This window comes from Perca fluviatilis, chromosome 9 (assembly GCF_010015445.1).
Source record: "Perca fluviatilis chromosome 9, GENO_Pfluv_1.0, whole genome shotgun sequence".
NCBI classification, from domain to species: domain Eukaryota; kingdom Metazoa; phylum Chordata; class Actinopteri; order Perciformes; family Percidae; genus Perca; species Perca fluviatilis.
In genome coordinates this window covers 20262552-20334640 of record NC_053120.1, presented here as the reverse complement: position 1 = coordinate 20334640, position 72089 = coordinate 20262552, and the positions used below count along the sequence as shown (strand labels likewise).

The 72089-nt window shown below is 39.0% G+C and overlaps 1 long non-coding RNA gene across 1 annotated transcript; it reads right to left on the bottom strand.

Annotated features, from left to right (window-relative positions):
* Positions 1–45259: 45259 nt before the first annotated feature.
* LOC120565226 lies at positions 45260–67990 on the bottom strand. The gene is made up of 4 exons (XR_005640207.1): positions 67896–67990; positions 65707–65817; positions 45751–45811; positions 45260–45673 (listed from the first exon to the last, which is right to left on the bottom strand). It is a non-coding gene; the product is annotated as an uncharacterized LOC120565226 (long non-coding RNA).
* Positions 67991–72089: the final 4099 nt, after the last annotated feature.

Sequence of the window (72089 nt, the reverse complement as noted above, 5' to 3'; positions counted from 1 at the left end):
CTTCTACTATTTCTACAACTTGCTGATCTGTGCCTTAATCCACTCCACTGTGGCGCACATACTTTTATGACTACATCTGTAGGTCATCATTTAATATCCATTACATTTCCTAATAGAAAAGCACTGCCAGCTTCTTTTCCTGACTCACATTGCTTCCGCTGGGCAGAAAATTGGTGAAGTTGGAAGAACTGTTCTCATCAGTGTGGAAACTTTTTCTCAACAGGGTATTGTATCTCAGTAAATCCCAGAAGTTAATGACCGCTGTGCCACAGAGGGTTGCTCTGTTTTTCACCAGATGCTAGATTTTTGGAATTCCCCAGATTCTAATGTGCACCAGAACAGCAGTTTTCCAGCTCGAGTCCCAGGCAGCATGTAGCATCTCATTAGCTCCGGTCACTGATCGAGTGTGACAGACATGAAACCTGACACATGCTGCAGACCTCCACTATACATTTCATCTGGTTTCCCATAATGCTTGAAAAATGTCTTTCTGCATTTATAATTATTTGTCTTGGCCCTTGCCTCACATATGTCCTTTTATTGTTATTCTTTTCCACTTGCATTCTGTAGCATCTTTCAATAACTTTTTTTTCCTCATTGGAAGAGATGTTTTGAAATCTCGCACAGATCAGAAAGTTTCGACTCAAGCAATTATGCCACAAAACTGCAGACATAAGCCACACTGGAATCAAAAGAGTACGTTTATTCTGACCTAATCCTTTTTTTCTTTAAGATCAAAGTGCGCGTGCTGCATGTTTTTCTGTAATGCTTAATATATCTTAAGGGCCTCTTGTATTTATATGCATTATATAAATTATGAATTTTATAAACATTTACATATAGTAATTTTTTTTTTTAAAGACCAACCTAAAATTTAAAAAGGTGACATGGCATGCCAGAAAAAAAAACAGCTTAAATTCCAATGTACAGCGGGTCCATGACAGAAACGAAATACTAGCCAAAAGACTTGTAAGAAGTTCCTACTGCAGTACTTGTTGCAGGATTAACATGGCACTGGCATGCACGAACACACACAGGCCAAAATCACACACTCGCACACACACACACACACACACACACAAAGGCAGACTATAATACTGCAGCCAACTGGCCCTTGAGCGCCACTGCGAATGGACCGCAGAGGAGGCTCTACTTTCTCTGCTCTTTGCCTTCGCCCCCTCAGCACTGACAGCTGCTTCCTAACGAAGCCCACTCTCTTCCAAGCCGACCCTGTGATAATGAGGCTCTGCCCAGAACTGCAGGCAACCAGGGAGCAATGTCAACAGCTCGGAGCTGACCTCCTGAACGGGCTTGCTTCCCCTCGTTCACCGAGAGAGCAAAAGCTGCACCTCATTGTTTGGGTGGAGAGCGGATCCTTGCCTCGGGGAATAGCCCATGTCCAATACTAAAACTGAGCTGAAACAGTGTTGAGGATTCATGTGCATACATATGTGCGCATTCATGAATGTACGCACCCCAGCGAGACTGCACATGTAGACACATGTACACACACACACACACACACACACAATGTAGAAGAGAATTACAAGTGATATATCCATGTCAGAGAAAAGAGGATTTTAACAGTGGTAAATCTCAGTTTTACTACAAATTTAAACATACCAGAGATTCTGCAGACCTCACCTGCATAATATTGTGTATCAACAATGAATAAATCAAACCAGTATTGGCAGAAAGGAACCAACCAGAGGCAAAAATCTCCATGGAGCAAAAACCATTTGTATTATATGTGCATATGGAGTGACGGACAATGTAAAATTCATCCTTTATGCATTAATCATGCAGGCTGCTGCAGATGATTCCTGTTAATGTTTCTCAGGACTATCACATAGACATCTTAACAAAACTACTTGTTTGGACAATTTCTTGTAATGACTAATAGCTGAAAAAAAAAAAAACTTGAATTATTCAGTTTCTCTTGGGATGGTGCAGCTGCAGTAACAAAAGCATGTAGGCCTAATAAAAAATTGGGACCTCAGCGGCTTCATCTGTTCAAGACAGAAATTAACAGAAAAACTCTAAACAACGCACAGTGTGTGACATATTGTAAGTATATCTTTCCAATGCATCCCTTGGTGGAGGAGACCCTTTAAAAGACCAGTCTGTGTTTGCTTTGGTAGTAACACAAACCCAACATTAATCACACTGGATAAGCTCTGCAATCGACAACAGACACCCTCTGTAATGAATAAGTCAACTAATCTGTGCCAGCTTACAAACTAGAATAAGAGCAGCCAGGGGATAACTGCACAGAAAATGGAGTAAATAAGGATTTTCAACTCAGCAGAGTGTCTGGTGAAATTAAAGTCTCGCCAAACTCTGTGGTACTTTTATAGAATTAATTGACTCAGTAAAAGTTAGTAATCTACCAACAACAAAACCATGTCCTGCTTAACTTTGGTGGCAGTGCTTTGTTAAAAAACACCAAAAGTTTAGTCGATTAAACCACCTAAGACGAAATATAATCAAAGCATTTTGCAGGTTGGTGCAACAAATCAGAGCCCATGTTAATATTGCTCCTATTTTTTTGGCTTTACACTCAAAGCTGACATGAAATGTCCACACAAGCACAAAGGTTTATAGATAATGTAGGCTTCAAGACTGTTAAAAAGGAAGGAATAACTATAGGCTGCTGAATGAGCATTGAGCAAGGATAAGACCAAACCAGAACCAACTAAATTGAATTCACAATGAAATCAAGCATCAACACATCACATAAAGCAAAAGACAAGTACCTTGTACAGTATATCCAACGCATTGCTGCCTTATTAAATCAAATATTCAACACCATGGACAACGACAATCATGACAAAATGTGGGAAAACAAGACAGATGCAGAGGTGTTTGATGAGCGAATTTATCTCCAACACAACAGAAGCACAACATTGCCAGGGGTAACTTTAACATTCAAGTAAAATAAAAAATAAAAGAAATATTTACTCACCATTAACACAGCTGCAGGCGTCGAGTATGGTTCTGGTCATTACTGGTGCACTTGCAGCTAAGGTCTCGGAGAGCCAGCTGCACAAACTGGGCATTCAGTGTGTGAAGCATGGCCTTTCAAAGTTCAGTGTAAATGCTTTTCAATCATTTAATCCATTCAAATAACATCCAACCAGTCCGTCCATAACGTTATATCGCGCACTCACAGTTTGTAAGAAACTGACCGGGTAACTTTGCGTCGTCAGTGGCAATGATCCTAGCTGAGCAGCAGAGGCCGGAGAAGGGCTAGCCAGGCTGCACCGGGTCCATGCTAGCCGCTCAGGTGTTAGCATACCTGGCACCTGATACACGGCCATAACCGTTTATTTTCCTCACTTGTTGCGCTCACCTCGGCTCCAGCTGTCTCTTCGGGTGGTGGCTTAATTTCTGTTGGTGTATACTTCGAGTCCGACTTTGAAATGTAATGAAAATGTACACCTAACTATTTTCTAATGTCAATTTTAGCTAACTGATCGCTAACTCAATTAGGCGCGTGGGATCCACTTCAACTTCCTGTCACCTTTAGTTAATTCTCTAGTTGATCAATCTGAAGTGCCGCTCGGAGTAGGCCAGCAATATTTGAAATTTGATAAAGTTTCCATTGTCAATAAAATGAACAAAGAGTAAACTGTGAAGACAAGTAAAAAACAAAACAAATTGCATTAATACAAGCACACTTTTTACTATTAATATTATTATATTCTTAATTCTTCTGGAAAACACTTGACATGTAGGCTATACTCCACTTTTAGGGTTTTGGGATACTGCTGGATGCATTCTTGCACTAGCTCTTGAATTTTAATAGTTGTTTGTTTGCTGGTATTATTTTACCTGAAAAAAAAAACATTCTAAAATACTGAAAATAACTGACTGACTTTTTAAAATATGCTACTTTTGGTGTATCTATGTACTGTATCAAAGAATCCAAAATAATCCACTTTCCATGGAATAATTCATTATCTCAATCTGCAGGTTAACCTCCGCCCTCAGCCATCTTCTCTGACCCTCGCTAAATTCACTTAAATGGCCCCCACTTCCCATTAAAAACGATCATGGGTCCTGCTGGCCCCTTTCTCTTTGGAACAACATTAAGTCTTCTGTGGTGCAGATGGCAACACGTAAGAAGATTATGGTGGAAAGTACAGCCTCCATGGTTGTAATTCAAACAGTTTAGAAACCACTTGAATTAGTGATAAATCCTTCTGGACTGGTCTGTGAGCAGATGTGACAAGTTGAATTATTCCCCCTTACCAGGAAGCTTTACAGGAATCTTGAAACATATGGTGCCTTACGCCTTCATCTCAGACTATAAATGTTATTGGAGGACGGACATAGTCTCTGAATTCAGGAATATCAGCCAGGAGATCCTGTATGACTCCTTTTGTGACTTAAGTGTCCTCCCATTCATCTCCGTTAATCAAAAAAGTTGGCAGCAAACTATGACTGCCTCAATTACTAAAAGTGGAGACCTGTCTGGGACTGTCAAGAGTCACAGAGATAGTGGCTTACTCAACCAGATTATCTGCTTTTCTGACTGCCGCTGTGCTTCATCTTGGGATATTGGGACTCCATCATTTCTTTTCGTCCCTCAAATCAGTTTAAAGTACGTCTAAATATGGCACATGATTAAATCTGTGCCACATGGAAGTACCCCTCAAGCTACGTATACCTGAGAGAGTATAGCATCTACGAGAGAACTAGGACATTGTGAATATGATGTTAGTAATATTGGTCAGTCTCAGTGCAATTTCATGTTACACTGGGCCTGTTTTAGTCTTACATCTGCGATGCACAGTATGATTATTAATGTGACGAGACATGGAAGAACAAGTTGACACCATCTCAGTCTAGCTTCAAACATTAATCAAATTAAGTCTTGTGTCTTTGTTTCAGGAGGCAGTATCAGAAGTTGGGCAAAAGGGAAAATTACATAATAGACGTTACCATACACAGCCTAATATATCCCATGAGGAAGAAACCAGTCAGCAGGCACTAAACCCAGTTTCAGAAATGGCCATGGCCGACAAGGTGGAGATGCTTTGTTCTGCTGGTCAAGTAATATTATCACATAATGTTAAAGAATGTGGTGTATTGAGTCAGGCTAGACAATTATTACATAACCACAGGGTTCACTTCTCTGTTGCATGCAGGCCTGGAGGGCCTTCTCATAATTTGCTCCCCTGTGTCAGTAAAGATAAAATCATACAGTATCTCACTGCATGCTCATTGCATTCTTCCTGGTAGTGTCTACCAGTTAACATTACAGAGGGAAACTGTCTCTGCAACACAGGAATTCCTCACAAAAAATCATGATGTAAATCGTACATCAACCGTGGCAAATCTGCTGACAGGTTACATTGTATATCTTGACAGAATGAGGGAAGGCTGCTCATTTTCAGCGACATCATAGTGTGTAGGACAGAATTGTGAAACTATGCATATCTTCCTCAAACAACTCTCTCTTCTTCCTGGTTAGACGTAGAGCTGCTCCATCACTGAGAAACAATTAGGGCTTATTTACATTCAATTCTGTGCCTTCTGTTTATCCTTATTTGATTCACTTCATCAAAGGAGCATGCACCATGCTGTTATAATTAGTTAATAAGGTGTTTGCAGCATTCATTATTGTATTAGAAAAAAGGCATTTCACCAGCACAACTTTTCTTCAAATTTTTAGTAGATTTTTTATATTTTATATTATTCATTTATATGATTTTAATATTTATTTTCAGTTTTGCAACTTTGCACATACTCTCATAGAAATAAGTCATAGGATAAAATACAATATTTTAAGTCACTGAACATAATACTATTCCTATGCCTGAAAGGTCTGCGCTCGTGCACTTGTTGTAGATGTTTATTGCCTGATATCCCTCCATCTGTTAGAATAGAATATACCATTAAAATATATTTCAAATTTCTGCAAACAACAAAAAGCCAGAGTAAAAAATAGTTTGTCATTTGCTGATTGAGTTGAAGCTGTGTCCCCTGGGATGAGGTTTGGACAAACGGTTATTTTGAATGACAACAGTAAGCTATACCTTTTCTGTGATAGTGGATAGTGATAAGTAGAAGCAAACCAGACATAAAAAGTATTTCTGAAAAAGAAATGAACACTCAGTAATAGGCAGACAATCAAATAAGTAAACATATTCAGCAATGGCATAATTGTTTTTTTTTTCTGGGGTCTCCTTGTCACGGTCCAGGCCCAGTCCAGTATTTTAATTTCCTATCAATCACCCACATTATTAATACATCTAAATTGCTTTTTCTATTTGTAGCCTAAAACCTTTGTGAATATACAAGGATTTATCTCCAAAGTGCTTTAGCTGCAAAATAATAGTTGGAATATGTTTTAGATTTGGATACCCTGCTTCATTTTCATTGAAGCAGGATTTCTTTTAAAGTCAAAGCCTCCTGGTGGACACAATCATTTTCAAATCTGAGACATCCTGCAGACATGCTGAAAAGGACACAGATCATAAAACATTTCATGTCCAATATTATTTTATTATGCTAATAACCATAATCTCCATTTTGACTATGGGAGACTGTGTTCCATTTTATTACTAAGTCTTGTCGACAAAGAATTTGAACTTTAGTGAAAACTCTGAATTTTCATGAAGCTGGGTGTGCTGAAAGGCTGTCCGGTAAAGCTGAGCTGCAGGAGGTAAAATCTTTTCCACAGTCTCAGGCAAGCTGGATACATGTCGCCATCCTGAATGAATAATTTAATCCTCAAAGTGTACTTCAAAGCTGCTCACCAGGTGGTGAGTCTCCCAACAGCTGCCTCACAGCCCAGCAGACAGTCAGAGATCGAGCAAAATGATTTTCTCCAAATGTTCGACAAAACTGTGTCCGGATGATAACATTGTTTCAGCAAGATCATACCTGCCAGCAGACATTCTTTTCCCAGGTCTTTTTCAGCTTCTGTTCAAGGGGACAATGGTGAAACAGTGGTTATCCTGATGAAAGGGAAGGCTTAAATTGAAGGGGAAGCTACCCACCTAGAAGATGATTCCACCTCTATTTGGCAAAAAGTTGCTTCATGGCTTCTTAGGATCAGCGGCATATTGTGTTGCTCCAACCTGATCTTTTTCTGATGCCATCACTGAGGATAAGGACACTTGATACAACTCCAGTAGATGTTGGACATCTGGACATTATTTTGAATTCCAAAATAAAGAAATGCTGCATTGATTTGGTCTATTTTGAATGTAAGCTGCTGATATTTTTTTCAGTAAAACTCAATCCGCAATAGAAGTCTCCTGGCCCTGTGATTGGTCATTATTGCACGGGGATAGGCCGGCCAAAAACTGCTGAATGTAGATGATCTCCCTGACACTGCCAAAACCAAAAATCCTACAGGAGAGAATAATTTGTATTGAGCGGGTGTATTTGAAAAATAGGACTTTCTTTGTTTTGACAGATTGTAGCTTGCACTCAAACTTTAGGCAAGGTAGTACACAGAAAACAGCTAAATATAGACCTCATTATAGTCCATGCCATCGTAGTTTCATTGACACTTGAGGCATAAAGAAATGGCAGAGGTGCAGAGACAGAGGTTGCAATGGAACAAAAACGTGTCATGAATGAATGTGATAGTATCAACAGCACGCTGTAAATCAAACTATATGCTGTATTCCCACAAGATGACAGTCTGAGCCTGACAGCTTTTTTTTCTCTTGCAAAACATAATGCATTATATTTACAGAAATGTTTAATTGTATTACGGCCATAGTCAATTTACTGTTTTTACACTGAAATATTAAAGTTTTTATAGGAATTGTTAGGATTGTAATTGTTCATTTTAATAGTTATTACAATGTATACAATAATATAGAATATATTTAACAAAGCAAAATTATGTTTTTGGAGGGTAAAAAGATGACTCCTCTGATGCAGCACTTTACTCTGCTTATTTAGGACTAAGTGGACTTGACATTGGATATTTAGGAAGCTCCAGAAATTGGATTTGGCCATGCATGAAAAAAAAACCCTGACTTAAATTAAAACTGAGTATGGGTGATGTGTAGAAACAAATTCATGATGCATTGAGTCATCTTTCATTTCCATTGACTTATTAAACAGAGTTACGGTGGTAGGAAAATGATGGAGCTCCCCTGGAACTCACTACATCTTCCCACTTAACAGGGAGGCAAGAGCACGCCAAACCCTGCAGGCTGACAACGCTCACCAAACAAATCATGGCAACACATCCACAGGCAGTCCAGAGTAAATTGTTGTATTAACCCCCAGGCAAGGGTCCCCCCTCAACAATTCAATAAGCAGAAACGCATTCCTACACATCCTAACAGAAAGCTAAGGATTTGACAGCCCACAGAGCATGCCGGTGCCAAGCTGGGAAGGCTGTCAATGTTATGGGTCAGTGTGTTAATTGTTTTCTGTTTTAGGAAGTTTATCTTTCATGGCGTCTTCTGCTGCAGTCATCATGCAGCATTTTTGTAAAGAGAAAAAAATTGAAGTAAATGATTGTCACTGGTCATTATAAGTCACATTATTTTGACAATGTGCAAATACTGTATAGGAGTTCTTCCCCTTGGAATAATGATGAACCTGGAATGATGGTTTCCATCTGTATTAAGAGTATGTTTCAGGCATTAGGCCACACAGTTTCCACAAAACTAACACAACTTATTTGTTAGAACTAACGTAAACTTTATTTTTATTTTATTAATCTAATTTTCTATTTTATAACTGTTAATATCCGCTCAAATTTCCAATTAAAAATCCTGTTTCTACTGTCAACCTTTATTATTCCAAAAAGTAATTAGAAGCCAGCTTGTCAGATGAAACCTTTTAAATCAAAGTCTACATAATCTGAAGTATACTGTTGCTCAGTGAGGTCTAACTGCATGACTCATACTTTAGGAAGAAATCTGATGGGTCAGGAGTGAAGGACACTGTCAGGATGCGGACGCCATTATTTTTGGCTTACTATAATCTCCAGATCAGATTAATTTAGGCTCAAATTAATCTTAAGTATTTTATGATTTGCAAGTCACGTCTCCTGCCAGCAGTACGTATGTTTAAGCTATCGGATGCAGTGTACACGTTGTCTTCCTGTCTATTCACATACCGAGTGACACATGTTCTGTAGAAGGCATGGCTAATTAGATGAAATGCATTTGTCTGTGTAGCCTGGGCTGAACGACTACAAATTAAGCAGACTGCATCTATTTAAAATTCATTCAGCCGGATGTCACTGCCACACTCCTTTTCCAATTCTGACATCTACAAAAACATTTTTTGTTGATATTGCAGTCAATATCCCTTGCATATAATATCATGCCTCTGGACAGCAATTGCTTGCAAACCATTCATATATATATATATATATATATATATATATATATATATATATATATATATATATATATATATATAAAAAAGATTTAAAAACTGGAGCTAAAGCATCCAATTAGCAATGTATGGTAATGTTGACATTTTACTCTTGCATTAAGTAATGTTATTCTGTGATGTGTTAGCTTTCTAAACTCTTTCTTGGCTTCATAATACCTAAATTATCCAAAGATAAAAACTGATAGTTACCACTGAACGTCAACACTGTTGTACACAATGTGTGCCATAATTGATATTTGTGTCTTACATCATTTACACAACAGGATGCAATTAAATATTTAGAAATCAGAAAAGCACATCATAATGGGCTTAGGGTCAGTGTTCAGCATCTCTTGCAACCAAATGAGAGCATTTTGTAAACATGTTTTATTGCAGGGACCAGTGTAGTAGGAAAAATAATCAAACTGAAGATAATATTTGTTTTGATATGTGCAAATAAACAGACTCTGTATGTGGAGAAGTGAAGCTTGGTTTTAAGCAGGGGGTAGACACTTTATTGGCCTACAAAACAGTCAGCCTCGATTGCTACTCCCCGTGTGTGCATCAGTTAAAAGCACCCTCTCATTGTGTTGATATTTTTAGACAGCAGTAAAATCTCTCTTAGAATGCATTGCCACATCTTCCAGATGACTAACAGCGTCTTTCATTTTGAAACTGCAAACATGCTGTGTATGTCACTTTATATAATAAAGAAATCACTCTAGCTGATAATCTAACATTATGATAATAGTTTAACCAACCCAAACCACCTGTGTATGTGCATTTACCACTCAAACTTCACACACTGACATGCACCATTTCGTGGAACTTAATAGTTGGAAATATTATATTACAAAATTAGGTTAATCACTTGGCCTTTTGTAAAGGAATGAAAATGCATACAGTGGCAGCATATTTTACATATCACTTTAACTCTGGATGACAACATTTTTGCCTTCAGTAATTCTGTTTATGATTTCCATCAGATTTTGTGCATGATCAAGATGTGAGAGCTGTGGAAATTATTCCATTCAGTTACATTTCATTCAACTTGTGCCAATGGCACAAGGTTAAACACACCAACAGTTGCATCGTATCTCGTTAATCCCAAATATCATAATGCTCTTGTTATTATTTGCTTTGGCATCCTCAGCTTCTATCTGCCTTTTTTGATTTAAATTCGTCAAAAATTGAGGGATTGCACATGCGCCTTGTCAAGCCAAACTTTAGAACTCCATTCAGGCTGCTCAATTCTCATGAAGGCAGACAATTTTTTCAGGTGCTGTTTTTTTTTCTGCTTCATCCCTTTTTTCCTCCCTTTGCTATTGAAAACCTCTTCCCCTCTTATAGACATGATCTGACAGGAAATCTTTGAGAGGCAGCGCTGTGCTAACTGCCCAGAGATTTCAACTGTCTGTTCTTGCTGGAGGAGAAGCTGAACGCTGGCCTCCTATTAGTCTAAACACATGGAGCCCCCCAATCCCCTGTCTCTCTCTCTCCCTCTTTCTCCCTTCTTATTCCTCTCTCTCTCTATCACTTCCTCTCCCTCTCTCTCTCTCACTACTCATCCCGGTCCTGGCGAGGGGGCTGACAGCTCTCAGCGTCCCAGCCTGTCAAAAAGGGCCTGTTATTCAGCACCCTCCCTCTGGGACAGGAGGAAAACACACACACACACACACACACACACACACACACACACACACACACACACACACACACACACACACACACACACACACACACACACACACACACACACAGACGTGCACACTCACAGAACATGCTTTCAAAAAGGCCGTGTACAACACACATCCACACACTTTGTCTCTCTCTCTGACACACAAATATTTTTTCCTATGCCCACAAAATACTTGCACATACAAAAACTTTTGACTGCTCTTAGAGCCAACTGCTTGTTGTCAGCATTTCTCAAAAATATGCTGACATTTTGTATGCACTAATCAGGATCAAATGTATTATCCATGCAGACACTAATTTACTGAGCTTTCGCCTTTTCTGCAGCAGCACTGACACAAATTCCTCTCTTTATGGAGTCCTCTTGTCAATCCATGTGATTGGCTGAAATTTACCAATCATTAGTTACAATTTAATAATGTCTGGTGAATAGGAAGAGCTGACAGGTGTCCAATCAGGAGTTTGAAATGATTCCTTAGAGATTTTGAATGCTAGCTTGCAAATGAACCTGCAGGTGCCTCCACAGCTGTATTCCCAAGTCCATCACAATACTATGTGCATACTAAGGAGCAGAGATTGCTCAGCCTGCTGTCTTGTCCTGACAATTTGGGGGATTTTTCAGATTTGAACAGCAGAAATATGAAATGTATATGAATACGATCATGAATAAAACAACCTAAACTGTACTCACAAAACAATAATATAAATTCAATAAAAGGTCCAAAAGATTATACTGCATTAATTTAAGCTTTATGAAAGGAGGGGCGCTGTTGTTAAATGCTGATTAATTGGGAACATTTAAGATTGTTTGTCAGAAAAAGTGCTGTTTCATAATTGTAACAAATGGCATGATAGCAAGCCAAAGTCACACATTTATAGTAGTATTTAAAGGTCACTCTTCACTCTCGCAGGTCTATTTAAAACCTGTGTTTCACATTCTCTTACCACAATGTAAATGATTATTTTCGAGGATTAAAAAAAACAACAAATGATAATGAATTTCTATTGTTATTATTAAGTAGGAAAACTATTATAATTATCATAGGAAATCTTTAAAAATGAATTTACTGAAAGGTCTAGATTCATTTTGGTTGAGATCATTCTGTGTAACTGATTTTTTTGTCCCCCTTGAAAACAAATCACACTTCATTTCACATTTTTGTGATTTTTATCTCTCACACTCAGTGTACTGTACGAGCATACGCACACACACACACACACACACACACACACACACACACACACACACACACACACACACACACACACACACACACACACACACACACACACACACACACACACACACACACACACACACACACACACACATACACACTTTTCAAAGTGTCAACATTTACCCTCATTTGGGTAATCACATCTACAGCAAGCTGTTGCTGTTTAGAATCTTTTTATAATTCAAACCCACAGCCCAGGAGTTGCTTTGTTGTAATCCCTGTTCAACTCCAAGGAACAAGTAATGATTGCAGCTGATCGCATGTGGAGCCACTGGAGAGCTGAAGCTCTGTGCTCCAGGAGCCTTTAAAAACCATCACAGAGTAGGGGCTATTTATTACTTGATTAGCCACACAAAACTCTCTTGCCCATTCACGCAGGATGCTGGAGATAATAGCAACAACAAAAAAATCCTTGTGTATTCAACCTTCACTATCTGGAACTTATCAAAGTGAGATAAAAACAAAACAAGGGTGAACAAACTTTTCGGAAATGCAAGCTAAGCATGAATATAGTTCCCTTTCTTCCCATGTGGCCCCTTTGTGAATAATCTCCCTCAAATTTGAGTAATCACAGTATTAGTGCCCTTTTTAAAAAGACTTCTCTGTCTGCTAAATAAGGAGCTCTCTTAATTTCTCTTCTCGACGCCGGCTTAATTGCGTTAAGAATTAATGGTGCATTTTCACGGCCAAGCTCACCACCAGACACCAGTTACACTGCTCTTCCTGCTGGGCCCAATGCCACACAGTGGGCCCAGAAGTGCCTTTCGAGTGCCAACCCCGGTCTCACTCCTGCTCCAGGGTGAGAAACTTTGCGCTATACATATGCATGAATATCTCTCATATCTCCCCAAAGGCAGCTATATCTCACCATTAGTCGCTCTCAAAAGTCTTCTGCGGCGCACAGTATTGACTTCTGGAATAATTTCAGGCAATCCCAGACGTGATTTATGATGATGCACATTATCGATCACTTAAGGAGATATTTAGGTATTCAGAATAAAAAGTTATGTTCTCATTATGTTGATGGCGTGAGGCGCCAGGCCAAGGGGAGAGGGGGGGAAGTCACTGTACACTTTACCGGAGAGGTAATTAGCACGTCTGAGTAACAGCAATGCTCCCCCTCTCTGCTCTCCTGCTGCTGAGGCTGGGCTGACTTGCCTTAGCGTTAGCACAAATTGTTACTGTCGCCCCACAGGTGGGAAACTAGCTCTCATCACCTCATCACCCCAGAGGATGTGAGACACAGCAATCATATATTAAACCGCTATCCTCGCAGCATGCGGCTAGTGTCTTCATGAGATATTTTACTCTTTATGGAGCCCTTGGGGGACACACAAATCCAATACAGCTCCCTTTTAGAGAGGCGCAGGCGAAGACATGCATACAAACAATTGGGATTTAGAGTGGTTCCTCTGCCAGAGGCAGGTAAAGTGACATGCCATTGGAGTGCTCTGGGCAAATGCATCAGCACTGGCAGTGCTAGGGGCTCATAGACAATAGGAAATGAAGGAATGTACCCAATGTGAGATGGTGCATGGTTGAAGTTGGCCATAGCAGACAGAGGAAGAGCGATATATTCCACTACAATGTTTATTAGACCTGCTGTGGTCTTTAATGCTTTAAATGACCGTCATTGTAACAGTTGTAGTTTTTGAATCTAACAAATCACAAATTTACACATCAGGAAGTGTGGTGAAATTATTTTCAAAGTCAGAAAGTGTTGAAAACTTTTTTTCTTCGTACATCTTCCAGTTTGGCTTCAAACCAAGGATGCCATTACCCTCTTTGGGGCCTGCTGATGAGAGACACCAGACTTTGTTCGTGGCTGGGAAAAAAGAAACATACGCAACACTTTCTAAAGCTGTTAATGTTTTATCCCATAATTCACAGGCCCGGGACTTGGGAGTATGTCTTTGTGGGAAAGCCTTGGCTGGACATGGTGGAACCAGCATCATTAGTGCCTGTCTCCCCGGGGTGGCATGTGTGGAAATTACTGCCCCAATCAATAAGCAAAGTCCAAGTGTTGAAATATTTATCCAGACAGAGCTTCATCCTTGCGGTGGACTGTCTGAGCACTCTTCCTGCACCTTAAAGGGTTATTCAGAAAGCCATATATGGGCAAGAGTACACCTTGAAATCAATGGGATGCCACTCACTGGCTGAGTGCTGAGTGCTACAGAAGTCCATTAATTTATTGTCGATACATGGGGCGGAAACAGCATAGGAAGCGGAACTCCCCTTAAGGTGTACTCAAAATGTTGTCACGATACTGGCATTTCTAACTTTGACACAATACCTCGAAGAATATCAATATTTGATTTTGTTCCAAGACTGGCAGCCTATTTTGAAGTGAAGCAAACTTGTACGTGTATGAAGCCCATGTGTCGTGTTTCCGAGTGAGAAAACAGCAGATTTTTTCTATAGAGATAGTGAAGGAGCAGGTCTTTTTTATTGTCACAGGGGAAATTTCTGCTGGTGTTGAAAGAGTGACAACTGAGTACACATTAAAAAATGTATTTAATTGCAAATAAATAATATTTATGGCTACATGAACTGAACATGTAATTTCTAAAAGAAAGACTTGTTAGTGAAAATCTGTCCATCATCCTGATATTTTAAAGAGCTTAGTCACTGCCTGTTTACATCATAAACATTACAGATTAATTCTACAGGGGCCAACGCATATACACCCGACATCATAGTGTATTGTCGCAAGATCTTCCTGGCAACCCTAACCTTTTAGCTACCCCACACTTTTTCTTCCCGCGAGCATTATCTTCCCACGGTTAATGTTGCTCTTTGGGGATGTGATAATTGCGCTAATACATATCTCATTATAAGAGAGAGCCCATTTGTATTGCTTACCTCCATAGTTAGAGTCCACAAAGGATGACAGCTGACTTCCCCTCCTCAGCTTGAAGTACTCTGCTGAAACATACGCTCATTATGGAACCATAAAAAATTGCTCTCATTTGTTAATATAACATTTTCAGGACCCAGCAATGGGTTCAGGACATTGTCTGGCTACAATATAATGTGGCCCTTTGAGATGTGCAAGTATTAAATGATTTAGTCCCCTTTTGTTATTTGTTTACCATTACTTGCTCAGAATGGCAATTTGTCTCTATTATTTTTAGAAGGTAATTGGTCAGATGATGTTTTAACAACTCTCAAAAACCTCTGATCCTTGTCAGACCCTTGACATTAATAAGACCCCTATAAATAAATTCTACAAAATACTATTTTGGGCTGTAGGAAAAAAGGCACAGCTGATTACCATCTTCCATTTGTCCAACCAGTTATGATGTAGACGGGTCACGGGAATTTACAGTTCCCATAAAAGCCTAAAGAACGACTTTTGTGTTCTGCAGAGGGGCCAGCGGTGTAAAGCTGCAGCAGTTGCACAACTACTGCATCATTCCCTAATAATAATCTGATCATGTCGATAAGCTAAAGGGGAAACCGTAGACACTCCAGGCTCCCATAAATCTCAATACTGGCATCAGTGTTAACAACCACCATGGGGATATAAAATGCTGATGACAACGCTGGAGTGTGTGCGTAAATACCACTGTCACTGACAAGTGATCAGAAGACTCCTTGTCCATAATCATGTTGTACTCCTCATTAACTGAAAGGACTTCAGTAGCCGGGACATTGCACTGGTCCTAGACACAGTGTTTAATTAACCTTATCAGTGTTTGTAATTGTCATTTGTTTGCCTTGTTGCTTTACATTTTTCAGCTGGGCTGAGAAGCTGTCTCCATGTGCTCCTCTTTTTTTTGAGTCAAGATGCCTTTCAGATACTGAGAGTTCTTCAAAGGATGAAATGCACAGAAGGCCCCCGTGCTCAGTCGCTCCCCCGACTCCATTCACACACCTGAATGAAGATGCGACAGGGATGTGGAAAACATTTCGGAGCATGATGTCCTCCTATTATGCTCTGTATCCTAAAGAGAAGCAATGTTACTGAGAGCATGAATGGAAAAAGGGTTTCTGTGGGAGGCCAAACAACGTGCCGCACAGCATTCATGGAAGAGATACGGCATCTGCAACCAATTCTGTCCGCAGCGTCAGACCCCCAACAATAAATCTGCAGCGTCTCAATGATTGTACTTTCACACACGCAGGTACACATGCACACGTGTCCATTTCAGAACGTGTACAAGTGTGTCATATACTTTTGTTTGAGTGTGTAATTAAATGTGTATGTCTGCATGCACAAAATTGAATGTGTGTGTATATGTGCATCTGTGTTTATATTTTCATTACTTGTATGCTTGCAAGTGAGGTGTGTATTTGTGTGATCCAGTGTGTGTGGCCTGTTCATGGGTATATGTGTCTGCGACTGTTCTTCAATCTGTCTTTCATGGTTAAGTGTGGACTCAGTCCAAGGCGCCCAGCTGCTTTAGATCAACACTCAATCACGGTTCACCTCATCGTAGCTTAATTCTTTCTGATTCACATCGGCCTGATCTGACCACCTCAGTGTGTCCCTGCTCACAGTAACTGGCACTGTCTGGTGGAATTGGTTCCACATCCCTCTTGTATTATAAACCTTGGAAATCCTGTACATGGTGTTTGTGCAGGGATGCAGATGGCATAATTCAGAATTCCGTGTTTACCTTCATTGGATCACGCTCATGAAAAGCCTCACATTCTACAGGTGCCACATTTTACCTTCACAGTGACGGCAATGCTTGATTGGTGCTTTTCACATTTGGCATACATTTGTTGAAAATGAAATGTGTGGCAGCCTGAGAAACAAGAAAGCTGCAGATAAAAAAAAAAGGATCTTCTAAAGTGAGATTCAAAAGAGGCGTTTTTCTCCAAGATGAGATGCACTCTAACACATGTGTCTAACACATAATATGCTGGGGCCTTGAATATTGGAGAAAAATAGACTGAAAGCATGCTTTTTGTAAAAGACTAAAAAATGAAAATAAAAGGCAACTCTCTGTGTCTTTGTTACCATGGTGTGTGTAACTGCGCATGTGGGACCTGTTTTTGCAATATGAAGAAAAAAACTACAAACTTTATTCTCTCTGTAATAAGCTGAAAAAGAGTCAGGTAGGCCAAGGTAGTGTTAGCCCCCCACCACCACCAATTCCAGATGCAGAAATACCAGTGTGAGAATAAGATAAAAAATATTTTTTGTTCACCATCACTGTTGAAACAGAATTTTTAACACAACACTTCTACTTCTACACGACCGATGCTTATTTTCTCAAGCTTTTTGGTGCATAAAAAGATCACATAAAACTGTAAAAAAAAAAAAATAAAAAAAAGGGAAAGAGAGATCACAGTGAAAGCTTAGGCATTAGCCTAAATACTGCTGAATTGATTTCAAATTATTTCCAGTGTATAAGCCAGGCCAGCCAGAACAATTTGATCTGGATTTGTGTAAAGTCAGTCTCCTGTGTGCACTAGTTCTCTTAATTTGAATGTTCATTATTGGTTCATTAGTGACTTCCTGACTTTATAGCACCGATTCTTTACTACATCAGTCCTCTTCTGACAATAATTGGTAACACAACATAGACTCGGTTAGCCTTGCTCTGCATGACTTCATGCATCAGACATCAGTAGCCTGCCCATTAAGTCTTTCAAACTCAATGTGTAGCCACATTTGTGTGTACGCTAAAAGTTAAGAACAAGCACTGAAAGAAACCACACACAAACACACACACACACACACACACACACACACACACACACACACACACACACACACACACACACACACATTTTGCTACATTAACATGTATAATAATGAATAAGCCTGATTTGAATTAAATATTTGTAAATCAATACATTAATAATGACCCAACTTAATTACCTCCTAAGCATAACTGTAAATTTTAATATATTGTGATTATGGTGGAATATTTTAAAGTGCCTTTTATTCTTTAAACTTATAAAACTACTCGATTCCCCCACACTTTTAAAATGCAGTAAAACCTTTAAAATTATATTTAAAAAAGCCAGGCTATTGTCTGCGTTACTAACATAATGTTTCAAGACCCAACAGTGGCGGACAAAATCCCAGGTTGTTTAGCTCACAAACTGCTGTGGTTTCCCGTCTGCTCCCTGGGTTAATTATGTCAGTTTCAAATATTTTGTGCCTGCTGAATATTCTCCTTTAAGTGGGGTCTACTGTGTTGAAATCCAACACCCACCTCAGTCCTCTCTCTCTCTCTCCACGTTGTACACATGTGTGTTTGATTATCCCTCTCGCTTGGTAAGACAAGTGGAAAGGAAAAGTCAAGTCCAACTACGTGTCCCTTTCCAAAAATGTCTCATCTCATAACAGACCTCAACCACAGGAAATAAGGAGCAGTCAAAGGTCAGGAACAAAAAAAAAAGCAAAACAACTACTGGAGCTTGATTTCTTTCCTGACAGTGAAAGTACTACAGTGAAATCTTTTTTTGCTTCATTTCTATCACTTACCAGTTTGCTAAGACATTCTGTATTCATCAGTATTGCACCACATAAAGAAAAAATCCAATCAATACACAACATAGCATACAAAGGATGCATACAAGGCCTAATGTAATGTACAGTATCATGTAATAAACTGCAAGATAATACAATGGGCGTCTGTCAGTGAATGTGGGCATTAGATTTAAACCATGTGAGATATTTTCCAAAGCCTATAGATACAATCTTCTAAATTGAGGCTGGTGTTATTGTTTTGTCTCTTATCTGATATTCGTTGGCTTCACGTGTCAATCAAAGTACTTTTTTCTCGCGCTCTTCTCTTTCTTTGAAGGCTAGAAATCCAGCAATATATTAATGTTCAAGCACTATTGCAAATTACTTTGAGAACTTTAAAGCCAGTTCACAAAAACAAAGGCTATTCACAGCCAATGGTCTGTGGAGTGTGCACTCACAATACATACCAGATTACTCACCCTCCTTCAGTGCAGACACAATATATTCACTCTGCCTTTTCCCTTTGTGCTCTGTTCGGCAGATGCCCACACAGGGATAGGGAAAGCCATTGTATCTAATTGCAATGCTCAGGATTTTGATTACACTCTTGCCTTGAAAGCACAACACTGTAAAAGAACAATTGCTCAGAGAGCACCAAGCTGCAGGAGGTGCAATTTCAGCCCTTTCTTAATGAGAGAACATATCAAAAGGTAAAAGGGAGGAATTTATACTTTAATTCCATTTCTGAAGTAATAAAACGTGGGGCCCTTAATTTATTAGTTTATTAAAGATGAAACTAAACCTAGGACTTTTTCTCTCCTCTTCGTGTTGTGTTTCAAGGATCCATCCATCCGGGTCTATTTTGCCCATATTTCTGAAATTATTAACCTTAAAAGCGGACTTCCCACAGGGGTTGAGTGATGTAATGGATTAATAAGACGACTATAATGGGCTGTAGCTTCTCTGTCTCTGTCTCTGGGACACACTTTTCACATTAAATGGAGCCAGTCCTGGGAACCTATATAAAAGTCCACATGTCACATGGCTTTGCAACCGCAAACCGCATCATCTGAAGCCGTTAATTACTGGCAGTTTAACTTGTTGTCAAACTGAACTCGTGCAAAAGTGCTTAATGTTAATTTAATTTCATCAGTTTCAATTATGGTTTGTAGTGGTTGTTTGCCTTTTTTATTGTTAGTTTTCTATGCCTGTTGTGTCATATTTCTTAAAAGCCTAAACAGGGGCATGGTCTGCAAATTATACGGCTAGAAGTCCTATATACGCTGCATCAGTTAAATGTAACAATGCCTACATGTATTGTCCTTGTCAAATTAATTAATACAAAATTGTCTCAACCTATTTACTGTATATTATTTAATTTTTACTTGGAAAATACATGAAACATCAAAAGTGTGGTGTTTTTGAAAAAGGTAATCAGAAACATACTCTAAAGCGATGACTTTCAGCACATAGCTGAAAGTCAGAACATTATATAAAATTCAATAGTTCAGAGAAAATGTAAAAAGGTTGCCACTCTGAGTTCACTCTAAGCAGTAATTTTTTTGTATTATTCTTATTACATGTGTCAGTGTGTGACCCTGTGTGGGAGGGCTTATTGCTGGGGGTTAAATCATCTCTGCTGACACGCTCTTACATCTTTGATTCTACCTTCTCAATCCGGCAATTTTGCGTATTTGACCTTGATTGCTATAAAAGCAAGTGAAGTGCAAAATAGGTTTACATCAGACAGTGAAGAAAAACTGCTTTTGCTGAGTGCTGAGTGACAAATGAACTTATGTCATGTGGAAACCTTGTATCTTCAGAAAGTCAGCATAGCAGTCTGATCATCAGAATAACAGTGCGCATGGGGTCTAATGGGTTTTGAATGGATTTCACTGACCCTAAATGTACTGCGCCTATAAAGGAAAAATACATGTTCCTATAAAGAATGTACATGCAGATTAATCAAGCTTTTAGAGGGTTTTATTCAAGTGCAGTTTAATACTTCTGCCTCTGACCCTGTAGAGCTGAAACAACTCAGCGCGAAACACGTAAGCTGTGTTGCTCTGCTGCTTATACTGTTAAAGAGAGGAGCAGGTCTTCTGCGTTGTTCATTACCGTATGATTTTATTCAGTCATCTGCAGGTAAAGACAGCACTAATGCATATTTCTGACATTATTCAAAACAGGAATACTGCATTTTCTCAATGTGTGATAATGCCTTGATAAGCATAAAAACTAAGTTTTAGCATTTTCACATAGCAAACTGTAAAAAGACAGCTGTGCTTGAACAATGTGTTTCAAAAAAATACATCTTTAAAAACGGTATTGTTTTAAGATTTTAAGAACAATTCTGAAGAGTACCTAAAATAATGAACCTTGCAAACACTACAATACCTTTTTGTTTGTCAAGATTTATTGTATAGCTGCTTGTGTCATGAAATAATGAAGAATAGTCACTGAGCTTTAAGAGATTTAAGTACAAAATAATCCTAACAAAATGCCTGGAAATAACTTGAATTATTCTGTTTAAAAGGGATTCACAGCTATATTAAATTGCTTTATTTTCAATGTGTGGTGGATAAGGGCATGTCTGCACACGTATTTAAACATAATTATTCAATACAATACTTGTATAATAGGCAGTGTCACGCATTAGTCACCTATTAATAAGTGAATGTCATTCTAACCACGTTGATAATTCACACAAATCACAGCTGGACTTCACTATTGATTTTGATTTCTCCTAATGTTGTTATGCACATATGACTCAGGGTGAAGATGTCATACTCATACTTCATACACATGCATTTATAACCTTTGTATAAAGGCAATAATGCTATTTCTCTAGTTACAGTGGGGCCTAACCAGCCAAGTCACTGTTGAACCTATAATCAAGATTAAGATGACTCTCTTTGGTATTATTAATATATTAATAATAAATTGGTACATGCATATATTAATCATGTATTAATCACAGCCCCAGCCCTCATGCATCTTCCCTAAAACCTAAAGAATATTTCACATCTATACGACACCACACGGCAGCCGGTTAAGTCTTGTATTGTTGTGTGATTTATGCTGTTTGCCTCGAGTCAACAGGCTGGGAAAACAACAAACTCCGAAGGTAAACAACATTGATGCACCGGGGCATACTCGTCTTGATTAATGAAAGGAAGTCAGATCTCATGCAGATTAGTGCAGCGTTGGACAGCATCCTCTGTGAATATTAATTTCCCTTGAAGAGGTGTTCTCGCCCTCTCTCCTCAAACACTGCTCAATATATTGGACGAGGTCACCGGAGAAGGTCGCAGACAAAGTTCCCTGGCAGCTAAATTAAAGTGCTTCATTAATGGACTGAAAAGGTAGTGAATCCAATCAGTGTTTAGCTGTTATTCCTTTTCCTTCATCGGCTGTCTCTGTGTCTTAATGGATGCCATTATGTTCAAAGAGACCTTGTTTTTTGAAATCCAACCAAGTATTTATTCCATCATAAACAAATTGTCTTCAACTTTCTTTTTTTTTTCCCCAGACAGTTTTTTTATCAAAGTCATTTGTACATTTGGCTTAATTAATTAATTAATTTTTTAATATCACCTTCATAATTCAGATTTACCTCCCTCCGCCTTTGTCGCTCTACTATTTTTTGTGAGTCAAGTAGTTTAAATTAAGATCAACTATGAGCAAAATCTCAATGATTTTCATTTGAAAGTAGCCCATAATGTTGCAACATTTTACACAAATGTTTTTTTACTTTTCATTTTCTACGATTCACTCAGAAATTTCACTGTATTGAATATTTCACAAAAATTTTTACATCCCCACCTATGCAGTTAAGGCCTTGAAAAAGCCTTGCTTTTTTGTTGTTCATATTAAACAATGCTAAAAGTGACCTTGACAGACTCAGATACAGTAGCACTTTCGTGGTGACTGATCTGAAGAGATATAAGACTTATTCAGTCCTTTCACCTGTCAGTGTTCATGAAGGAAAGGGGGAAAAGAGGCGGCTGCCGCTTTAGGGTATCGGTGACAGAGTGAGTGTGTCTGAGGAGATGGGTGAGGCAGATTACCAGCTCAGTCCATCTCTGTCACTGTCGCTGAACCTCGACACAGCTTAGAGGTATTACGAGGTCACTGAAGTAAATGAAATCGCAGCACTGGAGGAGGCGGAGCCAGGATGTATGCAGTTACCTGAATATAGCGATACATGCGTTATTATGCAATAATACCTCAAGACATTCTGCATCACAAGCCGTGTGTTTAACACAAAGGCATTTCCTAATAAAGGACGATCATCCTCTCCGTGGCCAAGGACTGTTGAGCATGTGATTTTTACAGCGCTTGCGTGATTCAGAAAATACACTGTTGTCTAGATGTAATGTTGCAGGCATTCTGTAATGAAAGGAGCCCTCTTTAAAATCAATATCTCATTCAGGGGCAGCAGAAAAACACAAAACGTGATTCAAGGCTCTGGGTTTGCTCTGAAATACAGGTTGAAAGTAAAAATAATGCATTTAGTAGCCGCCTTCTATCCTAAGAGGTAAAGTATTTTGAATTAAACTTTTACTGCAGTGGAAGTTGTATTATGTGGGTTTTGCAGTGCCAGCCTTGCTCAGCTGTCTAGTTAATATCATCATCAAACACTTTTTCTTCCAAAGATGGAACACACACCATGTCTAGTGCAAATCTCTTCGTCTGTTTTGACAGAATGTTGGAGAAGTAAAAGCTAACAAAACTAACAAGCAGGTTTCTCAACAAACTGCACACTGTGTGTGTGTGTGTGTGTGTGTGTGTGTGTGTATTCTTCTGAGCAGCGGCACACGCATACACCTGTGTTTGTGAACGTGTGTATTTATCCTCCCACATGGCATGTGCTGTGTTGGAGGTGTTTCTATACAAAAATGATCCTGCTCTTTTAGTATCAAAAGAAGCTTCAATTGCTGTTAAGTTAGCTTTCCCATGGTTCCTGCTCAGCACAATTTTGGATAGATGAAAAAGGAATGCAGAAGGTGCCCAATTAATCAAATGCAATGCAATGACTCAGGCTTTTGTGTTGGCCAGAACCAGCGTGCCAGAACCTGCGGATATGAAAAAATCCTAATGTGCTTGACAGAAGTTAGTCTAACTTTTGCAGCCCAGACAGTCACAGAAACAACTAAAGCAGACAGGCACATGAGCGTTTTACTTACTAGATAGTCATTGCAGGGGTGGTATGTGTCATGTGATTAGATAACCCGTTAGTAAGCAAGTAAGGTGGTCGGTCTGTCTATGGATAACAGGAAAGCAGGCGATATGAACATTGTGTTCTTGGATTTGTGTGTAGGAGTCTAAGTGGGTGTGTGTGAAACAATTACCCCAGCTTTCTTTTTAGTTATATTGCATGGAATTTTGTATTTTAAAACCTCCTCAAATCAGGGAAATAAAGAGCTTAAAACTTAGTAAAGAATTGGTGAACCAAATTGGCTCAGAATGTGTGTGGGTGTGTGTTTTTGTGTGAGTGAGTGTGTAAGGGAGAACAATTGCACGTGTGTATGTTCTTACTGCTCTCGGGCGCACAGCAGGTGACAATAAGGAACCATGACAAACACACACACTTACAACCATTTACAATCTGAATAGTAGTCATATACTGTTCATTTCAGCAACTACTAGACAGGGCGCTTACACTGGCATCCATCATTGACATAACGGGTGGCCTGGAGCTGACCAGGATAGACTTGTGAATATCAAACTCAAATGTGTCACAAATGTGCATTGGATATTACACTCCCCTCTGTCCAAACTCAGCGTTGGACCTCTGCAAGGCTAAAAATAATAATAATAATAATATAAAACAATATCAATTCAGATTGATTGCAATGTGAAAGGACTTATGCAACGACTATTTTGCAATTCTAGGATGCCTGCAAAATACTGCGTGAAGCTGCGGAAAATATCTGTTCTACCTCCTTCACTATGTAGCAGTTGTATATATTATGAACAGGCTCTCCGCCTGTGCTGGGCCAGAAGATAACCGATGTTCCCCCCCGAGGAGAAAAAAACTTATTTCCTCCTAAAAGAGCTACCATAAATATTGACTTGATTTACACCAAAATGTACACCTGTGGCATTCTAAAGGGCATTTAGTGAGACAGACTAACAGCCCAACAGAGTGTCCATGAATCTCCCCATCTCCCCCATGGATGGAGGGGGATGGATATTCATGGTAAACTTTATACGGGCGCAGCAGACATAGAGTGACTGTATATCCAGAGCTGCCATATGACATTACACTTTCCCATATGTTTGGTGCCGTTTCTAGTCTCGAATCCCGCCGTGTGGTGTACTTTTGACCTCCACCTCCATAAAAGCTGATGTTCATGAAGAGAGCTGAGCCTGTCACACAGTGGATCCATCTGTGTGTGTGTGTGTGTGTGTGTGTGTGTACGTGTGCGTGCGTGCGTGTGTGTGTGTGCCAATACTTGTTGAATAAGTTAATATTTAGTATTAGAGCTGAAACAATTAGTCCATTAATTGATTAGTGTATCATCAGGAAATTAATCAGCACATATTTTGATAATTAATTAATCATTTGAGTTCAAAATGCCAAAACATATGCTTTAAAAAATGTGAGTATTTTTTTTTTTTTTGTTTATATGATTGAATATATGCAGAGTATCTAAGAATTTTACACAAAAAATATGTCACATTTTGCGTATACAAAAATGAATCAATTAATTGAGAAACAATCAATGAATCCATGTATATATATATTATTAATAACTTACTTATATAGTCCCTTCTACACAAGTAATAAAGCTTAAGGTGCTTTACACTGAGATAAAAAAATATTTGAATAAAATCTTTAGCAGTTGAAATTGTTATAATAGCACATGCACTAACAGTAAAATAGGGCGTATGAATAAGACTAAGAATAATACATTTACAAATGGCAGTAGAGCAGAAATGACACATTCAAAAGTAAATCAAAAGCAAGGTTAAAAGGTTAAGTATTTAAAAGCCTCAATTAGCAAATCAGTAGACTTGAGGATTAAAGCTGTGTTTCATCTAGTTGTACAAACCCACAGACATGACATGCACTCTTCCATAAAGCCCCTTTATATGTTACATTCTTGAAGAAATCAAACCAGTCACTTATGCAATTATAAAAAAATCGTTACCCTGATGATTCATTCAGGTTGGGATTCAAGCTCTTTGACCTGATAGACTACATCACTAAACCATTGTTTTGGTATATAGATGATATGGAAATATGCATGGCAGGTAGTTTGTTCAAACAGGTATATAGGTCGCAATAAAGAAGAGTGATTGTAAACAAGACAAAATGCTGAAGTATTTACCCACAAAGACAGTTCTCAGAAAACATTTCTCTACGCACCGTATTCCATACTGCTCCAATGGTGCACAAAGCAGCTGTCTTAAAATGTTGTCTAACACGAAACTGAGTTTTATACTGTGCAGTGCTGTGTGTCGTGCTTGTGCATCTCCCGGTCTATTTGTCTACTGAATGTTTTGCTCTCTTCTCAGGAGGCTCGGCAGACATTTGGTAGGCATATTCGCCATTAAAAAACAGGACCACAGGGGACACTAGCTAAAGATAGGTACCAGGAAACAGCCTCAGCAATCCAAAGCATATGTGGTTTGATATTCCATTTGATAAGTTCCTACATCCTGAGTTAAATTATTTCATATGCTTAGGGAACATTGAGAATTTCATGTCTGTGGAACTAAAAGGAAGATATGTGTGCTGGTCATAAGTAGCAACACATGGTTTCTTTATTACATCCAATATATTGTGTGCCAGATTTAACATTATGATCATCTTGGTACAAACATGTAATATTCATTAATGTTATGAAAGCAGTTTTATTTTTTATTCTTGTTTCAGGCAACAACTGCAAATCATAATACCAGAGCAGAATCTGTTAAGAATTAGTTAAAAAATGTACAAATGTACAAATTAAATGTACAGAAATGTGTCAGTCATGTTATAATGATACTAATGCACTTGGCTCAAATTTATCTATATTTCCCTCTCAGTAGAGTACATGGATTCAGAATTGTTTAAATGAGTGTATTTCAGCAGCAGGAGACTATATTAAAGCAGATGTGGATGACCCTGTATGACCAGCAGGTCAACTTGCTTTACTGCTTGTCCTCTAGATTGAATAGGAATATATGTAAATGTGGTATACTTCATTTTATATACCATTACTAATGGTTAAAGTGATGATAATTCTAAGTATTGTTTGTAAATGTTTGATGTTCAGGATATTTTCTTTAGTTTTACAGCCATTTGTTTTGTAATGAGTGTGAATGGCATGAAGTCAAAGGCATTATGTGACCTGCATTTCTAATTTTGACCACTATGCACCAGAGCTGCTACACAGTGTCTGTATGCAGACATAAGAGAAAATCAGTGGTCTAGGCCCAGTGCAGCAGGGGGATTTTCCAGTTCTGTTGTTTCTCCGTTATCTCTGACTCCGGTAGTGGCCATGGTGTCTGCAAAAGAGCAGCTGCAGGCTACTAGTAAGCTAACATTACCCTGTGTCTTTAGCTGCAGGTGACTGTTTTTTCTTCCAAAAAGCATAATTAGGCGGGTTGGAGAGAGAACAAAATACTGGGGGAATCGCCGATTCCTGCATTTGATTTTGATAGTTAAATATGAAAGCTCATTTCGATCAATTTTCGGAATTGTGACACCCCTACTGCCCACAGTAGCTCAAACTTGAGCAACAAGTTAAAGACAAATTTTTCGACCTTATACAGTTATGTAAAAGGTTGCATTTATTCAGACATATTGACGTTATTTTTTCAAAAATAAAACCGTTTTCTGATTGATTTCTGATATTATTAAGTTTAGACACAAAAGCAACTTGGTTAGGGTTCAGTAAAGTTCTTAAGTTGTGTTAAAATTACTACTTCATTAAGTTAAACAAACAGCGGCCTCCTGTGTTAAAGGGGTGATAGAATGATTATATAGGGTATTTCACACTGTTCCTTAAAGTCTCCTAATAGGGTATGTAACATTGGTTGGGCTGAAAATTGCCTGAAAAATGGCCCTATTTGTAACAAGAGCTTTTCTTCCAAATATGGTATGAACACGAATATTTAGATGAGCTGCACGCTGATTGGTTTGAGCGAGCCACATAGAAACACATTGGAGACTAGACAGCAGGTCTCATATTTCAGACACTGCAATGAAACAATATAAACAAATATGGGCTGTTTTACGAAAATGTATGGCTAATTGCAAATTTGGTAAGACTTGTTGGATTTCTGGAGGTCCACACAGTCTGACGAGACAGCGGCAGCCCCGCTGTGCTCCATACCCAGGAGAAAGTCACCGTTTCTGGGTTAGCTACTGGACAACCGGGGCTCGGGGCTCCGCGGAGCTGTCCGGCTGCCGGAATAACTATAATATATTTACAGTTAGAATTTCGTCACACCACTTATATAACAGCTACCCTAAGGTCATATAAAGCTAACGCTTGTGTCCAATTTCAATTTAATGCATTTTTGTGAATAGGAGGGGTTTCGTTAGCTGCTACTGTCCATTCAATCATATGGGTAGCTAAAGATCGAGGCTAGCTAGATAGCTACACTTTAATATATATATATATATATTATTATATATTATATATTAACTATAATATATTTACAGTTTGAATTTCGTCACACCACTTATAGAACAGATTGCAATTTAATGCATTTTTGTGAATTTGAGGGGTTTCGTTAGCTGCTGGGGTCCCTTCAATCCTATGGGTAAAGATCGCAGCTAGCTGCAGGCCCTGGAGCTCTGTCAGGGCCTCGGCATTTAGTAGTCCAGTAACCAAGAAACGGTGACTTTATGCGGGTATGGAGCGGGCTTCTGGTCGTGACGAAGATCCATTTAGCGCACTGCGAGCCGGGGTCTATGAATGAGGACACGGTGGGTGGCGAGGCAGCACCGGCCGCTGTCACATTAGCCTGCTGAGCTCCTGCTGAACTGCGACACACAGTCGGACAAAATTAGCAATTAGCCATAACTTTCGTAAAACGGCCCATATTTGACCTCTACATAGTTGATTTCTTGCATAAAAAAAGTCTCAGAAGTGAATTTAGTAATTAAATAGCAGACCTCTGGAGATCTGCGTGACCTAGCTAGATTCAGAAGACTAAGCTGTCCTCAGGTCAGTGGTGTAGCCTATGCAAATGTTGGGGCGTGACAAAGACTAGGAGTTGAGAAGTTGACGTCAACTTTTAGCTTTGTTGAGATTCGCCCGTTTTCAGCAGCAGTTTCAAATTGTGAGATTTGCAGAGGAAAGGGGTGTCAATGGAATTTTGAGGTTCTATGTATGTCCTATTTACCCTTCAAACTGTCATTTTTTCAACTATGACAAGGTAAAATCGGTTTTGCATTATATCACCCCTTTAAAGTTTCACATTTTGCTAACCCATCCTTCCATCCTTCCATCCCAACATCCTCCCCTGTCACACTACTTCATCCGGACTTCGACCTCTAGAGGTCTTTATCACTTTGAACACATACAATATCTTGTTTGGTGGCATTCGCTCAAACATCTTGGGAGGACAGTCTCTGACTTCATGTAAGCAGCACAACTAAGAACTTTCTGTAGTATTATGTAGAGGTTTTGGCATTCTGCTATTCTCCAAATAAGTTCACTGTGAAATCTGTGTGGAATAGTTTACTTGTTTACAGGAAAGCACAGAAGGCTGTATACCTATGTTGTTAGAGCCTGATGCAGCGTCGGAGGATTGAACTAATTGACAAAGGTATACACGGTGTTTGACCCATGCATAATTAAGTGCAGCACATTACTCATATTAGAGACTGCAGATGGAACGCACATTTCATTCTTGCAGCTGTAGCGTAATGGCTTCAGGTATTTAATCAATGCAAAGGACTTTATACATCTCACAAGCAGCTGTGGACATTGTTCATAAGAATGACACATTACTCTGAACAGATTCTTCCTTAATTGCATTACAAATTGTATTTTGAAATTAATTTCTACCCATAGGCTACTAGATAAAATGTTTTAGCAAAATAAAAGATGCAAAACTCAACAACATCAAAGGCTTTTGTAATTTTGGAGGTTCGTGCCTCTGCAACCTAGCCAGGAAAATTGCTTTTTGCAGTTTGCACCAAATTCATGCCAAAAGAAGAACTAGAACTGCACTGCATCGCCTCATCTGCATAAACAGAGACTCAGCTGCACCACTCCATAACTTAAGCTCATGCGGGTTCATCTGCAGCCATGGCATTCCCAAACAGGTGTAAATACAAAACTGTGTTTGTGTCAGCACAAAAGGCTTTAAATTAACACTTTAACAACTGTCTCTCCCACCAGTCAAACTTTTATTAGCATGTAGAGTCACAACTTTATCTCATTCTTTTCTGGATTGTTGATTTTTGAACCAACTGTAATATTAAACCACCAGCTCTTGACATGGGTAAAATGAAATGCATTTTGCTCTGTTTTTGGTAGTGTTTCTTTCTTCTGTTTGCAGTGGAGCTCATTTTTTACTATTGACTGTGCACCAGCAAATTGTTTTCTGATGAGGAGAAAGCATAAGGTGTCTCTAAACTAAGTGTCAGCATTTCCATTTGAATTTCCATGCCCTCTCTCTCTGTCTATCTCACTCTCTCTCACACACAAGCCAATTTACATCTCCCATCCTTCACTAAGTACCATGTTATGTGTTCAAAAGTGCTACCTTGTCTCCTAGACCTAGAAAACATGTGTTAAATGTTTTGCATTACTTAAATTACACATATGTGTGATTTTTCAACACACACAGAGCAATGTTCTTTGGATGTGCTGTATAATTGACACTGTATACAGTGCAAAGTTCTGCAGATGTCACCACAGTATTGTGATTTACAGACACGCCTGCCAAGACCAGGGTAGTCTGTCAAGCTCTATGGCAATTGCCAAGTGTGTAGCAAAGACATGTGTGGCTGAGGCTGGGTTTCACCACGCTGGCTGTCTGAGAAAACACTTTTAGAGAGACATTGTGAGTGTCTCAGCGTGTATATCTGCCCTATCCTGCTGCCATTCTAAAGTAAATGGGTATTTATCATGGCAAGGATGGATTTGACAGCCTCTACCTACCTCCTGAATTCAAAAGCATTTACAGGCATTGCACAGGGTAAATCATGCCCTCAATTCAGATGGAATCAACCCTATGAGGGTATAACTTTTGGGTGGCAGATTGGCCTATAGGTAGCAAGGCTGTCTAACAACTGAAAGGCTGTTGACTCAATGTCTGGCATTGACAAGGGACTTTATTCCAGCAATAGGATGACAACTGGTGGGTGGATGCTATTATACTATACATTTTTGAAACTCGTCAAAGCTGCTGAAATGCTTTTAAACCAGTGAGCAACAGAATACTTAAGTACTTGAGTGTTGCTTTCAAGCTGATTGGATTATCAGGAGACAGAATGTAAACACAATAACCATTATTAACACATGACTGCTCATTAACAATTGATTAATTTCTTAATTTGTTTATTGGTAAATTAGAACTCTCTCTCTCTCTCTCGCTCTCTCTGTATATATATATATATATATATACACACACACACACACTGTATATACATACATCTTACTGCTTGGTACTGCAGCGTTATGTTCCCTTCCCATAAAATTTATAAAAACAATTACTGAATATAAATTGTAACTGTTATAATGCAATCTTTGATTTGATGATTGAGATTATGTAGAATACACCATTTACAACAATGTGTGAATTAATTGTTTGTCAAGACACAGCACATGTAGTTGAGATGGCATCTTTCATACTGCGCTAAACATACAATCTTATTTCAATAAAATAAGTAAATAAAAAAAAAGCAAATACATTTTTTCCAACCCTATCCAATTCTACATTTGCTACGTATGAATCAGTAGTTTCAAAGATGTGTCCAATGCTGACCTAGAGAGACCGGCCAGCCAGCCATGGTGCTTCCAGCCACGGCTTTATTTGTCCGAGAGTACTGCTCTCCTTTTATTCTTTTCTTCCCCCTTTTCTCATTCCTCTTTCCCTACTCACATTGGGCTCATCCCCCAGACTTATTAGAATGGCTTTGACCTCATTATTCTGCATAGACCCAGCTGCTGTCCCCTTTTTAATATCAGCAAAAGCTACAAAGAATGAGAGGTGTGCATGTGTGTGTGTTTGTGTTTGTGTGTGTAGGAGGTGGGTATTGGTCATCAAAATGTGTTCAGAGTCACACAAGCTGTGAGTCAGATAGAAATGAGAAAAGGGGGAAGAAGAGGAGGTGCACTGGCCATCAGGGAAGTGTGGGCAGACTAGGGGAGACAGGAACATGCAGGTGTTTGGCTGGTTTCTGTGGAGCAGGTGTGTGTGTGTGTGTGTGTGTGTGTGTGTGTGTGTGTGTGTGTGTGTGTGTGTGTGTGCGCTCTCTGGCGTAAAGGTAATGCTAGCCAGCGAAATATTGAAATAAGCACTGACACCACTCAGATTGAGTAGAAGTATTTTGACGAGGTACTGCAAATGATTTCTGCATTGTGTCCTTTCTCAAAAAACAACACCTGCACAGCTCCAGCCTGGTGAGCTCCATCACACACAGAGAAGATAGATGTGGATGCCCCTGCTCCCTCGATCTGCCTCTTGCTTCCACTTTTCACACACACAGATGCACAAAGAAAAACCCTAACACACACACACCCATACTTGGGTGCAGGTGGCCTGGAGGATGTAGAAGGAAAAACCAGAGTTGCTAATAGATTAAAAGGATCCTAACGTTTGGTAATTTTTATTTTTGGTGCCCCCCTTTGAACGTATAAATTAGAGCTCATTTGTCCCATTATGGACCTGAAGAATGTGTCCTGAATATTAATCAACAAAGTCATTAAATATCTATGAACACAGAATGCACACAGGATAGCCTGAATTAAGTATAGGTGCATACAACCTGCACTGTACACAGGTGGGAAGGTTCAGGAGAGTTTAGTTTTATGGTTTACTTTCTTTTTCTATCATTATTATTAGATAATTAATCCTTATAACACAGTTTAAACTAGTATAATTTGCAGTCAGTTATTAGATGCAAAACATGTCACGTGCAAATATAAATATACATTTTTAAACATTTCCTTCACACATTTTTTGGGACCAAATTCACTGCCTTGTGATTGGGTATACAGGTACATAATATAAGCCAACAAATTCACAGGAGCCTTTATCTCTCATTGACAGGGAAAAATAATTGTAAAAATGTGGTGTTTAATATAGTTAGGAGCCCTGAGGTAATGTAGTTTAATATCCCTCAATAAAAGATAGAAGGTGAACGGGTTTTTCCCTTGCTAAACAAAACAGTGAACACTTTCCCCGATAGCAAAGAGCTGCTGAGAACATTAATAACAGCCCTCAGTCTACCGGTGCAACTTCAAACATGATCAAAGGTCAATAACACTTGAGGTCAAAATTTAAATCAAAAACTGAGTCACAAGTTAGGAGAGTCCCAAATAGGAGAATAGTACCGGATGAATAATTTATCAATTTCAAATGAGAACACACTGATTCAAGGATGAACACGCAATCCTGTCAGTGTTAGCCCTATAAATAGCCACTTTTCCTTGCTGTAGCAGCTGAGCCCATTTAAACACCATGGATAAACAACGGTCCCGGGAGAGAGAGGGAGGGAGAAAGAGAGAGAGAAAGAGAGAGAGAGGTGTCACTGGATCACAACAGTAGAAATAGACAGTGGTTACCATGTAGCCTTCGCTGCGGTACCCAGCAGTAAACATCTGTGCCATTACGGGTGTGAGCTCCAAAGGATGAGGCCTGGAAAGTTTCCGAACAGGCAATTAGACAACCTCAGGCCAGCTGCTCTCCATCCCTGCAGCAGTGGGGCCTTCTTCTCTTGGAGCTAATTACATAACAAAGACAGTCTTTAATCAGGTCTTGCCTGTCCCCTCCCCTAACCCCAACCCCCCAACAGCTTCCTTCCTCCTCCTTTTCTGTCCTCTATCTCCCCTTCTCATACTCTCGCAGACTGCAGTTTCATGCAATCTGTGAGATGATCAAGAAAGAATAAGAGTAAAAAAGGCCAGTCGTTGCTCTTCCTCATGTTTAGCCACGCTGCTGTCGACTGGCTAGCTCGTTATAGCCTATGGACTACCCTACTCATTAAAAAAAAAGAAACATGATATCAATTGTGTGAGCTGGTTCCAAACAGCACAGAGTTCTGAACATGTGAGATCTGTTTCTTTGTTAGAAAATGATGCAACTACTCTATCAGGTTTTGGTTTGTGCTGTCCTTTAATTATTTTACCCCTTGATAGCAAAATATATATATATATATATATATATATATATATATATATATATATATACACTCATCTTTTATCCTGATGTTGTTTTTGTGTTCCTAAACAAAAAAACACCTTCATCAAATCTCTGTGTGAAAGGGTTAATACTGTTCTACATATTTGGTATAAAAATATATGTTTGAAGGTATTTATTTATATTATTAATATTTTCAACAGACAGAATCTGTCAAACCCCAAACAATGAGGAAGTGAAGCCGACATCAACAAAACTCAAGGGGTTAGAAACGTCTTTACTTTAAAATAATTGAGTTGTCTGCTTGAAAATACTCTCTCTACTTCTGTTTTTACCTTGCACTCTGCAACTACATCTTTTGTTTGTTTGTTCTCATCATTTAAAAATCAAATGGCTCTGAACAGAAATGGGTGTTTTTAGTAATGATGTCCAATGGTAAAGGTCTTTTATTTTTTCCACCCCCACAGATAAATGGGAGAAAATGCTGGAAGAATAGAATTGGTTTTGAATTGGTGAAGTTTCTGAAAAGAAAGTAAATAAAGTTGTTGGTAAAGTCCTTGATTTTTTTGCTGCAGATATAATACAACAAAGAAATATCTTACAAATGATTAGCCTTTCATCTCTTATCAGGTTCAGGGTCTTTGGGACAACAGAGCGACTTCTAACTCATTATGCTGTTCTCATAAAACTTAACAAAAAAAAAATTAAATAAAACAAATTCTTTAAAAAAATGTTTTATCCTTATTTATTTTAAATCCTTCACCTACTTTTCCCTTCATATCTCAACATTATCACCCTCTGTGAAAATTAACCAATACGCAGGTTTGGAGAATCTGAATGTGAATTTAATTTCTGCTCATGGGCAGTGATGGAAAGTACATTAAAATATACATTAGGCCTACTCGTGTACGTTGCAGATACATGCACTTGAGTATTTCTATTTCATGCTCTAGTTGGCCCCTCCTTCCCAGCTCAATGAGGGTTACGGTGCTAGTCAGTGGGTAAAAGCCAACCCCAGATTCACTCCCGTTTTGGGACCAGCTTTGTCTGCTTGGCATTTTGCCTTGCTATATTTGCAGTTTTTGGCGCCGTGTTTGCCATTTTCATAACTGCCTCATGGATGCGTACCTACAATCTGGCACCTGGTAGCTACATTTTTATAGTAGGTTGATATCCACAAATGTCCTGAACACAACAAAATAAGAAAATACAGGCAGAGGCTCAGGATCTCTGCTGATACAGAGACACTGCCACACACAAGTGGGTCATAAGTGATGATTGAGAGGGATTCTTTTGTATTAGTCTATAAAAAAAATTTTTTGAGTATCTATTTGCACCCCCGGTACGAATAGCCTTGGCCACACAGCTGAGCTATTCACACCCTGTGACGTAACAACAAAAACACGTTGCTCGCGTGCACCGAAATCGTGGCGGACATTCATCTTCCATGACTGGCAACTGGCATATTAGGAAAGTTTTGTCTCTAAAGTTTATAACAATTGAATTACTAGCGGAAAATGGATACTACAGTTGCGCTTTCTGTCTTCAGTGAAACCGTTAGTTTGTTAGGTAGTACTAAGGGGTTAAGCTTCGCTTCAGAACTCGAACCTCCTATGGCGCCATTTTGATGCTACAAAGCCATCACCTCCCATTAGCATTCCACTGACTAGCATTCATTTTGACGTCACTTGACAGTGAATAACTTTACATCTGAAGTGTTTAAAGACTCTTTTTGTCCATTGTTTAGTTCTAAAGAAACACGACAATGTATAAAAGGCTCCATAACCTTGTACCTGACGTTATGGCTCCGTAGCAGACGTTTTTGTAAAAATAGGCTAACGATTGTGTCACATAGTAGAGGAATTACCGTATAGTACAGGATAAGCTTGAAGGCAGTTTCGACTTACATGAGCTGTTTAGGTTTAATTACTAATGTTAACTAGCATTTTAGTTAGCAATAATTAGCCTGTGCCCATGTTATCTCCTTACATATACCTACACTCTCCGTCTCTGTAACATTGGGAATGATTGAGATTTAGAACTTAGAACTTTAGAACTTAGAACTTTCAGACACGTTGCTCACGTCACATTTACGTTGTCTCTCTCAGTTGGAGGCTGCGCAGTAAAGCTGGCCATCACCGGAAAAGTGCTTCTAATAGCCTTCACTGGTCTCCATCCAGAGCAACGGGGTCTATTGGTCCATTATATACCGTTTATGGGTAGTACCATAGTAGCCTACCTATTTTTTGTATACAGTATGGTTACCTAGCAACCAAAGCTTGAAGACACCAGGTGGTAAACAGTTGTATGACAACCAGTAAGAACTTATAGATGAGTGGTTAGAACACTGAGCTTTGGTCTAGGAGTCTGGAGTTCTATTTCCTGGTGAGGTGATTTTGTTTTTTTCATTTTGGATTGGATAATTTGCAAGCAATTGCGCAAGTCAGGGCCCGCGAATGCACAAATTTTTTTGCAGGGTGGTAAGGGAAGACTCATGAATATGCTTGCTCTGGTTGGGTTGGTTAGGTTTAGGCAAGAGGAGTGTGATTGGTTATGGTTAGGGTAAGAATGTCAGGGCGATAATATTCCAAAAAGGTGTAATACATAAGTAGTATGGATAACTCTGTGTAAATATTTGCCAAAGTACTGTAAATGCACAGGGGTGCAAATAGCATACATTGATATTTGTACCAGATAGGGTATTAATAGAACACATTGCCGTGTGCACCGGCAGGGTACGAATAGCATTCATTTCTAATTTCACCAGGGTACGAATAGCACTTCTAATTGCACCAGGGTACGAATAGCATACACTGCTAATTGTACCAGGGGTGCAAATAGTCTCACCCAAAAAATTTCACGAAAATTCAACTCATCGTGCCTTTAAGTACATTTTGTTACTTATACTTCTATCCCTACGTAAGTGAAATTAATAAAATATGAATTCTTCTTCCAACACTGTTCTCACAATGTGTAAATACAACCACTCACTTGCATGTCACAACATTGCAAAGCAGGATAAGACAATCCCATTATCCCAATGTTAAGTCCTGAAGAAGGCCATCCCAACCCAAAGCACATACATATTGTACACATACATTGTTTAGAATCCTGATCTCCACCAAATGGCATCACTGGGCCATCTGTGTCCGAGATTATTAAACAGATTCCTCCTTGGTTCTCTCTCTTTTTGTCACAAAAGCAGCTCTTATCCTCTTGTGTCGTCGAGGCACAGCTATTCTAAGCTGGGGATGAAACATCCATCACAGTTAATGTTCTTAAGGAAAGTCTAGGTTATCCTAATTATCGCAAACACAGACTAGCACAATTTACTCGTTTAATCAAATCGTGTGCTTTGTTTAATTAGCTGGATATGTGCAGAGAGAGGGAGAGGAAGGAGAGAGTTTTTGGAGGGAGAGAGAGACAGAGAGCCAGAGAGAGGAAGAGTGAGAGAGAGACGGCTATGCACGTACAAACATTCTTTGCCTGAGGACAGAGGGAATTAGAAAGAAAATTACCAAGCCATTGTAGAATTTGCACTCAAAGCACAAAAATTAGAGACATTTCACGGAAACTCCTGCAAAGACCAATTCAAGGTACAACTAAATCTGCTCAACAACCAGGAAACTACACTTAACACAAAATGGTTGACATCATGACACAATTATTGAACTGCATACTTTTCTTAGAGTGTATTTCTTTGTCTGCCTTCCTCAAATTATTTCACAAATTATTTATAAAACTGATTTAGCTTGCATCTCCAATGTATTTAGGCATGTTTCTCTTTTCTTTTGACATCATTTGTTGAGTTGCCTGTCTGAAAAGGCCCATTTTAAAAAAACTGTTATGCTTATAATTTCCATAAAGTCAGACCAATGTCACTGTCAGAGGTTAATTGCATCTCAACTTTTTCATATGTAATCCACCTTGACTTTTTCACTCTTATTTGCTTTGTTTGACAAATTGAGCTCAGGATCTCAGGCAAGATCATGTGCTCTTTTGAAGTCAGAGACAATTTTCTGAAAAAGGTCCAAATTCGCATTAGTCCACCATTAGTCACTATCATAATTACTCTGTCCTCTCCGAATCTGATATTTAACTCCCTGACCTTTGCTAATCAAACCACTGAGTCTTCATTTAGAATGATTAAAACAAAGGACAAAATCAAAACTTTTGTACACCATAAACCTTTCTTCATAATCTAAACTAATGCTGTAATGCAAATTCTATATGTGTATACAATGTGATTAAGAACGTTTAAGGGTCCCCTAGTATGCTAATTTTTAGGTTCATACTTGTATTTTGGGTTTCTACTAGAACATATATACATGCTTTAATGTTAAAAAAGCATAATCTGTCTCATACTGTCTGTCTGAATGTACCTGTATTCACCCTCTGTCTGAAACGCTCTGGGCCCTATCTTGCACTCAGCGCAATTGCCTTTGTACACCGACGCATGTATCATTCCTATTTTACACCCGACGCACAGCGGACTTTTCCCTCCACAGACGCACATCGGTAAATTAGGAAATGTATTTGCTCTCCTGGGGGCGGTTCAGCGAAAAGAGGAGGCGTGATGCGGCGCAAATGTTCCGTAGTGTTATTTTGCAGTTTCAGAAAACAATTTCACCACAGACCAGGAAAAACCTGGTTTACAGTCAGTGGCACTAGTCTAAAGTCAGTAGCGCGTTATTCAGATGCTATTTTAGGGGCATATGCTTGGTCATAATGTAGCATGTGCACAACGCGCATACACTTTGCTTCTCTCAGCAGTTCCCATTTTTGCAAACCATACATACAAGGAAAAATATTAATGAAAATGCGCTTCAGGTGTTTGGATAGGTCAGGAGGCATTTTACAGTACAGTCCTCAAAAAGTCGCAGCATTCTTTGTGGCTTTTTGTGTTTTACACAACATTTCCATGAATCATGGATGTGTTGATGACATAAATGAGGAAATATTAGAGGACTTAAGGAGACATGATGTTGAACTACGGTGGGATTGGACACTCCGGCGGAATCTGGTCCGGGAGTGGCAATGGACGGAGATGGAGTGGGGGGAAGAGGAAGGGGCACAACAAGAGAAGGGTACAACAAGAGAAGGTGGTGCATTTGGAGGCCCACGCTCCATGGCTGCAGCAATCCTCTCCAGACTTGAGGAGATGCGCCCGAGAGGCCGCAGCAACATCGCCACCCGGTCAAGACGGGTATTTATTACTTTGCCGCATCCCGGACAGCTCCCGCTGGCGTGCGCCAGGCAAATCCGCCATCATAATAGCAATCCGCCATGGAACAAGCGTGCCTGCTCTTAAAGGGAATGTGAGATGACGCTCTGATTGGTTTATTGCACGTTACGCCCAAACCACACCTAGCTACTTGAGACCAACCCATTTTAGATTTGCGTCGGGCACAAGAGTCATTTATCCCGCCGTTATAATAGTAACAGCGCCCGAGATCCGCACAAAAAGCTACTTGCGTTTCACGTTGGATACTTGCGTTTCAGATCGTTAAAATAGGGCTCTCTGTCTCTTTAAGCCCCCTTGGGAAAAAGACCAGTCTGCACTGATTGGTGAGTGTTTCCTGATCTTCCAAATGTGCGCTCTTGGAGTCTCTGCATCCTCATTGCAACCGGGGAATAACTGTAACGGCACTTTCTACCTATATATACACACTGGTAGTATAGTTGTGACATCACAACAACTACATGCTACATCGTTATTAGATAGGAACACTTGGATCAGAGAGCTTCACACCTCTCACCACCTACACGAGACTGTGAGTTCCCTGAGCAGCTCCTTCAGCAGCAGACTGCTGCACCCTCAGTGCAAGAAGGAGCGCTACCGCAGGTACTTCATTCCAGCAGCAGTCAGACTCTTTAATGCAATATCATAATGTAGCACTGCTAGCTGTTTCTGCAATATGAACCATCACTGGACAATATTCTGCACCATGCACATTTATCTATTTATTACTCTGTGTCACCTGCAACTGTGCAATAGGTCATCTCCATTCATTCGCACCTTACTCATCTGTATATCTCTGTTTATATACGGTCTGTTTATATAAGGTTGGTTATTGTGTAAATACGGTTGTTTTATTACTATTATTATTAGGGTGAGGCTATTTACACCCCTGGTACAATTAGCAGTGTATGCTATTCGTACCCTGGTGCAATTAGAAGTGCTATTCGTACCCTGGTGCAATTAGAAATGAATGCTATTCGTACCCCACCGGTGCACACAGCAATGTGTTCTATTAATGCCCCGTCTGGTACAAATATCAATGTATGCTATTTGCACCCCTGTGCATCTACAGTACCTTGGCATATATTTACACACAGTTATATTGTTGCAGTGTCCAATATTTTGCACACAGAGAGACGCTAATACATACACTTGCGTGGGCCGCAATAATTTTTTTTTACAGGGTGGTAGGCGAAGATTCATGAATATTCATTAGGGAACTCATCACTGATTGGCTCGCCCTGACATTCTTATCCTAACCATAACCAATCCCACTCCTCTTGCCTAAACCTAACCAACCCAACCAGAGCAGGCAACGAGTACTAGCCATTCAGGGATGAGTCTCCTAATGAATATTCATGAGTCTTCCCCTACCACCCTGCAAAAAATGTTTGCGTTCGCGGGCGCAGACTTGAGCAATGCCATGCAAATTATCCAATCCAAAATGAAAAAAAACAGGATCACCTCACTGGGGAATGAAACTCCAGACTCCCAGACCAAAGCTCAGCATTCTAACCACTCACCTAGCAGTTCTTACAAAAAGTTGTACCACTGTTTACCACTTGGTGTCTTCAAGCCTCGGTTGCTAGGTAACCATACTGTATACAAAAAATAGGTACTAACTAACAGGTTGTATGCTTTCACTGAAGACAGAAAGCGCAACTGTAGTATCCATTTTCCGCTAGAAATTCAATTGTTATAAACATTATGTCTACATAATGTGTATTTGTGTTATTCTAATGTATGTACATTTTTCTTTTGAGCTGCTGGAGCACAGGAATTCCCCCAGTGTGGGATTAATAAAGTATATCTTATCTTATCTTCATCCTATATTATATCCAAGCATCAATATCATTGTTGTGAATCTTTACAGAACATCTCAAGTATAATGCCAGGTATAAGCTATGTAATAGATCTTTTTCACGGCAGACATGTTGACATGCCATAGTAGGAAAAGCACAGGTGTATTCAAAACCATTAATGATGGCTGCATAGGAGAGGTCCTGGTATTGTGCATGCTGACTCACTGAAACAGCTTACTGGGACACTTGATGGAATTGAGCCATCTTTAAGGTTATCAATTTCAGCTGTGCTTTTCCTACTATGACAAGTCAAAATGTCTGCTGTGAAAAAGGTCCATAGTGAAGTCACACAAATTCAGCTTGCACTAAGTTTTTACTTAAAAAAATGAAAGACAATGGGGCGCCTGGATAGCTCACCAGGTATAGCATGCGCCCCTTGCACAGAGGCTCAGTCCTTGTCGCAGCGGCGCCAGGTATGTGTATGTCATTCCCCCTCTCTTTCCCCTTTCACATCTTCAGCTCTCGTATATAATAAAGGCCTAAAATGCCCAAAAAAGAATCCTAAAGAAAGACAAATAATGGATCAAAGCTACGAGGGCAGGTACCTAAAGTCCGTCCTTTACTCAAGTGGAAGATTGTGTTCTTTTCTCCGGGGCACAGGTGCACACATGATCCACTTCATATCCTGCATTGCAGTTCCCCAGCCCAGCTCTCTGAATCTAACCCGCTACAGTGTCAAATGAGACCAATTAAGTCTCCCACCAATCAATCGTTTCCAGCAACTGAACCAACATCAAACTCATCGATTGAGAACAAGGCTCCGGTCGACGTAAGGTGATCAACCCCTCACAACTGCTCTCAGCCACATTGATTTTTTTGGCACTGCACTCTGGGCAGATAGATATTGTTAGATAAAGTACAGTTGATAACACCTACTGTAAATCGTAACTTCAGACGGATTTGACCCAACTTCTAGAAAAGTTACTGTAGAAAGAATACAGTGTATGGGCAATACAATATTTGCTGGTACACATTCTGCATTTTGAGCAGGACAGCACATTTGTGGTACATACGTAAACATCAAATATCCAACAACCAATTCAGGGATAATAATGTAGTTTTGTCGTCATATAAACAGTGAAAACAATGACAATTGGAGCTTACAGTATTTACATTTTTATTTATCTTCAAACAGGATTTAACACAACACAACCCTGTCTCCTAAAAAACTACATTTATAAACTACTTATTTTGTTTTCCTAATTCTGATGGGTCAGGAATGTAATTGCTGCCTGCATAATGTTCCTTGGCAAGGTTCTTTTTGTGTTGTTGCAAACTCTACATTTATGTAACCGATGTGAGTGGTAGGGAGGAGGCCAGGGTGGACAGAGTGCATACAACGTGCGCTGTGTGTTTGGTTGAACAACAAAAACACTTTAGTTAAGGTTAGGGAAAGATTTTATTGAAATGTTAATAAAGTAAACATGTCATGTCTCATCCTTATAGTCACTTTTGATTTTTTAGACCAGTATCTTTCCTTGAACTAAACCAAGTGCTGTGAGGGCCTAAACATAACCTAAAAAGGTTAAATCATTCTTGTTGGTGTTGCAGTATAAGGGGCAATTTCCTGCAAGAGCGAATATTGTCAGGAAAACAAATTAAATAAACTGTCAACTGTGAATATTCTGCAGATCCGTTCAGCATCACCAATTTGCGACTTGGCAAATATGTTAATTAACAACATTTTCTCATTTAAATGTAATTCAGGCAGCATTGTGTTTCAATCTGAATGTGTTTGCTGTTGAAAGTAACAACACATACAATGGGCATTGTGACAACTACTAGGTCTATTTATACATCACTTTTATTGTGTGGATGGTTTGAATTGTATGGCACAGACGTGTGAATGTTACCAGGTTATGTTAAAGTAGTAAATATCTAATGAAATAATTAATATGACTTGGACAAATAAAAAGCGAGATTTAAACTGTGAATCTCAAATAGTTTTCTCAATTAAGTCAGTCTGTATCTGATGCTAAAACAACATTAACCTTTGTAAAATAACCTTAAATTCTACGATTATCCTCATTCTGTCTATTGTCATTACAATCTGTATCAACAGGCTAAAAGAAATAGGAGCCAGAGGAAACATTTTTGGGACTTTATTTGTATAGGATAGCTGAAGACATGAAAGGGGTGAGAGAGGGGGAATGGCATGCAGCAAAGGGCCACAGGTCGGAGTCGAACCTACGGCTACTGCATTAAGGAGTATAGCTCTATATATGGGCACGTGCTCTACCAGGTGAGCTACCCAGGCGCACAGGAAAACTTTAAGTTTTAACCTAAAGCTAAGAGCTACAAGTAGAAAAGAAAAGGGTGGGTGAGTGGATGTGGGAGAGGAGTATAATGAAAAATGTTCTCTCATTTCCAGAGCGTAATAACTTTCAAAGATACATGTGCAGTATTGTTTTGTCATTTTCACCAAGCTCCACTATCCGTTGTTTTTTGTTGTTGTTGAAGATTAATCCAATTTCTGATTGATAAATAGATTACAGATAGCGTAGGCACACACGCTTCTCCCTAAGCTGCTTACTTAGTGGATTCCGCAAGTCATCAGTTACCATGATAACAGGCCTAGTAGCTAATAGCGAAAGGGTTAACAGAGGAATTGTTATGCGCACACAAACACAATAAGTAGACTACATGGCAGAGACTATTAAATATTATGCGTATGTATTAGAATTTCATATACCCAATAACATTTCATTGTATTGTGTTATGAATCATTTCTCTTGCACCCTGGATGGCAGGTGATTGTTTAAATACGTCTATTGTTACTTACATATACTTTCTACCCTCTACTCTATCAAATGTCTTGCTCCATTGGTCTTTCACTTCTTTCAAAGGTAGTATTTAATAATGCACTCTGAGAATTGTCAACCTTGTCATTCAAAACAATCGCAGTGACTTTCATTCATTTAATTTTTTTTCTTCTTTTCTGCTTTGCGTCTATAAGGACTTAATAAACGAATCTCTCGCCCTTGTTGCAACTCAAGGACACCGAATGCAGTGTGACCAGTATTATCAAATTGTTACAAAGACAAACCTTGACAGCCTCAGGCTACAACTGCCTGGGAAAGTGTTTTGAATTTTTTATGAAGTGTACCTGATGCAGAGTGCTGGACTCTGTGATAGTGTCACAATCACAGGTGGGTGCAGAGTAACTAAGTAGTTGTACTTTGCAGTCATTGGGTACAGATGATTGTTCTTGACTTTTCAAATTGGAAGCCATTTTATTGTTTTGCTTAGCTTATATGTCTCATTCATAGAGATTCATGGAGAAATGTTGTTTCTTCCAGGATAAATATATTTTAATACAGAATATGTGCACCTCTTGCCAATTTAAGAAAAACATGTGATAATGTCTTCCCAGGATTAGCACCATTATAGTTAACATATGCATAATATTATTGCAAATTGTGACTTAAAAATGTTTACTGGTCCACTTAAAGGGATATATTAACAGTATCAAATTCCAAAACTAAGATGAAATCAAGCTGACCTCAGCTGCAGTTCTTTTGAAGGAACAAATTACAAACTTTTTACAATATTTAGTGACATTATTTCATTTTCAAAACCAAAGCAAAGTAAACTAGATCAATTTTGAAATATCAACAAATTCAACAAGTTCTCTCTGAATACTGTGTTGCAAAATGGCATGCAATTAATAAAAAGTATGCTGTATGGCAACAGTTGCTGCATTGCTGTTACTGAGAATAATTCTGTGACCTGTATTTACAATTACTCTCTGACGTTTCATCTGGAAGTTAGAGCAACTAGAGGGGGTAACGGCACTCACAGATTTCTCTGGGTTTGAACACTGTTGGAAACCTTTGGGTTAACACAAGTACACAACTCAACAAAACAGAAAACGTCTATTCATTTTTAGACATTTTGATGCAGAAATGTTTTTAATGCCTTTTAGATGGCATGTCATTAAACGATAAAACAGCATTTGGTGTCACGGTACAATGGCGGACTCAAATGCACGACTCGGAGCAGGGAGTAAAAGGTAGGTAGTTTATTGTCCAGAGAACAATCCAGGCAAAGGTACAAAATCGGCAGGCAGTAGACGTGGTCAAAATACAAACAAAAAGTCGAATAACATAGAACAAACAAACACTGGGAACAACGCTGGAGAGTGTGACACAAAAGGTTCAACAACAATCTGGCAGGGAACAAGTGAACACAGGTGAGTATATATACACGGGGGAGGGGAAGACAACTAGACACAGGTGAATAACATTAGGGAGGAGACAGGTAATCAAAAAAGGCGGGAAACAAACAAAGGCAGGAAGACAAGTGAAGTGAATGAAGACAAACAATGGATATCAAAATAAAACAGGAAGTCCATAAAAACAAGCAGAAAACAATAAGAGCAGGGCAGACGTGACATTTGGAGGATATTTATCTGAAATTGATAATGCATGTTTCATGTTGAAGCAGGATGTTGGATCAGGGGTTTGGGGCAAAAAATGAGGAGGGACTGGAGTGTAAAGCAGTGGGGCATCAGCTAAGGAAAGAAAAGGAGATTTATGTTACAGGATTCCTGTGATAGTTTTATTCGTTGCATTTTTTATGTACACCTACCAGCACAACTTGATGCAATCAGTTGAGATGTTTCCAAGGCATTATTGGTGAATTGTGAGTCCTAAGGTGCAGAAAATGTAAAATAAAATGATTTGTTTAAAATTTCGCATTTTTTTTTGTCACTTTGAATAGGTGAGACATATGTTTTGTATTTTAGCTTATCTGTTCCAGGATTTGAAAAGCAGGGGAGACACATGGGATCAAAAAGCTGGAATCTGATCCCAGGCTAGTTAGGGAGCACATGTTGCTTCAGAGGTGGTGGACTGAAACACCCAAACATCTCTTTTAGTACACAAGATGCCTGATATCACATCATCATACAGATGCAAACAATAAAGTAAACATCTGTAAGAGATATTCCTCCAACCTACATTTCCATGCTGCAAACAGACACTGCTCTGTTAGACCAAACAAAACCTGAAGAACTTCCTGGCCTTTATTCTACCACGGACCATTATCTTGTTTAAGTGCACTTCCAATTGAGCCTGGAAGCTGTAAAACTGGAGTCTATTCAGATATTCTGGGACTGATCATAGAAGCAGCAGTCAAGATTTCCTTTAAAACCTGTCTGCTGGTCCAGGGCGGCCTGAAATGCAGCTCTCATGCAGAGTAATTAGATAAAAAGGTTTGTCTGAAACTGTGAGGACCACATTATACCAGATAAACCAGATGATACAGTCAGACAAAATTGTCTGTAATAACAGGAAGGAAAATCTTGGACTAACACATAGTAAATGTGTGGCATTAATCCTCCGTCTATAAGGCAAAGTTAAATCCTCTGTTATAATAAATATAATCCCCTAAAATTGTACGAACCACACTTTTCTGATAGATTACACCGCCTTATTCTACAAAGTCACAAAGGCAATAATGAACAGAGAATTTTTAAGGATATTGTCTAAACTATATTTTTCTGTTCATTATCAGTTACATTTACATTTATGAGAGATGAGAGATGCAGTGCTGTAACTTATACAGTATTCTGACGACACATTATACCTGTTATATCTATTCTTTGACACTTCTGTAAATCTGTTATGTTGATAAATTCCTCTATTGTTTTTGTTTCTTCTGTTTTTGTAAACGCATGTTAAAAAAAATTAAATGTCCAAATATCATATCACACAGATAAGAGTTGTCTGTCCTCCCTGCACAAAACAACAGCATTAGTTGTTGCAGCAAATGGCTGATAACGATATATGACTATGTTCAAGTGACAAAGTGGTTGTTTTATGACTCTTGTGTTTTGGGAGCAAAGGAGGAAATAGTGTGACGCTGTTATAGATCCACACCAAGTCCAGTACCAGGTCTGCAGAGGGAGGAGGTCAGGTTGGATGAATGTGTCAACAGTCATACTTTGACACAGAAAACAAATATTCTCTTCCCGTTTTCTACCATTTCCTACCTACTTTTAACCTTGACCATGACTCTCTCCCAACCTGAACTAGTTATAATTTCAATCAGAACAATGAAAGTTCCTTACCCTGCCTAGGGACACTGGGACATTTGCAATGCAAGTCCATTGGGGGCCAAGGGACAAAAAAGGCCCCTTTTGGCAGAACCCTACCGGGCACTAAATATAGGGGACACCCCCAGCCTCAAAGAGGCCCCCCGGAGGCCTGCATGGTACAAACGGCGCTTCGGTCGGGCCCCCTAGTGTAAACAGACTTTGATCGGCACACTTCCCCTTCAAGGCATGGCTTATGAGTTGATTGGTTACCCTATTTGAAATCTAAGAAAACATGATTCATCTATAGTTGAAACCACAGTGTTGTTATGACTATCGGCAGTTTCCTCTGTTTTAGTATCAGCAAAAGTCCTTATTGAAATTCATTCTACCTCAGTAACATTGGCCACCTTTTAGTTTTTCTGGCAGTTCTTTTAGGTACAGAATAAATTGATTGGCTGGCGAGGGTCGTTGCATGTTGGAATATAAGAACCAATTCAATCTCTAGCTATGTGGCTGAGCAAATACTGCACAATAAATTGACATAACCCAGATTTAATGGAAACAACATGCTGTGCCATGAAGTCACTGTTAGCCAAAGAGTTATATGAATCACACTGAGTGAATTTGAATAACTGTCTCAGGGATAACAGTCACAATATTGAACTCTGAGAGGCTGACAGAAACAACTTCTTGATTTCAAATATGGTCAACCTGATTAGAGGCTTTCTGGGAGGTGGGGGGGGGGGACGAGATGTCAGTTCAAATGCTGCAAACAGGCCTAACTGGAAATAATTTGGTAACTATATAAAGTGAGGGGGGCCAAATGTAATAGTGATATGTTTATTTGTCTGCCTGCGAGGGAGGGTTGTTAAAAATGCAATCACTTTAAGTAGATTTAAAATTTTTACACATTGCATTTATACGTTTTGGCAAGTATTGGTTAGGAGGGACTTTCGCAGAGCTGCGGAAGAGGGTCTGGAGAGTCCACACAGCATTCCGGGAATGGAGAACAACGTGCTCTGGTTTATTAGCATTTCTTTAAACAAATCACAATCGTCATGGGTGGCACCAAGAGCTGCACAGGGCCCCGGTGCTGTGTGGTGGAACATGTGTACGTTCAAAAATTGTTTTAGTCGTGCAACAGAAAACTCAGATTGGACAGCTGACTGTCTCAATTTAACCTGCAGAGATCTGAGGAGCAGTTAACCATAGCCCTAATAAATCAACCGGAGTTTAAAATTCCAACACCAAGAAAGTGGAAGGTAACAGACTTCCGGCCAAAAAGAAGGACATACGGCGGAATTTCCAGTTACAACAGATCTATCGGAAGTGGAAGGTCGTGGATATAGACTACGAGGGACTAAAGATCTCTGTGTAACTCACCTAATCGTTTTCAGAGATGTTCCCACCGATAGTGCTTAAAGATAGTCTTACACATATGAAAATAGTTTCCATATCAACGCATTCTCATAAACGTGTTCGTTTGATATTGAACGAAAACTTAACAATAACAATAACAATAACAATAACAATTTGTAAGGTATCCTGCGAAATGATGGCAAGCGCCGGCCAGTCACATGATACATGTGATACAGCATACAGCTATAAATATGTGGAATACATAAAAATTCCAGTACCTTACTTTTTGTAGCTAAACTGCCTGTCCATGTCCAGAAGATGATGAGTTGAATTGAGGTCATATTCTTGGCAAAGTTGGTGGGCATCATCAATGTGAAAATGCACAGTGGCTGCTCACAATGTTATAATGCCCCTTTTTGTAGATAAGGAATTAAATAAATCATTGGCTGAAGAGATAAATGAATTTGGGTGATAGGACCAATTTATCTTCACTGCTTCACTGCACTTATTTACCAAATCTTTGCTTTTACAAAAGGCCTGCAACGCTGGCTTTAACCAAGAAGGACATGTCAGTATGGCTTCTGTGGCAGCCGCGGCCATCAGTCATCTCAGCTGGATTTAAATACTCCAGAGAGACCCATATATCTGAAACGGTTCAGGGCTGAGGCTTATGGTTCCCTACAACATGTGCTATTTATGTACAGCGATGGGAGTGAACTCATGTCTAGTGACTGTATTTCCATTCACACAACATTTACACATTTCTGTTGGAGAAAGTTGGAAAAACACTGTATCCAAATTACAGTGAGGAACATACATTATACTGTATGACTCAACCACAGCTTAACTTCTGTCACATTGAAAAAATGCAGTTTCATAACAGAACTGGTCCTATAACACTCTCCACACTCAGTTGTCTAATTCGTCCTGACGTATGGGTGGTGAATAATTGACTCACTTAATCAAATGATCAGAAACAGGCGCTGGAACTCGCACTGGAAACTATTCTAGCAACCCAATGTCGAAATACACCAAGATGAAGCATAAAGAAGAAATGTTGACTGATAAAGTTTGTTTAAATAGTTAAAAGAAAAATTGTGTTTATAATGTGTTGTTTTGTTACATAGTTTATGCTTCACCATGGAAGTGTTGTCTTTTATAGACCCTGAAAACAGGGTTTCAAATGTTAAGTAGATCTATACAAAGAAAACCCCAAATACAGAAAACCAAAACAGTTCTGACTTTGACAGTAAATGCCACGGTGTTGTCGACCATATTGAAAAGCTATTTGAGAAATGTTCAGGGTCTTTAAATATTTATTGTCTTCTTTGTTTTAAAGGGTTTAAGGCTTTACCATTAAGGGATACAGTGCCTCAGTCATCTTCACAACGGGGTCAGCTCACTGATGCGTGCCCTTGATGACACGAGTGCGTGTCCGATGCACAACTTGAAAGAATAACCACATGCCAGGGCGTGTTAGCCTTATCAAAGATCTATTGATCACTTTGTGTGAACATTTTTCAGCCAGGAACGGCAGCTTGCCAGGGCTTTCCCTCCTCCTGCTGACAACACAACTTCAGCAGCAGCACCTCCTCCTAAAATGGATGAAAATCTGTCCTCTTTTTTTTTTTTCTCTCTCCCTTTTACAGTCAACCAGGCTCCCTACATTCTCCACCATAAATCCTGCCCGGCTTTTCTGCACCCATTTGTTCAGAGCATAGTCGCGCTGCCTGGTAGCGTTTTCGGTAAACTCGTCTCAAGGCGATCAGTCCTTGCAATGCCCGTGCCTAGCTTTCTTCAACAACAAAAAGGCCTTGACTGATGAAGACACTCATCTTTTCAGGTTAGGGGCCATTAGTCTAACTTTGTGTCATTTATCTTATCCTGTAAATGCCTGCATATTTTAGATGACGTATTGTGTTTTCATACTCAGAAATGTCAGTGTTCTTGGCAACTGCAAATAATCTTGCAAGTGAGATCATTCACTCTTACAGGATGCAGCCAAATTATCTACCTATTTATATGGTAAATGTTTAGCAGAACTCTGTTTTTTCACACAAAACAACACTTACTCAATGAAAGCACTCAACGTTCAAGTATAAGCAGCCTTTGATCTGATTTCACCACATTTTTCTTGCAGAGCTTCGAAACTGAAACTTGGCGTTCAATAAAAAGCTTTTTCTAGCTTTAATGATAAAAGCAACATTTATTTTCGACATACATTCACAGGGGATATATTTGCTGCAATGTGTATTTACGGTGTATCATGAGCTGTTCTGTCAACATGGCACAAATAAGATCACAGAATGACGTGCAGTAAAAAAAAAGTTTTTCCTGATCCAGACTAAATGGACACCTCTGAGACAAGGATTTGTATTAGCCAGTTTTCGCTTCCTTACTTCCTCTTAAAAGAAAAAAAATCAGAAATCGGTCACCTTGACCACTTGAACATGTTGAAAAGCCAGCGTACTATTTTTTGTATCTGTGGCTTTTCCTGCTCAATTGAGTCCACTCTTATCTACACAAAGCAGATTAGAGTGAAGCCCGACATTAATCTTGTTGAATGTCTGCAGGAGGAGTGAGGCCAACAACGTCAGGTCAAAAGGTGACATTAGTTGTTGGTTTCTGTGGGAGGAGTGAGGGATTTTGTTAAATTCTAATCAAAGTGCAGGTTGTGGTCATGTAGTCATCTGACCTGCACACAAATCTAAATCATCATTCAGCTCAGTCTTCATCCGTCAGACACGCAAGGCCTTTAGATACAACACCCGTACTCTGGGATATAACATCAAGATGGGTTTGCAGCCAAGAATTACAACACAGACTACTCCACTCAGATAAAAAAATAGATTCATAGAATAAAACCAAAGGCCCTTGCAATCCCATACCATGAACACATTTAGGAAACAGAGAAGCTGCAAAATCAGTCAGACGTTGTAGTTGTCACTTCATGACTACAAAAGAAATAACCTAGGATTACAAAGCAAGTCAAGGGTTGATCGTCGGGGGGTTATGGGCTAATTTCAGTCATCAACTGATGACTATCTATCTAGATAGAGAAAGAAAGAAAACAACATGCCTCTCTTGATCATTTTGAAGCTTTTGGCAGAAGTTAAAAGTCTCTGTGAAAACGGCGGACTCCTCTTAATCACTGCGTGGTTTGCTTAGGGATGCCAATGTTTACAGAGAGGAGTCTGATGAAAAACCTTTGATTGCACGATGAGCATCCACACACTCACCCTGTCCATGTTTTGGTGCTTCAAACACAATAACTCCAACTTTGTATCATCAAATGAATGTCCAAAAATTAACTCTAAATCATGAGGCGGTCCTGATTAGCGGTTGACAAACCTAAGAACTTAAACCAAACAGCACCTTTTGCCTTATGAAAATCATACTGAGCAGAGTTGGCAAGTTGTTTATCTTCTCTTTCCTTTTGTGCCGTGACGTCACTAGAAAAGATGCTAACAAATGAAGTCTTTGTCCAAAAAGCCTTTACTTTCAGAATCAGATATTATCACAAGTTTACACATTCCAATTGTCTTTAGAATAACAAAAAGTTTTACTTCCAGGTAAATTAAAAAAGGCAGATATATAGAAAACATGATTGCACAGTCACAGTGAAAAGCACAAAAAAAGGTGGCTACACATCTTAAAAAGTTGCTGCACCTCAGGGAGTGTAAGAAGGCTGGCTGCACAGTGAGCCACTGCAACGCTGCAGTGCTGAATCAAGAAAAACTAAACAACTTTGAGCTCATTGGAGGTGCAAGTTTACTATGACCTGTATACAACATCACAATTCCAATAATAGGCAATACAGAAAGAGGAAATAGCGTAATTAGTTTCATTACTCGGACCTACCAATTTGTTATAACTGTTTGCCTTTTCAGTTTCCTGAAATACAAACTCATAAACATGCACGCTTACAGTTTACTGTTTTTATTTTCTCTTTTTATTATTCTCCATATTGATGCAAATGAGTCCATCAAATCTCTTTTTGTTTTTTTGGGTAAATGTGTTCTTTAAATTAAACTCCAAGTTATGAAGACATGCTTCTCTCTCTTCTCTTTTGGTGTGATGACACTAATGGGTTTCATCGGTCCACCACACTTCTACAGCATTTGTTTTTATTTCCCTTTGTTCTCTTTATTGTGTACACATTATGTACCATGCAACATATGTGCAAAGAAACAAACAGCTGAAATCCCCATTAACAAAGGCTCAACAATAAGCTGACTTGGGACAGTGCTCTTACGATTAAAACACCTCATATAAATGATAATAACAAGCTAGATAGCCATTTACCAAGTGAACTGCTTGCAGCACAGGAAACAAACAAGAAAGTAAATTTAATTTAATTTACTTAGTGTTCCTGTGTTAAGCGGAGAGAGAGAGGGACAGAGGGAAAAAAACTGTTGAAACTTGAAGGTGAATATTAGTATTTATAGTATGACTCCATTCATAAAGTCAGTGATTGGGCCTCATATATTTACTAATGACAGCAAATACTAATTGAGTCAATTATCATCACTCGTTTTGCAATCGTTATTAATAAACAAATGCTACGTAAACATGGTGGCATTAACTACACACGTATTAATTAGACTTAGTGTAGTGAGTGTATTGTGAGTGTTTCATTGTGGCCAAAGACAGGAGTCAAATAAAAACGTTTTTTATTCTAAATAATTAACGTGACAAAACAGTTATGTCTTAAATTGAGTGAAATAGATTGTGAAATTATTTTTAATTTTCAATTTAGACATTCGCAATTCTCAGAGGAGACACCTCAATAGCAACTGGAACAAGATCTTTTTTGATGCATGAGTGCTCCTATTCTCCAAATGGAATATAAAGTGGTTAAAATGCCTGAACACACCATTTGCTGTTAGCCAAAGCAGACACTCCCACCAATACCTGGACATTTACGGGTCACCTCCTGATTAGCCTCCGTCATCATTAATGATCCCGTCATCTGAAATATCATTTCAAGACTTTGACAGTGTGTGCATCAATTTTCAACACGTTATTAGGGAGACTGTCGAAACAGAAACAGCGACTTTAACACTTACCAAAGATAATGGCACTGCAAGACATGTTAGACTTGTGAGGTCCAAATGACTGTGTGAATTAAGGAAGGACTGCAGGAGAGAGTCATTATTTTATCCCCTGGATACGAGCCCAGATATTTTGAATTGGTGCCTAACAGGAGTTTAGGACAGAACCTATTAAGGTCTTGTCATTTCACAGAACTTTGTATGAGGCTTCGTACTGTATGGTGAGTGATGACGAACAACTTTCACTGTAGGCTGACTGGATGTCACACTCGACCATATTGTGTCCTAGCTTGACAAGCAACTGCCAGCATACAGATGTTGCTGGCAACAGTTTAGGGTTTCAACGTCAGCTCTTAACGTGGATTTAGAAGATTACCGAATTTAACAACTGCAAATTCCAAATGTCCTGTCCTGAACCACAAGTGTGACGTGCCATCTCTAACTGCACCTCACAGCATTTAGTGCTTGTAGAGAAGTCATTTTAAAGCTCTTTGCTTTCAGGCACATACATCTCTCCATATGTTGGAGGCTATGTGCTGGGATCGCCCGAGGGCTCTTAGAGAAATGCGGCACCAGCCAGAACTCTCCCTTACAGTCAAGAAAAGAGGGGTCAAATCTGTTAATGATTGGCCCACTTGGCTGAACGAGGTGTGGAACTGGCCCCCGCTGCCCCCACAATCTCCTGTTTTTCAATACGCTCTCCATCTGGCTGAACCGCTCAAAAACTTTCCACCAGGAATGTGGCTTATACTTCTGTGGGAAACACAATGGATCATTGTTCAGGTCTCTGCTTCGCAAACCTCAACTGGAAATAATTTCTTCTTTATACATGATATAAGCTACTTTTGTTAAGTTTGTGTTATGTAAAATCACACTGGGAAACACACTGAAGTTTTGAACATCAAGGTGAATACACGATAAAACATGTTGGGTTGGGTTTTTAACTTGAGTATTTCAGTTTTATGTTACCTATTTATTAAATATCTACTTGACAGCCACGGTTACTGCGTCGGTTAATATTTAACTAAATACATAATCGGCTTAAACATATTATGTAAATGAACTGCACAACAGTGAATAAAGTAGTTAAGAATACAGACCGAACCTCCAACTAAGACTGACTGGATAGGTATTGTGAGTAATATTCAAAGTATGGAGAGAATGACTTAATAAATTGTGTTAATACATTCTTACAGTACTGGGAACAATGGATTGTGTTTGTGACCTATAATAACTGATAAGTTACTGTATGAACTGGCATGTAATTCCATCAGTATAACATTTGTATGAATGCATTAGTGAAAAACTATTTGTTCTATTTGTTGTATTGCTATGCTTCTTAAAAAATAAAGTATAAAAAAGGTGTTAAAATGATCTAAACTTTGATCAAATACAACATTAAAATGCTGTTTACACATTAAATCCCATGTTTTATGATGATATTAATCATATACATAAAATAATGTGACACTGGAAGGGATCACTCTGCACAAGAAATACTTGTGATACTTTTTTATATTATATTATGATATTTTGCTGCTAATACTTCTTTTTCTTGAGTAACATTTTGAATAGAGGACTTTTACTTATAACATTTCTACTTTGATGTAAGTCAAGGATTTTAATACTACTTCCACCACTGCAAGAATCATTTTAGATAATTCACTGGAATAGAACAACAAAAAAATCTTAGACAATAAAAGTCTGTCAGATCTGTGATCCATGTGAAGTGGAAACTCAAGGCATACTGAAGCTGCACAAACAGTCCTCCCTTTGACGAGGAAAACACAACTTTGAGTTTGATATGAATTATATTCCCTACCGTACTCCGTCCCTATTTTCAAGACAGATACACCAATATTCACACACGGATGGATCCAACATTGAACAAATGAGACACAACAAAAACATGATGATTATGTTGTTTTTTCCCCCATCACATTGAATTACATCTTTCATGCCTCCACTTCAGCTCCCAAATGTCTCCAATCCAAGTTTCTCCCCGTCAAAGTCGTACATCCATTGCTCTTCTCATGTGTGATGGACAATGTTTACCATGGCCATGATAAACTATTTCCTCATAAACGATTTTGTCACGGCCTTGTGCTGGCTGTCATGTGGGATTCTGGGCGAAAAAAAAAAAATTTTTGTTTTTTTTTTTTTCTAAAAGACAGAAGTTGACAGAACATAATAATGTCCACTGCCTTTTTTTTTCGGGGGGAAAAAAAAAAAAAGATAAAAAATGGCGCTGACAATCATCAACACATACCGCCCTGTGTTTGCCTTGAGTATAAGTGGCGCCAGGACATGGAAATAAGACTTTGACATATCACACATGGCGAGAAAGACATGGAGCGAGGGAAAGAAACAGAGAACAAGAAAAGAGAAAAAGAAGCTGGGGAGCCATGGCTCTATTAGCGACATGGTTGAAATCTCTGATATGTATATTGAGCCTGTTTGTTTATCTGTTTCCTTGTGTGTTGACTGTGTAATATTTCCCTACAGTGAATGGATTGATGCTGTACATGCAGACCCAGCAGGGGAGACACGCAGCTGTAAATTGAAGATGTTTTTTCCTCCCTGCTGCTTCTGTGCGGTATAGTCTTTCAGCATATGAGCGCATGACTCAGAAGATAGCACAGTCAGGGTGATGAATGTGTGCCTCCTTGAAGCATTTCTTTCAATAAAGATGTTTCCACATGGCCTAATGACATGTAGAAAAGTCACCTGCTGCACAGCCTGTGAAACCTTTTATGTTTTTTCTCTGTATGGGTGCTTGTTGACAGTGTGCATACAGTAACTGTGTGTGTGCGTGTGTGTATGTGTGTGTAACTCCACAGTGACTCTCTCGTAACAGAAAGTAATTGCAACACAAACTTAAACTTAACACTTTCCAACGACTCCCAAACCTATACATATGGCCATTTTATTTACTGCTGCAAGGTGGCAGTTTAATCGCGTGACCGTAATTATGTGACCATTATATTTAACGTAACTGCCGCAGTTTTAAAACACGTGCTTAACATGGTGAAACGGAACTAGTTAAGTTTAGGCAACACAAATACTTAGCGTTAGCAAAACATCAAGGATTGGCTTAAAATGAGTCACGTAAAACTGCTAAAATGACGACGTAACTTCATGGACGTCACTGTATCCCACACTAAATCCGTAAAACTCAGATGACTTTTGGTTTCACATGGGACACTAATCCCGGTCTCCTGAATGAAAGTTCAGTGTTTGACCCATCCACTACCACAACCTCCCTCCTAATTTGTAACCTCACTTTCTCATTTGCTCTCACTATAATTACAACAGCCACAAGAGTTTGTTGCATATATATATATATATATATATTATTGATCCCATTGTCTCTGGTAAGAAAAAGATCTCGCCTCGCCACGCTGATAAGGACAGAAAAAGGAGAGAAGCTGAATGTACTGTAGGTGGCGAAAAAAAAATCTCAAGGTTCATTATGGCATCTATAAAGAGAGACTTTGCATTTATAATTTGGAACTGAGAAATGCAAGAAAATCCTTCTTCTCTAACATTATCGCCAAAAACAATAATAATGAACGTGCCTTATTTGCTACTGTCTATAGGTTAACCAACCCTCCAGTATCTGCAGCATCTGAACTTTTATCCACCAGGGCCTGCAATAAATTTGCCTCCTTCTTCATTTACAAAATTCAGAAAATTAGACAAGCAGTCAGTGCCTCCATATCAGGTAGAGGATATGTGTTGTCCCTTTGTCCATGTAAAACCATTTCAGATACCATGACGTAATTTTATTCGATGAACCGTAACAACCTGGAGGACATTATACAACATCTGAAATCCTCCTTCTGTTGCCTTGATGTTTTGCCAACGGGCTTTTTAAAAAATGTTTCAAATTGTTCAGCTTTAGATCTACAGATTGTAAACACGTCTCTTCTTTCAGGTATCTTCCCACCGAAAACTGCAGTCATCAAGCCACTTTAAAAAAAGCTATCTAGACATGTCACGAATGAACAATTATAGGCACATATCAAATCTTCCATTTTTAAGTAAAATAATTTTAAAAAGGAGTTTTTCAACAGCTAAACCTTTTCTCCGACTGACGACCAGAGGTGGGTAGAGTAGCCAAAAATTGTACTCAAGTAAAACTTCAGAATAATATGACTCAAGTAAAAGTAAAAAGTAGTCATCCAAATAATTACTTGAGTAAGAGTAAAAAAGTACTTGGTGAAAAAACTACTCAAGTACTGAGTAACTGTTGAGTAACATCTGATTTATTTTTTACACAAGCATTCAATCAGACAGACAAAAATACAAAATAATCATCTTTAGGCAAATTATAGTTCATCCAATCAATTAAATAAATTTTAATTAATTAATTAATTAATTACAAAATAGCTTAAATTAAAATAATCCAGGTAAATTTAAAGTACTTAAAAAATAAAATCAATAAAGTAACACAAATTTCCAAACCTTAATACTTTTTACAAGGCTCTGCAGGCAGAACTAGAACAAGGTAATGTAGCTGCTGTTTGGCACTTTTACTAAAGTAAACAAGCTTTCATTATGAGGCCAGAGGCCTGGACTACGAAGCAAGATTTGGCGTTAACGAGGTAACTTCAGGTTCACCAGGGTTTTCTGTATCACATCAAAATATTTATTAATTTAATGATTAAATAAGGTAATGTCTCCAAACTTACCTCAATTATAACTTGTCTCCTGCTAGTTATACTACAGCATCTCTTTTCGGGGTTGTAATTTGTAGACGGCCCTAAGCACTTGGTAGACAGGCAAGTGTTATTTACATAAACTTCTGGTGTACTTACAAACTTTCCAATCCATCGTTTTATGAGTGCATAACCTATTTGTACTAGTGTAGAAGTTTGGTATCATTTTGGGCATTATTAGTGGGGTAACTTAAGAGATAAAAACCTGGATCCATTAGCCCCTGTGCTAAGCTATTCAGCTGATAATGCTAAATCTCCCAATATTCGACCCAGGTGAAAAAAGCTTCTGGGGGGGTGTTTGGCTCGAGGTCATGGTGCAAAGGATCCTAGGGTGAAATTACTCCGAACCATCACTTTAAGTATTGAATCTTAGGAAAAATATTTTGATTTCTATCAATTTTATTTCATACATTTCAAAGCTACAGTTTGATTGACATCCAATGTTAGACATATAGTATAATTTCCTGTTAGTATAAAATGGTAAAGTGTGTTGTATACTTAAAACAGTATACTATGAAGATAAGTATGTACTGTAGTGTGGATTTGTATATGGACTACTGCTACTATCAGATTAGTTTAACATGTAAGCATGCTAACATCTGATAATAAGCACTAAACACAAAGTGCAGCTGAGGATGAAAATGTCAGTATTGCATAAAATAAAGAATTGGACAAATCAAAATTTGACCTGAACATTGTAAATTGAGGGATTGTTAATTTTGTTACAGGTCAACCTCAGGGGAACATTAACATCTCTTTTGCATGCCAATCCATCTAATAATCGAGACATTTCACTTGACACAATGAACACCAACCTCATGGCTCAAGGAAAAGTCAATAGATCACCAGAGTCAGTAGGATCATCCTGGACAATGAATGTCTGTTCAAATTTCATGCCAATCCATCCCATAGTTGTTGAGATATGTCAGTCTGGAACAAAGTGGTGGTCAGATCGTCAAACTGAGATTGGCATCCCTGGAGCCACGCTGCTCCTGTAGCTTGGCTAATGAAGGTAACCAAAATTATCTTTTGCCGTTTCAGAGGTTTCTAACTACATGATTGGAACTGTAACCTCAAATAGTTAAGGCAAAATAAGCACTTCTTAGCCATAATTAAGTCATGACAACTATTTGAAATGCAGTTCTACTGTTTTACCAAGTGGCTCCTTTTAAAACACAAAAGCATGTTTTTTTCTACCAGTAAACATAGCCGTGCAACATGTTTTGAATGTACCTCTACCCCTCCTCCACATGAAAAAAGGATAATTCCTAATCATCAAACCTTTCATCCAGGTAAAGCACACTCCTGAACACAATATTAATTAACATCAAGTCTTTGATCTTCTTCTAACAAGGACATGTGCAGTGTTGATACTAAAAACACCACTTTTTATGGATTGAGGTCTTTGCTATTTTCCCCAAATTTAGCCATCTCTTTGCAGCTGTGGGTGCTTTCAGTGTTGCACGTGAAGTTACATCTGTGAACAATACCATTCTTGGTGTATGTTTCTCTGCATCTCGGATTGACTAATGTGGCCTTGAAAAGCAATTTAGCCTTTCGCTTCAGAAAATAAAAAAAAGACAATTATAGTTTTCCTCGATGCAACACTTGAGGAAACACTACTAAATCTATTGGGAGTGTTATTGGAGTGTCTTTGTACTATATCCTCCTGATTCCTCTATGTACCACACATTCTCTATTTGTCAGAGAATTAGAAGATTAGTCATGTCAGACCTTGCCTCCTTTGTGGGCTATCTGTGAATTAGACTGTGTGAAGGACGTTTTCACCAGCCACCAAAGGATCCTTCGTGTGTGCATATATTCTCCCCACACATACTTTGCTTGCTAGTTGGGCACACATGGGGAGCCTACAGCTGTTCCCTACTCTCAACCCTGCCAACTATCATTACGATGGATCTGAAACTTAACACTTGGTTGCTTTAGGCTTATGCAAGAAAATGTATTCCTTGTTTATTTAAGTCTAACAAATACAAAGCCATTAACATGGTGTGTTTTAACTTCCTTAACTTCAGAAGGAAATAAAGTACACCCACAAAATTGAACTTTTCCACTAAATAAAACTCAATCTATCCATTTAGACAGCATGGTCAAAGTCAACAGCATGACATGTGGAGGCACTTCTGCAGAATGTTAGTGATGCATCTCATAGCTAAATAATTTGAAAAGGGCTCTGAGGATTTAGATCACTGTCAAGATACAGTATATTTGATTTGTTCAATTTCACCCCTGTGAAAATCCAAAGAACAGCCCGTTTTCAGAATGTCAATGTTGTGTATCATAGCCATCATAATGCTTACAGTACATATCCTGCTTCAGGACTCTAAGGTCTCTTCAGAATCCCATGCACACGGGGAAACGGATCATTCCCAGAGATATCCTGGGGATATTGGATTTCCCCGGCAGATGAAACTATTTGTGACCAATATGTCAATTCTTTACAGTCTGTTTACGAGGGGCAGGGAAGGCAGGTTCTGACATCTCTTAGCCTCGACAGACACATGTTCTGCTGACCAGCAAAAGCTTCACATATAGATATGAAGAGATTACTCTGTGGCAATTTAGTAACATCCTGTCCAGGTGGCCGGGTCAGCTCAAGACCCGGCTCACATTTGGAGCACATTTAAGCATGGCAGTGATCCCTGCCATCAGATTTGCAGCACAAATCCACAGTATATAGATATTATGCTGGTTGTGATTAATATGCATGAGATAAAATATAAAAAAAGACTTAGTAATGAACTGAAATGCACTCTGCTATCTCAGGTCAGTGTTATATTTGCCAAAATTTAATTCAGTCAGGCAAGATATGAAAGATATTCCAGATTTCATTAAGGTATTAGAATAATCATTTAAAAATACAGACAAAAATAGCTGCCTCCAGATAAATCACCCAAAGATAACATTTCCAGATCGATCAGTGCTGGCAGTAGCCCAGCACTCAGTAAGCATATCTACTATTCACAAGGCATTTCTGTTCAGACTGATGTAAATGGGAGCAGGCAGGCAGATGCAGTCATTGTCGGCTCCTCTGTGTCGCTCTCTGTTCCTCGGTCTGACTTGAGAAAAAACAGGACTTATTGGCTCCGAAAATTAAATCACTTGCTTGTGACAGAAGTGTGCCTCCCAGAATTTGTTTATTGTGCCAGCTTTCATTAAAATTACTTTTAAAATAAAGGGATACTTGCAGTATTCCCTGTTTAGTCACATCACTTAAAATAGTTGATGTTGAAAGGGGACACCTGCTGCCGCAGCTGTGACGTGTCTGTGAACCATTGTCGTGGTCCAGCTCTCTGTCGGTGTTCATTTTCCACAAGTCTCTTATTGACTCTAAATCTAGACAGATCATCTCCACTTAAAATGAGTTCCTGAGCATGCCACTATTTAGCATAGTAACATAAACATGTTTTATTCAAATGACGAGTGATAAGAGCACGGGAGGAAGCCATATTCCGCTTAGTGCCAGCAGGCGGGCACGTAGACAGATCTAGCCCCACTGACTAAATTGTGCTTTTTTTCCCTGAAAATTGGCAAGCTCTGGCTCACTAGAGGCACACTATGGTGTTGTCAATAACAATGACTGCCTGTGGCTTATTTATTTTCTTATCAGCTTTAATCAGTCTGTGTTGACAGTGACATCTGCGCACAGCAATATCCAAATGCTACCAGTAAAGATCCATGTACATAATTGTGTTGTTTAGTGTCATATGGCTGTAGTGTTTAATTGGAAATTTGTGTTTAAAGATACAACTGACCATCTAATTTGGGATGTAGCTACATATGTTGTTAAAGAGCGTTTCTTAATGATCTGTCTTGACCCACTTCAACACAAATCAATGTTCTTACAGCTATTACAGTCTTTTATGTCCAACTGATAAGTCACAATTTAAAAACATTTTATAACAAAGAACATAATCTGAAATCTCAAGGGGGGCTTGTTAAATAAAACTATTGAGTGTCATTTAAGTACTTTAAGTATTTCCTGTTAAACAGTGAATGATAAATTCACTTTAGATTTTCTAGTTGAGGAATGAGTGAAAATCGAATAAAAAGACTCTGGCCTTTTGCCCTCTAGTCTCTGATTAAACAGCTAGCTGCTGGCTTTGGACAGCTGTATGACTGACTGCATCTCCACTGAGGAGCACATTTTTCCACTTTTCTGCCTGGCTCAACTGTCGGGAATGCCGAGAGGCGTTTGTCTGTCTGGAGAAGTGACGCTGGACTTGTGGGCAAATGTGTGTGTGTGCGTGTGTGTCTACAGGATCTGTGTAGTGTGTGTATTGTCCATGTCTACCTCTCTCGCTTGCTGAAACATATCCGTCCAAATTTGACAGCGCGGGGGCAGACAGCCATGTTGCAGAATTCTGATCATTTAAATGCTCAGAGGCCTGCTTGAATAGCAGAGGTGTTAAAAAATAAAAAGACACATGGAGAGAAAGATAGAGAGCAGCCCTCCACATGCCTCCATATCACATAAGGGACTGCCTGCCACTTTCCTGTGAAAAATAATGCTCACTTGTCAATCTTCAAGAGCCAGTCAGATAGCCGCCAGTCCCATGGAGACCTATTGAGGTGTATGCTTTGTTTCATCTAGGGCACGCCTCAGAGGACATCAGGAGTGTTCTATCTACGAATTGCCTCCAAAATATAAGGTAGGAGAAAAAGGCCACATTAGATACAACACTTGAGCTGATGTATCTTTCTTCAGTATAGTAAACTAAATAGTTACTCATTTGCTTGAACAGAAAGAGCCACAAATAAAAGGAGCTATGTAAATTTAAATATTTCTTTCAGAAATTTTAATAAAAAAAATTTAAAAAGGATAAATAAAAGACATATAGCATTTATGCCTTGCAGATACTGTTGTTCTTAGTTTAAAACACTATTTGAATTGCTATTCAAAAGCACAATTGTCCCTGATCCCTTAAAAAAATAGATTTAGAACTGCCCTAATTACTTGAATTACTGTCTGATGATAAATCGACTAGCACACAGTTATGTACACAAAGGTACTGAATTTCTCCAGGAAAAGCAATTCTCTGTAGTCCAATAGCAAAAACTGTAAAGGTGTCAAGTGATTTATCGATGCGGCAATGCAAATAAAGAAAAACATACCCAACAGCTTGAGGACGAGGTCTGCATATCTGTCCACACAAACATTTCTATGTCATTTTGAAATACACTTTCTATGACAGTTTCATGATGCATAGCACTGAACCAAGGAAAAAACCCTAATTTGTATAACTATTGGAAACATAACTTTACCACCAGAATGGCTGATTGTTTTTCTAAATAAAGTTAACAACTAATGACAATGCTCAAACGAATCCGAAGCAGCCGACCGTGCCTCCAGCCTGCAGCAACCGTGTTGAAAGAGATTCTGTCCTAAACATCCCACGGGTCGTCTTAAATGAGGAGGTTTATATCAGTGCATCTTGTACAGGGAGAGAGAGAGATTGAATGTTTTGCAAATTATTCACAGGGATTATAAATCACGGCAGTGTCAGTGTTTCCAATGATGGGAGAGGATGCTTCCTCATTCTTTAATACAAATGACACGGAAAACAACAGCTGCAGCAATAAAACGCTCTGCCATAAAAGAAGGATAAATAAATGTACAAAAAGGAAAAGCCGGGGCTCATCATCAAACATGTCTGCGAGTATCTCAATGTCATCTCAATGACTTGATGCCTGTTTTTATAGTTGTATTTGCTTGTTTCGGTCTTGTGTTCTTGTGTTCTCAATTGGCTAATTCATTTGTCTCATTCATGCCATCTTTATGTTTATCTTATTGGATTTTAATTGTTATTGTTTCCATGTCTGTAAAACATGTAAAGTGTTTTTTTTCTTCTTACCTTGCCTTGTGGTGAGTTACTGTACAACCCAAAGTGACTGAAGAAGACTTCAGCATCTTGATAGTGGTGAGTCAACAAGATGCACTGCATTATGTGACAGCTTCGTACTTCTCAAGCATCCAGGTGTCATAACATGACACATTTTAATAATGATGGCATTTTCATGAACAGCATATTCCCAGATACACTAAGAAATACACAATGGCTTAATAGTTTACCACACGCTGCTAGCAGATGGAAGCCTATTTTTAGTAAGAAGAGTTTTGAAAGAAATGTGGGTCCTCTATAGGGCTGTCACTTTCTTGGACTTTCTTCTATGTAAAATGTACACTGTTTGTTGTTGTGGTAAAGTGAAATGCTTTCGTGCCCGATTCAGCACAGCTTGCACGTTTCCTCCATTTTACAAATGGGTTAAAGAGAAAAACAATACCATCATTTGCTGAGGGCAACAGGGCACATAGTGAGCAGTGTTGAACTTCTTCCACTTCCGACATAATTACCCAACAATTATTTTTTTTTGCCATCTTTTTTGGGGGTGATTCTTCTTTTATTGGACAGCTACAGTGTAGATAAGGACAGAAAACATGGAGAGAGGAAGAGGGGAACGACCCTGGCCAGTATCTAACCGGGGAAGTTGCGGTTGTATGCATCTTAACCACTAAGCCACTGAATGCACCACTTTTTGCCATTTTTAAACAGTAGTTTAGGCTGACTGGAGACCATTCACAAACCTTCTGGGACAGTCCAGTACTGCAGGGATTTTGGCAAGATATAAAAGAGGAGATTGAGAAAATAATAGTATGTATACTGTATAATGATAACTTGGAAAACTACTCCAAAATGTAATGGGCAAAGACCAAAGTTACACTACGCATACTTCAACTGATTGTTAGAAAAACAATAACTGTAAATTGGAGGAAAGCGCTTTTGCCGCTGCAAACTTAATGGACTCAGAGACTGAAACAAGTCTATACAATATGACAACAGAACTGCAAATGAAGACTTCAGTTATGTTATGCTTGACTGTCTAAAGGCTAGGATGTGGACAAATGGACACTTGGAAAGGAGGTAAAAAAAAGCCCTTTGTGAAGTACTGTTTAACAGTGTTTATGTTTTATGTGTCTGACATTCACATTCAACAGTAGTTTCAATTTCTTATAAAAGTGATGAATCTATTTCTCATTCATGGGCCTTTTGAAATCTAACCATGGATTTTGGGCTCAGCCAGCTACGTAATGATGCTACGGTACACGTTGCCTATTATAGCCTTCCTGTCAAGGACCACTGTCTAAAGGCAGAAATAGGCCTATATAAAAAAAAAAGGCAAACATGAAACACAAACTCAGAAGAGCAGTAGTGGTGACACAATTGTAGTAAAAGGATGACAAGGAAAGAAGAAGGAATTTGAAAATCTTGCAAGCATTTGATAGGTCAAGAAGAAAAGCGTGACCATGAGGTGTCTGCACACAACCATCTTTCCATTCATAAATTTTCTCTACCTGCTTATGCCTCATCAGGGTTTATTTATTGTGCGTCTATTCTCAATCCACGTTCAGCCGGAGACAGGAAAACATCTCGGACCAGTTGCCAGTTCATCGCAGGGCTAACACCTACAACAGACAGACACATTTGAAGTCATATCTACTGGCTAGTTATTAATTTCACCAGGAGTTCATATCCTTGGAGTATGAGTGGACAAGAAGGAAAGTCACTTTCAAATGTGGAAATGTGTGAACGCACACACAGAACATATTCAAACCCTGGCTGTTTGTGAGGGAACAGTGTTAACCACTGAGCCAACAATCTCATTATATTTCGGATCCTATTCCAAACCAAAGTTCTGCGTTATTATTTGAACAAATATTTTACTGCAGCGAGTACACTGTGACCTTAATCCTCGTGTCTGAATCAGAACACAAAAACTAAGAACCAAAGTTATTGTAGTTTTTTTTTTCATCCTGTGACAGCCGTGATAAAATGGCTAATAAATGACTGATGAGGGACGATACTCTCCAACAGTCACTCCCTCCCAAGGCGAGTGTCACCCTGTGTCTCTCTCCATTTACTGCACTTAGTCATTATGCAAGGCAGCAGCTGAGATGGTTAACTACACGAAGGCCGGGTGAGAACGTGTGGTGACTCTGGCTAATGAAGGTGAAACACAATGACACTTCATTTCCACATTAGCCTCCCCCCTTTCCTCTCCTCACTTTTCTCTGTGGGTTCACAGTGACCCGATCCTCCCCGCTCATCTGTGTCCTGTGACAGGCTCACATACACACGCTGATGTTTTCATTAATATACTTATGAGGACTGGCTATATTCTCTATCCAGCATCTGCAGACATTTGCAGCCGAAATGCATTGCAAACAACAAGTCACATCCTTCAACCGTCAATGACTTTCTCTTGAATTTTAAAAACAGTATAATCTTTGTTTTCAGGTTGTGCTGTGATTGGCTTGTGGGAGTGTAACAGTGCAAGCCATTTTCTAACAGCAATGCAACTTAAAGTAGCAAAGCTCATGGATTTTGGGCACATGTGACATTTTCACACGTGGCTAATCTTACCTAATGTTAATTGTAATGTTAAAGGGGTAGTTTGGACTTACCCAGACACATCAGCTTTTTTTTGTCTCATTGTACATTTTGAAGGTATGCAAAATGTTGTGATTAGCCTGGATGTCTATTCCACCTTAAAAGATAATGTAAGGCTGGCGACGTCCTGTATTTGTTTGCAACTGTCAACAAATGTCGCGAATGACCTTAATTTAAATAAAAAAGGACAATCATTTCCTACAGTACAACAGCTGGGCACTGTAGTTTTTAGTTTCTCTAAACAGGAGTAAATAGTGCATTCGTAAGGACTATTTTCAGCCATGTATCTGGTGTTCTAGGGAGTATTTTTGGTAGCAGGACAATCTATGTGGGATTTAATATATCAACAGACGAACTTGTCACAACGTCGCGGCTCACTGATGTGTTTTTGATAGTCATCATATAGTATATATAATCATTTGGATAGTTTTTGATAGTCATAAAGAATAAGCTTTACTGTATCACACTTATCACATACTTCTTAGTAGGATCAAATCATTGTTGGATTTGTTTATGAGAAAAATATATAATATCACCAGACTTACCTTTCAACACAAATGAATGGCTCCTCTCAATACTACATTTTAAAATTAAAGCCACAGGTATTTCTAATAATGAAATAATATTTTATGAAACAAATGTCTTATTCCAAATGTCTTGTCATTCTCATTCCTGGCCCGTTTAATTTTAGATTCTGCTTCTATACCTTGTGAAGAGAGAGTTTTCATGATGTGTGTCAGCAAACCTGCTTGGAGCTGCAGCACTATCCACATAGCCATAGGTCTATGATAACATGATAAGACAGTGATTGAAAGGCACAAAGGAGAATCTGGAGGTTTTGGACACGCAGCGGGAAGAGATGGACGCTGAATGACCCCAAGGAGCTACCTAGGGAGGTTTAAATTTGCAGCCAAATCTGAAGGAAAGTGAACTGAAAAGTTTTCAGTTTGTCAATGTTATATTTTGGTTTAGGGTCTAGGATGGATACATTGAATACTGCTATAGGAAAATATGACATCAAAACTAAACTAAACTAACAAAAGAGTTGACAATAAACTGAGAGTTTAATGAAGAACTAAAGGTGAACACAAACCTCTTCTAAGGTGCTGGCTTGCAGGTAGACATCTGAGGAAGAGTTGAAATTTTAGCACACTTATTCTCCACTTTCAAAAAGTCACTTCTTCTTCTTCTTCTTCTTCTTCTTCTTCTGTGTTTATTAGCATACCGCAAACCAACTTTGAAGGTGTATCCCGCCACCTACTGTATTGGAGTGTGTAGAATCATATGTGCACAAAATAAAACAAAAACAAAATAACCCTTGTAAGGTTAATTTAAAAATAAAAGATCAATAAAATACTAGAATATTAAAACCACTAGGAGCAACCAAAGGCCATTAAACTACATTTTTGTCTTTAGTTGTGTCTTAAAAATGTCTTAAAATCAACATCAACATCATCAGAATCAGAATCCATAGAGAGGTAATTCATAGCCAAAAATAGGCCGTCTGCCTTCTTTTGTCCACATTCAAGGAGCCAACGAACACACAAAAACCAAATAAAGTTGCAGCCAAAGGCAGTAAAATAACTCAAAACCTTAAATCTCTCCCTAAGTCTTAACATAAAGTTAGATAGCGTTATGCAGCTGAATGCAATACAAAATATTCTTACTTTGTTGGTCTAAAACTCATTGGTCCTTACAACGATGGATCAGAACACACAATCACAAGTTTGAAGGCCTTTGCATTAATCGTCTAAAGTTTAGATGTTGTATATCTGCCCCATTGGTCAGCACATTTTTGTTGGTGTAGGTGTTGATAATTCCCCACTCAACTATTAAATTAAAATGTAAAATTAATGCAAAGAGTTTCCGAAACAACAGCGAGTGAGTGCTTGCTCCAGAGATAGCTGGATTCACAAACTTGCCCTTCTTGTCCCTTTTGTGTAAAATAAACATCCATCATACATTTGTACATCACAGGAAGACAGACAGGATGATAAGCAGAAATGTTATGTACACCGAAACCCACAAATTTCTTTTAATGACCAGTTACAATGTTTTAGGAATGAGTGGGAGCAGTATGAGTAGGAGCGCCATGTCACCTTTTTGCACTGTTACAAGATTAATTTCCTAATCCCTGCTAATACTTTCACTTGCAAACATTTTTAAGTGGCTAGCACACTACATGGCTGTTCTAATATTAATTGACTGCTGTCAACTTTTTCTAAATGATGTAATGGATTCTCCAGGTTGACTCTGAGCAGACTCATGATACCATATGATATCATAAAGGCTGGGGAATTAAGCATGGAGTATATGACCCCAATTAGCGCTTATCTCCATTACTTTGAGCGCTGCAATCCCGTGAGGAGGATTTTAAACGATCATTGTCAGTCAGTAAGAGACGTCAAAGAACTTTTGAGAATGACACTGTCTCAGTCTGTCAACTGTATCTTGAGAGATATGGCTTACTTGTAATAAAAAGTAATTTTTGCATACTGAGAAATGTGCTGTTACTATGAAAGGATAAGTCAGCAGTTTCTTTTCCTGGGTTGTGGCTTAATAACACCACTGAGTTGCTGCTGAGGGTGTTGATTAGATGCAAAGGTGAAAATCTAAGATGCTGGGGAAAAAAACTAACAAACCAATATATATTCATGAAGTTAATTACAGGATGTGCTAAAATGATATACCTGTTCATTATCATGCCCACTGTCAAATAGCAAATAGCACTGAAAGGTGTCAGAATACAAATCAATGCCAATTATATAGATATTACGAGTCAATGCTTTTTCTCAGGATGGCAGGTTTGTGCTGTTATTGAACTGTTGTGCTTTACACTAAATTGTTTCGAGTCTGCAGTCAGAGAGTGTTTTTATTTACTGTTTACCTTCACTGTGAATCAGATTGCATTGGGTGGTCATTCATAATACTGACTTTCAACTACCAAGCATTTTTCAGTGGCTGAACAATATCAGCAACATCAGGCATGAAATCATTTATACAATTGGCACTTAGGAAAATAACAAATTTCATAAATCATGCAATGATAATTGTAGTTTGTGGTGCACAGTAATGCTGCTGCTAAACCATTCAGCTGAAAAATTGTGTTTTTAGATCTGTGATATCATTTCTTTATTAAGAAAAAAAGTTAATGGCACAGCAATTTGGACATATTTGTTGATTAAGTTAAAATTCAGCACACAGTGAATGAAATACTAAAATGTTTTCCTTTAGATTCATTTTTCGTTTTTGTTTTTAGCAATCTCGGGTTTTCTCACAGATGCTAAATAAAGCCATTAATCAAATCATGTTTCCATGTAAGGTGCAAAACTCAAGGTAAATGAAACACACTGATTGCTCACTGATTTACTATTGTGTTTCACAATTGGTGTTGTTATATCACTTTCAACCAACAAGTGGCTTGTAAACCAGCTTATGCCAAGAATCACTAACAAGAGCGGCATTTCAATGCTGTATAATCACCTTGCTTATTATTCAGAGTAGTCTATCCACTGCTGATTAATGCCTCTGAGCAAATATGTAGGGTCTGGTTATTCTGCAGTGCTGTTTTAATCAAGTGGACCTTTGTTTTGTCCAGAAATCTAGTTTGCCCACCAGCCTTGCACTTTCACATGGCCATTATGTATTGATTACAGCAGAGTGAGAAATTCTGCAGAAAAGAAATTCATTAAACTTCACTTGCTATTTACCTCCTCCCTCACTCATCTGTCTCCACATCTTTCCTTCCTCCAGGCGCATTAAGACTAAGAGTTGCAATTCCTCTGAGCATTTTATCAGGCAGTGGCAACAGTGGGCAGCCCTGTCAGCTGCCCTGACCCCAGCGGACCTCTGGCACTATCGACCAAGTGACCCAGTGTACTGTTAAGGGAAAACAACATTTCCTGCAATTGCGGCGAGGTCCCTGAGCAGAGAGAGAGAAGCTGGCGATGTGAATGACACCGGGTGACAAACACTTTGAACTCAGACAACAGGAAATTAATGCAGGGAGCGCAGCTCAAGGCACAACACATCGCATGCGGCACACTTAAATTGACACGTCTATCCAGATGACACATGTTGATACCTTGGCTGTGGCCTTGGTTCAACTTAGGATTCTCTGCATCTGGTTGTCCTCCAATGCTGCTGGCACGCTGGCCCCATAAAGACAGACCCTGCAGATACTGGAGCTGCCCTGTGAATACAAATATAAGGGGCTGAGCTTTTCCATCCCAGGAAAAATCTCAACATGACATCAGCCACTCTACCAACTTAATGCCGAAGGTGCATTGACAGTTGTGCTACAAAATGGCCCCATTGAAAGCACAGTTCACAATCACCCAGCGAACAGTCTATGCCCATCAGTCATTACTTTTCAGTGTGGGTAGTGATAGCATCTGGTTTTTGGCCTCTATGGCCTCTGGAATTTAGGTGCTTAACCTTGTCTGCCTACTGGGCTAAAAAGCTGTATGTTAGTCTTTTTTCCCACTTTGTTCCTGCCCAACCCCAATTCTCTTACAACAACAACAACAACATAATTTAAAACAGACAAAATATGGCCACCCTATGGTCCTTCCAAATATCTACTCAAAATCGAATTCCACTGATCTGCCAGCCACAGCTGTAAGCTATAACATCAAAGTGAGTCGTAATGTGGCTCCTACTTGATATCACCTTCAAGCTGAAAAGCCCCCGATGTACTCAAGACAAAACAACCATTCAACATCTGTTGGGATCCCCTGGCTCTGCTTTAATGCAACAGTGTATGTGCAGGGAGGAAATATTGTAGGTCCCCACAAGACAGACAGCACAATGAGCATTTAGCATAATGATTGCACTGCACCGTAGGCTCATGCATCCAGTTGCAAAGTCAGGCCACAGACTGTCATTAAAATGCTATCCCAGGAAGGACATCTGCAGTTGCGGCCCGACTTGTGCTGTACATAAAGGGGGAATCTAATCAATCAGGCGGCAGTGCTTCCATAATCCATTACACTCAACGTTATTGAAATACATTCAAATTAAAAGTCTATTTCCAGGGCTTCTGCTCAAACATGTAATGGGCACCATTCATAGTTCTGAGTGTCAATACTATGATTATCACAAATAAGCTCAAAGCAATTTAACCTTCTGTATTAACAGAGAAATGTCTGGGAAGGCGGACCCATGTCTGACATTAGACCATCTGAACATTTAAATCTATTTTTGATTGTTGGAGATATGAAACCCCAGCTCAGATATCATTAATTGCTTGTCCTCCCTTTTTCAGTCAACATAATGCTTTTCCCCA